Below are 72,089 nucleotides of genomic sequence, written 5' to 3'. Positions count from 1 at the left end.
CCATTCACATAGCGGACGTCAAGCAGGCGATTTTTGACATTGCTGAGGATAAAGCACCGGCGCCAGACGGGTATTCATCGGGCTTTGTCAAAGCTGCTTGGCATAGTACACGAGCATTGTATAGATTATGGCGTATCCCTTGGGTTGAGGGATAAACCATTTGATGACCACATGTTGTACTGTACCATTACTCTTTATTAATGAAATTTACATTTACCAAAAAAAAAAAAGCTGCTTGGCATATAGTGGGGCAGGAGGTGTCTTCAACAGTGCTGGAATTCTTTAATACGGGCCGACTTCTGAAGCAGATTAATACTACACTTTTGGTACTCATACCAAAGGTACAATCCCCTATGACTGTTGGTGATTTTCGTCCTATATCTTGCTGTAATTTATTGTATAAGAGTATTGCCAAACTCATTGTTCAACGGTTGAGTGTGGTACTGGACAAACTTATTAGTCCGTGCCAAGCGGCGTTTGTGCCCGGAAGAAGCATTGGAGACAATATTATGTTGACGCAGGAACTATTTATGGGATATAACCAGGCCCGTCTTCCACCTAGGTGTGCTTTAAAAGTTGACATTCGGAAGGCATATGACACGGTGGAGTGGGACTTCCTGATTATTGTTATGGAGTTATTTGGGTTCCCTGCTACATTCGTGAGTTGGATTGAGACGTGTATCACAACACCCTCATTTTCTGTTAGACAGGGTGACCCTCTATCGCCGTACCTGTTTGTGCTAGTGATGGAAGTCCTACATTTGGGTTTCCTACATTTGGAAGTGTGATGCAGACAGGGTTTTCCAGTTAGGCTTTGCAGATGATTTATTGCTATTTTGTCGACCAAATATGGACTCTATTGGTGGACTCAAAACTGGATTGGATCGGTTTGCTGAATGGTCAGGGCTCATACTGAATGTGCAGAAAAACCATCTCATTATTTCACGGTCAGCACAAGTGTTACGCGATGACATGCTGGCAGCACTCGGATTTCAAGAAGGGATCCTTCCGATGAGGAACTTGGGATTACCGCTTTTATCTTCTCGATTAACAATTGCTGATTGTCGCCCATTATTGTTGAAAATTAATAAACGTATTGCTGGTTGAGAGGGAATGAATATCTCATATGCCGGTAGGGTGCAAATTATAAAATCTGTACTAATATCACTGAGTCTATATTGGGCATCGGCTTTCATATTGCCAAAGAAAGTTACTAATGAAATTGAAAAGAGGCTACGAAATTTCTTGTGGAAGGGGACAACAACTAGCGGATACGCTAAGGTAGCATGGAAGGATCTATGTCGGCCGAAAGATGAGGGAGGATTAGGATTCAAGGATATTTCAATCTTGAATCATGCATTAATGACAAAGAAACTATGTGATATCATCAGATGCGATAGAACCTCAATATGGGCTGAATGGTTTTACCATGGTCGGTTACGAGACACCTCCATTTGCTCAATTCGGGAGCATGGAGGCTCATGGAGTTGGAGGAAATTTCTACATCTACGAGTTTTCCTCCGCTCTATGGTCGACTATCAGATCGGAGACGGGAGGAGATTCTACCTTTGGCAGGACCCATGGCATTACCTTGGACCTCTTAGTGACACATTTTCACAGGGGCCGAGGCTACTCGGAATAGAAGAATCAGCAAGACTCAGTACGGTGATTAGTGGAGGAGAGTGGCAATGGCCTCTTATCACAGATTTCGAGTGTTTGGAGATTTTGGGTTTCCTACAATTGATTGATCAAGATAACTTATTGATATGGTATTGACCATGGGTGGCCCGATCTTTACGGCGTAGGCTAGAATTGGATAAAGTGGTTCGTGACCTGAGGAATGTAAATAGTCAACCACGTTATATGAACGTGACCTACTACTTAGAACATTCAACCAACCACGAGCACAAGTAAACCAATCCACACAACGACACACTTGGGTCGAGCACGAATTGGAGGCTATGTGAATTTGAATCACCAATCTAATAAACTAGATTGACAAAGCAAAGGTTTCACAAAAGCTAAAACAAGTGTATAACTCTCCAAAGTAAGAGAACACTCAATATTTTATAAACTAGATCAATTCTTGAATATTTCGATTGTATCCCGCATGCATGGCTGGTATGTGCCTTTTATAGGCCTAAAACACTTCCAAATTAACCTTTCATATCCCCAAGTGACTCCTTGGTGGACGTACATTCAATACTTGGTCAAAAATAACTAAAAACTATGCATTCTTGGTCATAACCGAGTAAAACCCATGCATGACCATGTGAATCCGTGAATTGGTGTATAAATGCACTTTGAATGTAGTTGAAAGGTCTCTTTTGACCACATGGCTGCACTTGGACGAATTGGGCTCCTATTGTGGGCTTCCTTGGGCTTGAATTAATGAAATTAAGCTCACATGTTGGGCCTCCGATTGTGACTTGATCCCATTAGCAAGGACTAAGTTGGATTGGGCTTGAATTACTTCTTGCATTCTCTTCAACCTTTCTCTTGTCATTGGCCCACTTCCAATGGTTAAATCTTGGTCCATTGGATCTTGAATTTCTTTTGCTTGTTGGACGCCCTCGATATTCCTATCATCCTCCCCTTCTTGAAAAGGAGTCGTCCTCGACTCTTCATTATTGCATCATAAAAAGGAGAAAGATCAGAAACATTAAAAGTAGCACTTACTCCATACTGACCAGGTAAATCAACTTTGTAAGAATTGTCATTAATTCTTTCAAGGACTCGGAATGGTCCATCCCCTCTTGGCATGAGCTTGGACTTCCTTTTGTCCGGAAACCTCTCTTTTCTAAGATGCAACCATACTAAGTCTCCCGGTTCAAAGATAACTCGTTTCCTTCCCTTGTTCGCTCGGTTCATGTACTGTTGAGTCATTCTCTCAATATTACTTTTGACCTTTTCATGGATTTGCTTGACAAATTCAGCACGTTTCTTTCCATCCATATTTACTCTCTCCTGCAAAGGCAAGGGAATTAAATCAATAGGTGCAAGAGGATTAAAACCATAAACAATCTGAAAGGGTGAAAACTTAGTAGCGGAGTGGATAGCCCTATTGTACGCAAACTCGACATGCGGTAGACACTCTTCCCAACTCCTTAAGTTCTTTTTCACAATTGTTCTCAACAATGTCGAAAGTGTCCTATTGACCACCTCAGTTTGCCCATCGGTTTGTGGATGGCAAGCAGTAGAGAAAAGCAACTTAGTTCCAAGCTTGCCCCACAAAGTTTTTCAAAAGTAGCTAAGGAACTTGGCATCTCGATCGGACACTATAGTCCTTAGCATACCATGAAGCCTCACAATTTCCTGAAAGAAAAGATTAGCAATATTAGAGGCATCATCAACTTTATGGCATGCTATAAAGTATGCCATTTTGGAAAACCTGTCTACAACAACAAAAATAGAATCTCTCCCCCTCTTAGACCTAGGTAATCCCAAAACAAAGTCCATTGAAATATCTTCCCAAGGTACACTAGGAATAGGGAGGGGCATGTACAATCCATGGGGATTAAGCTTTGACTTTGCCTTATGACAAACTATGCATTTTCCCACAAACTTTTCAACATCTCTACGCATCTTTGGCTAATAAAAGTGTTCGCTCAAGACTCCCAAAGTTTTAGAAATACCAAAGTGACCCATCAAACCCCCAGAATGTGCTTCCTTTAACAATAATGAACGAATAGAACAATTAGGAACACAAAGCTGGTTGGCTCGAAATAAAAATCCATCATGCAAATAGAATTTATCCCATCCAATGCTTGGGCTGCAATTTCCAAACACTTTACCAAAATCAACATCATTAGCATACAAATCTTTGATGAGCTCAAAACCAAGAATTTTAGCATCCATTATTGAAAGTAAAAAATACCTTCTTGAAAGTGCATCAGCAACAATGTTCTCCTTACCTTTCTTGTGCTTGATCACATATGGAAATGACTCAATAAACTCTACCCACTTTGCATGTCGACGGCTAAGCTTGCTTTGACTTTTAATATACTTGAGTGCTTCATGATCAGAATGTATTACAAACTCTTTTGGCCACAAATAATGTTGCCAAGTTTCCAATACTCTAACCAATGCATAAAGCTCCTTGTCATATGTAGGGTAGTTAAGTGTTGGCCCACTTAATTTCTCACTGAAATATGCAACCGGCCTACCTCCTTGCATAAGAACTCCTCCTATGCCAATCCCACTTGCATCACATTCAATTTCAAAAGTCTTACCAAAGTCGGGAAGGGCTAGCAAAGGTGCATGGGTAAGCTTCTCTTTTATAGCTTGAAAGGCTTTCTCTTGTGCGTTTCCCCACTTGAATGGAACATTTTTCTTGGTTAACTCGTTCAATGGGGCTGCCATGGTGCTAAAGTCCTTCACAAATCGCCTATAAAAGCTTGCAAGGCCGTGAAAGCTCCTCACTTCTCCAATAGTGGTGGGGGTTGGCCAATCTTGAATAGCTTTGACCTTTTCTTCGTCAACTGTGATTCCTTCACTACTTACAACAAAACCAAGGAAAATAACTTTGTTAGTGCAAAAGTCACACTTTTTCAAGTTTCCAAACAACCTTTCCTTTCTTAGAACCTCTAGGACTTGTTTTAAATGGGTTACATGCTCTTCCAAAGTCCTACTATAAACAAGGATGTCATCAAAGTACACAACCACAAATTTGCCTATAAATGCACGCAAAACATGATTCATCAATCTCATAAATGTACTAGGTGCATTACTAAGTCCAAATGGCATAACTAACCACTCATAAAGCCCATGCTTTGTTTTGAAAGCGGTTTTCCACTCATCTCCTTCTTTTATTCTAATTTGATGATAACCACTTTTTAAATCAATTTTAGAAAAGATAGTTGAACCATTTAACTCATCAAGCATATCGTCTATCCTAGGAATAGGGTGGCGATATCTTATCGTTATGTTGTTAATGGCTCGACAATCGACACACATCCGCCATGTGCCATCCTTCTTAGGTACGAGCAACACCGGAACTGCACAAGGACTAAGGCTCTCCTTCACATAACCTTTGGCCATCCATTCTTGGATTTGCCTTTGAATCTCTTTGGTTTCTTCGGGATTGGTACGGTATGCTGGGCGGTTTGGCAAGGATGCTCCCGGAATGAAGTCAATTTGATGTTCTATCCCTCGAATGGGTGGCAAACCTGGTGGCATCTCATCCGGAAAGACATCTTCATAATCCTGCAAAAGAGATGTAACAACACTAGGCAAAGAAGAGGTTAGGTCGTTAGAATTCAACATAGCCTCTTTGTACACAAGTACTATGAGGTTTTGTCGAGAAAACAAAGCTTCCTTGATTTCACTCTTCCTAGCAACTAGTAAACTCTCTTTTTTTGGGTAAGTGTAAGTTTCATTAAAAAAATAGGTAAAGAGTACAGAGTACAAGTACAGAGTACAGAGTACAACAATCAAACGGTTACATGGTGGTACCCCCAACAGACCAAGGGATACGCCAAAGTCTATAGAGTGCACATGTACTAATAGAACTGGAAAGATTAATACTAATTATCCTCTGTCTGACGTCTTCAATGATGCAGGTAGCTAATATAGCTTCCGGCCGATGAGTGTGCTCAAAACGTCTCAGATTCCTCTCTCGCCAAATATGGTAAATGCATGCACTAAGTAATGCTCGATAAGCGACATTAACAATATGCTTCCCCCTCCACTTCTTCGATGCCCATTCCACGTCTCTTGTCCATTCACGATTGGGCCAAGCAAATCGAATATGGTGTCGTATAGCTGCAAGGCATCCTCTGCTATAACGACATCTGAAGAACATGTGATTGTGTGTCTCCGCTGCACCCTCGTCACAGAGTATACATCCCCCTAGATGTGTCATCCAAGGTTTATCAGTTGTCGGTAGCTTCTCCTGAATTGCTAACCAAAGAATGAAGTTATGGCGGGGAATCTTCAAAGAACCCGAAAGTAGTGAAGACCAGCCTACTTTCGGTCCAGGTGGGCAAAAAAATCTATAAAGGGATTGTGTGGTGGGTCGTCCCTCTGAGAACCGCCAGTTTATCCTGTCATCTCCTCCATGAATCTGGGGTAATATGTAAGTAATCTCCATACATTCCAAATCGGTAATGAAGGGCCACTGCCATTGTCCCTCATTAATGACCACTTGTAGTTTGGTGGATTCATCAAGTCCTAAGAGGCTCGGTCCCCTAGGGAATCTAGTAATAAGTGGGCCCAAGTGGTGCCACGGGTCCTTCCACAAGTAGAATGACCTCCCCTCTCCAATAAGAAACTCTGTTATAGGTCGTATAGAGCTGCGAAGTCGGAGTAGTTTTCGCCATCCCCATGATCCTCCCTTCTCATTAATTGTCCAAATTGAGGTGTTGTGCAATCGAGTCTGCATCAAACTAGTAAACTCTCTTTCTCTTCTTTTTCCCTCTCCTTTTTCTTTCTTCTCGCAACTTTGCTTTCTTTTTCTCCCTCTTTTGAATCTTTCATTCTTTTTTCACTCTCATTTTCACTTTCTTCTTTTCCTTTCTCTTTCCTTTTCTCACACTCTCTTTTCTTTTCTCTCAAGATTTGATCTTGCAAAATTTGTTTTGGTGTCATCGGATTGAGAGTTATTGATTCTTCTCGAAGCACAAAAGAGTAACGATTTTGGAATCCATCATGTGTTACATGCCTATCAAACTGCCATGGTCTTCCCAACAGTATGTGGCATGCTTTCATTGGTACAACATCACATAAAACCTCATCTTTATATCTTCCAATTGAAAAAAATACCTTTACTTGCTTGGTCACCTTCAGCTCTCCACACTCATTCAACCATTGAAGCTTGTACGGGCGGTGGTGCTTGAAAGTAGGTAGACTTAATTTTTGAACCAATTCAGTACTTGCCACATTGCAACAACTTCCACCATCAATAATCATACTACATACCTTTCCATGAACTTGACAGCGTGTATGGAACAGGTTTTCTCTTTGGCAATTATCTTCCTCCAACATCTGGGCACTAAGGGTTCTTCTAGTAACAAGCAATTCTCCTTCTTCAGCATACTCTCCATCACCATCTTCTTTTGATGATTACTCTTTGTCGGTGATTTCTTCCTCGGTTTCCAACTCTCCATGATTGTTGAAGATCATTGTACGTCGGTTAGGACACTCACTTGCTATGTGTCCTTTTCCTTGGCACTTGAAACACTTTATATCACGATTTCTTGAAGAATTGGGTTCAGGCTGTACCTTTTTGGTAGCAACTTTGTCATCATGTTTAGGATCTGCCTGCTTGAATCTTGATGTAGTAGGGGTGTCTTTCTTAGGGTTGTTCTTCCATGGACCGAATGCCGACGAGTTAGAAGTCTTCCTCAAATGTCCTCTTCGCTTGAGTTGTTGTTCCACCTTGATGGCTTGGTGTACCATCTCTTCAAGTTCTACATAGTGGTGCATCTCCACAACATCGGCGATTTCCCGATTGAGCCCATGCAAGAAACGAGCCATAGTTGCTTCATTGTCCTCTATAATGTTAGTTCGAATCATGGCAATCTCCATCTCCTTGTAGTACTCATCAACACTTTTAGAACCTTGAGTAAGACGTTGGAGATGGTTGTGAAGCTCACGACGATAATAGGATGGAACGAACCTTCTCCTCATGGTTGCTCTCATCTCTTCCCATGTTGTGATGGGACGTTCACCATTCCTAACCCGTTCCTTTTGCATCTGATCCCACCAAACAAGAGCATAATCAGTAAACTCAAGGGCTGCGAGTTTTACCTTTTTACTCTCCGAGTAGTTGTGGCATGAAAAGATTTGCTCGACACGCATCTCCCACTCTAAATACACTTCGGGATCACTCTTTCCTTTAAATGAAGGAATGGTGACCTTAACTCCTCCTAGGCCACCGTCTTCTTCTCTAGGTCGTCTCGGTCTATCTCTTGGCCGATTCAATCTTCTTGGCCGAATGTCCTCATATTCTTCTCCATCGCTTGGATCCTCCAAATACTCATTACAAATAGGGGGTTGAGGACGTGGATTTACAGCATGTCTTTGATTTGTAGCTCTTGGACCGGCTACTTGATTCTCTACTTGATCAAATCTTTCATGAAGTCCTTCTAGTTTACGGTCAAGCAACTTCTCAAAGTGGCTTACTAAGGCTTGCATATGGAATGCATCGACCCCACCTTGCATCGTTTGTCCCGAGTTGTTGTCATCACTTGCTTGAGCAATTCCTTTATCTCGATTTTCTGCCATTTAGTAAAATGTTTTTTTTTTTTTTTGTGTATTTATAGGAACCTCACCAAATTCTTGCCACTCTTTTTTTCTCTCTTTATTTTTCCCCTCGTGTTTCACTCCTCACTTAATAGGCTCACACTTTTGGCCCTCAATAATAGTCTCACTTCACTCAACACTCTCTAATCTAAGCTCTTGTGAAACTCAATGCTTTATCTAGTGACTCAAAGACAAATGCCAATTCTTTTCTCAACCAAGTATGCGTATGTGATCGCTTCACACTCACCCGTAGCTAGAGAAAGGTCTAAAGAAGTTCGGTATAACTGGGGAAATGAAGACCAATTGGCTTACAAAGATAATAGCAAAGTAAAGTAATGAACGATTTCTTTTTTGTTTCTATTTTTTTTTTTTTTTGCTGCTCTCCTTTTTTTTTGGAGCTTTTCTTTTTGCTGTTTTTCTTTTGTTTTTTTTTAAATATAACAACAGGGGGAAGGTACGGAAGATTGTGGTGGTAGATAAAAGATTCAAGGTAAATCAAATGAAATAAAGAAAGCCTACCGTATCAACTTAGGCTCTGATACCACACGATATGGTATTGACCATGGGTGGCCTGATCTTTACGGCGTAGGCTAGAATTGGATAAAGTGGTTTGTGACCTGAGGAATTTAAATAGTCAACCACGTTATATGAACGTGACCTACTACTTAGAACATTCAACCAACCACGAGCACGAGTAAACCAATCCACACAACGACACACTTGGGTCGAGCACGAATTGGAGGCTATGTGAATTTGAATCACCAATCTAATAAACTAGATTGACAAAGCAAAGGTTTCACAAAAGCTAAAACAAGTGCATAACTCTCCAAAGTAAGAGAACACTCAATATTTTATAAACTAGATCAATTCTTGAATATTTCGATTGTATCCCGCATGCATGGCTGGTATGTGCCTTTTATAGGCCTAAAACACTTCCAAATTAACCTTTCATATCCCCAAGTGACTCCTTGGTGGACGTACATTCAATACTTGGTCAAAAATAACTAAAAACTATGCATTCTTGGTCATAACCGAGTAAAACCCATGCATGACCATGTGAATCCGTGAATTGGTGTATAAATGCACTTTGAATGTAGTTGAAAGGTCTCTTTTGACCACATGGCTGCACTTGGACGAATTGGGCTCCTATTGTGGGCTTCCTTGGGCTTGAATTAATGAAATTAAGCTCACATGTTGGGCCTCCGATTGTGACTTGATCCCATTAGCAAGGACTAAGTTGGATTGGGCTTGAATTACTTCTTGCATTCTCTTCAACCTTTCTCTTGTCATTGGCCCACTTCCAATGGTTAAATCTTGGTCCATTGGATCGTGAATTTCTTTTGCTTGTTGGACGCCCTCGATATTCCTATCACTTATTCTCCTTCCACTGGAAGTGTGATGCAGATAGGGTTTTCCAGTTAGGCTTTGCAAATGATTTATTGCTATTTTGTCGAGCTGATATGGACTCTATTGGTGGACTCAAAACTGGATTGGATCGGTTTGCTGAATGGTCAGGGCTCATACTGAATGTGCAGAAAAGCCATCTCATTATTTCACGGTCAGCACAAGTGTTACGCGATGACATGCTGGCAGCACTCGGATTTCAAGAAGGGATCCTTCCAATGAGGTACTTGGGATTACCGCTTTTATCTTCTCGATTAATAATTGTTGATTGTCGCCCATTATTGTTGAAAATTGATAAACGTATTGCTGGTTGAGAGGGACTGAATATCTCATATGCCGATAGGGTGCAAATTATAAAATCTGTACTAGTATCACTGAGTCTATATTGGGCATCGGCTTTCATATTGCCAAAGAAAGTTACTAATGAAATTGAAAAGAGGCTGCAAAATTTCTTGTGGAAGGGGACAACAACTAGCGGATACGCTAAGTTAGCATGGAAGGATCTATGTCGGCCGAAAGATGAGGGAGGATTCGGATTCAAGGATATTTCAATCTTGAATCATGCATTAATGACAAAGAAACTATGTGATATCATCAGATGCGATAGAACCTCAATATGGGCTGAATAGCTTTATCATGGTTAGTTACGAGACACCTCCATTTGCTCAATTCGGGAGCATGGAGGCTCATGGGGTTGGAGGAAAATTCTACATCTCCGAGTTTTCCTCCGCTCTATGGTCGATTATCAGATCGGAGACGGGAGGAGATTCTACCTTTGGCAGGACCCATGGCATTACCTTGGACCTCTTTGTGACACATTTTCACGGGGACCGAGGCTACTCGAAATAGAAGAATCAGCAAGACTCAGTACGGTGATTAGTGGAGGAGAGTGGCAGTGGCCTCTTATCACAGATTTCGAGTGTTTGGAGATTTTGGGTTTCCTACAATTGATTGATCAGGATAACTTATTCTCCTTCCACTGGAAGTGTGATGCAGATAGGGTTTTCCAGTTAGGCTTTGCAGATGATTTATTGCTATTTTGTCGAGCTGATATGGACTCTATTGGTGGACTCAAAACTGGATTGGATCGGTTTGCTGAATGGTCAGGGCTCATACTGAATGTGCAGAAAAGCCATCTCATTATTTCACGGTCAGCACAAGTGTTACGCGATGACATGCTGGCAGCACTTGGATTTCAAGAAGGGATCCTTCCGATGAGGTACTTGGGATTACCGCTTTTATCTTCTCGATTAACAATTGCTGATTGTCGCCCATTATTGTTGAAAATTGATAAACGTATTGCTGGTTAAGAGGGAATGAATATCTCATATACCGGTAGGGTGCAAATTATAAAATCTGTACTAATGTCACTGAGTCTATATTGGGCATCGGCTTTCATATTGCCAAAGAAAGTTACTAATGAAATTGAAAAGAGGCTGCGGAATTTCTTGTGGAAGGGGACAACAACTAGCGGATACGCTAAGGTAGCATGGAAGGATCTATGTCGGCCGAAAGATGAGGGAGGATTAGGATTCAAGGATATTTCAATCTTGAATCATGCATTACTGACAAAGAAACTATGTGATATCATCAGATGCGATAGAACCTCAATATGGGCTGAATGGCTTTACCATGGTCGGTTACGAGACACCTCCATTTGCTCAATTCGGGAGCATGGAGGCTCATGGGGTTGGAGGAAAATTCTACATCTACGAGTTTTCCTCCGCTCTATGGTCGACTATCAAACACACACTAATGCTCTATCCATGCACATGGCTGCCGGCGACGAGGAGGACGACGGCGACGCTCCGGCCAGTGACGGGGATGTCGGAAAAGTGGGAGGCCGACGATTGGTGACCGGCGATGGCGAGAAACACGAAAATCCGCAACAGATATTCGAGGAATCGTCGGAGAAATTCGAAGAAACGCGTGAGGAAGAAGACCGCACCAAAAAGCCGACGATTTACGCCGGATCTTCGTCGGTAGATGGCCGTATTCGACCTTTTGAAGATGGGGATAATATTTCAGTGATGGAGGATGGAAGGATGCGGTCTGTACAACTTGCATCAATGGAATCGTCGGATCTAAGGTTTTTGGGAGCCGAAAAGACGCACGGTGAAAAGTCGATGGAAACTGCCGATTTTTCGATCACTGGTGAGTATTCCAACGTCGTTGGTGATGGAGGAGACGTGCCAATGAGGAAAGATCCAATCTTGCAGTCGTTTCAAGGGTGCTCGGAGGTAGGGTTAGGAATTGGCGCACTGAAACGCGCTGTCAATGGAGGTGGTGACTCTTTGTCTCCGCCGGTTTATTTCAACATCGAGGAGTTTCTCTTGCTGGCCAACAGAATATTGGATGGAGATGACAAATCCAAGGCTGCGCTCAATGATCTCAAAGCTCGATGGGAGAAGAAATTCGGACGATTTGCTGCAAATAAATTGGTTACGGCGCCGGTACCTAGTTGCAAACCCATGAGATGCGTCTGGCCGGCGAAAAAGAACTGTTTGGTCGGAAAAATAACAGGTGAGAGGGTGACGGTTCATTTTCCGCCGGAAAGTGCTGAAGATAACGCGAAGATACCTGCTGCTATGTCTTCGTCGGATTCTTCCTCCGTTTCTGGTGACCGGACGGCGACGGAAGTGATGGGCAAACGGTCGGAAAATCTTGATGACGGTTCTCCAACCATCTCACCGGCGAACGGACGTGGAGCAAGCGGCGGAAGTGGCAGCAAGTTTGGATGATGTGGCGCCATGTGTGGATGATGTGGCGCTATGGGTGGATGAGGTAGAGGCTGACGTGGTGTATGATGTCAATGCTGATATCACTAATGATGTAACTGCTTGGACTTATGTCACTGATGATGTCACTGATGATGCTAGGGGTGATGTCACTGATGATGTAACTGCTAGGGCTTATGTCACTGCTGATGTAACTGCTAGGGCTGATGTCACTGATGATGTAACTGCTAGGGCTGATGTCACTAATGATGTAACTGCTAGGGCTGATATCACTGATGATGCAACTACTAGGGCTGATGTCACTGCTGATGTGTTGCAAAAAAACCATAAATTCCAAAATTTGAATACTAATCATACGGGATTGTTCGTGGGGAATATTCCTTTGCAAACTTGTCCGGATGCGACAGTTGACGATAAAATTGCCCAAGCGTTCAACAACTCCACCCGCAAGACCCTCACATTTATTGCGCCTCCCTTGCAAAATGGGGAAGTTATTGTGCGACCGACACTGGATATATGCAATGGTTCTAAACGATGGTGGACTACTGCAGTGGGATACTTTCTTGGAAAAAGACCGTATTTCCATCATGTGAAAGAGTTTGCGATGTCGGTCTGGTCGGATTTAGTTGAGGTTATAGCTACCAATAATGGGTTCTTCTTTTTTCAGTTCAAAATAATTATTGCGATAGAAGATATCATTGAAGGAGGACCGTGGCTTTTTCAGGGTCAGCCAATAGTATTACAAAAATGGGAGCCGGGAATGGTTTTGAGGAAACTAAAGCATACACAGGTACTTGTTTGGATTAAATTACGACACCTTCCAGTGAAGTTATGGACAGAAGAGGGCCTTAGTACGGTGGCCAGTGGAGTGGGAAAACCTCTATACAGGGATGCCATAACGAGAGCATGCACGAGGCTGGATTTTGCTCGTGTATGCGTCATGCTTGATATCACCTCAACACTACCGAAACACATCATCATCATGACCCCGGACGAGGAAGGAGGGGAATCGCCTTGCAAGGTCGATGTCGAATATGAATGGGTTCCCTCGAAGTGCACGGGATGCATGAGCTTACGCCACTCTATAAAAGATTGTTCGTTGAATAAAATAGCCAAACCCATTAAACCACCAGTGTCCGTTTATGTACCCAAGTCAAGAGGATCACGGGTACCTCGAATGCAGAACAAACGCGATGAAACGTCGGGGGATGCACTTGCAGTTCCTTCTCGGAGTTCTTCTTTACCGCCGTTGGAAGGTACTCCACCACGGTCAGACATACATGCGTCTCCCACTCATCGTAAAAAGAGACGTGAGGATAAGGGTAAGGCGCTAGTCATTTATAATACTTTTGACGCCTTACAGATACTTGAAGATGCAAATGACGCTAATAGGGGTCCTAAGACAAGCAGCCCCAAGTATGGTGATCTATGTTGAATATGGCAATTTGGAATGTGCGTGGCCTGAAAAAGAGGGACCATCAGCTTGCAGTAAAGGATCTTGTGGCTGAGTTCAGGTTAAATTTCATTGGTCTCCTTGAAACTTGAGTACGAGTTAATAATGCTTCTCATATTCAGTCTTTTTTATTACCTCATTGGAAATGGTTTATGAATTATGCGTTGACGGGTAATCGTATTTGGATTGGCTGGGATGACAATTTTCTTGATGTTACTGTGGTTGAGTTGAGTACACAATTTTTACACTGTCATGTCACTATCCGAGCTCTTCAGGAATCAGTTGATATTACTGTCATTTATGGGGCTACAGAGCTAGCTGACAGACGCTCACTTTGGGATTCACTTAGTACAATTGCCATCCAGTGCCTGGATACTCCGTGGCTAGTTGGAGGTGATTTTAATGCAGTACGTGATCTCAGTGAAGCCTGTGGAGCTTCTGGTGACATACGGCCTGCAATGGAGGAATTCAATTATTGTATCCAGAATGCCGGATTGTTACCTCTACCCATGCAAGGAGAATGGTACACGTGGCACAATTGTAGTGCAAGTCCACGTAATCTATGGAAGCGACTTGATAGGATGCTCATTAATGATACATGGATTGCCTGATTCCCCACATCCGCATATTTCAGCCTCACCCCACATACCTCGGATCATTCACCACTAGTGTTATGTGAGGATAGACAGCAGCAGTTGGGAGGTATGTTCTGTTTTGACAATTATCTTACCCTCTCACCAAAATTTATTCCCAGTGTGCAAAATGTTTGGAAACATGATGTAGTTGGTGTACCGATGTATGCGGTAACTCAGAAACTTAAAGCACTGAAACCAATCTTCCGGGAACAAAGGAGAAATAAGGGAGATTTATCGCACAATGTACAGCTGGCAAAGGGATTTCTTGATGCGGCACAAAACCTGGTTAGTGCAAACAGGCAGGAGGAAGTATTCTTATTCTTGGAGCACTGTTGTTGGATGGTTTTGGCCAAAGCAGCGAAGCTCGAACAAACCATGTTACATCAGAGAGCAAAAATGGAGTGGATGAAAGATGGTGATCAATGCTCTAGGGTGTTTTTTCGCTAGATTGCACAGAGACGGGCAACAAGGAGAATTTTGCAAATTAATGATGAGCATGGGATCACTCACATGGAGCAGGAGGCTGTTATCAATGAATTTGTATCTTATTATCGTATCCTTTTGGGAGGACAAAGACGACGGGAGATGATTGATATTCAGTTCCTCAGACCGTGGGCTAGACATCTGGTGACTGAGGATGAAACCAATTCTCTTTTATCACCATTCACCCCCTCGGATGTCAAAGAGGCAGTGTTCGATATTCCAGAGGATAAGGCACCGGGACCTGATGGGTACTCGTCAGGCTTCTTCAAAGCTGCCTGGCCGATTGTGGGAGGCGAGGTTACGAGGGCAGTGTTAGATTTCTTCACTACCGGGAGGCTCTTGAAACAAATCAATACCACATTGTTGGCGCTTATCCCGAAGGTACATTCCCCTATGTCCGTTGGTGATTTTCGACCTATTTCTTGTTGCAATGTCCTCTACAAGATTATTGCCAAACTTATTGTCAAAAGACTGAGTGTGGTATTGGACAAAGTCATTAGCCCATGCCAAGTAGCATTCGTTCCTAGCAGAAGTATCGGAGACAATATCATGCTAGCTCAGGAACTTTTCTCGGGATACAATCAGTCACGCCTACCTCCCAGATGCGCGTTAAAAGTTGACATTAGAAAGGCGTATGACTCAGTTGAATGGGACTTCCTAGTTGCGGTATTGGAACTTTTTGGGTTTCCACCCACTTTTATCAGGTGGATTGAGGAATGTGTCACTACACCATCCTTCTCAGTAGGATTGAATGGAAAGCCACATGGATTCTTTTCGGGTGCAAGAGGACTTCGTCAGGGGGATCCTCTATCGCCGTACCTTTTTGTCCTCGTCATGGAGGTATTACACTTGGGATACCTACAAATGATTGACCAGGATGGGCTCTTTTCTTTTCATTGGAAGTGTGATTCAGCTCGGATTTTTCAGCTGGGATTTGCTGATGACTTGTTGTTATTCTGCCGTGCGGATATGGACTCTATTGAGATCCTTAAGAGAGGGCTGGATCGATTTGCCGTTTGGTCGGGCCTCCGACTAAACGTACAGAAAAGTCATCTTATTATTTCGCGGTCAGCACAGGGTTTACGTGAGGAGATGCTGGAAGCACTTGGATTTCAGGAGGGACTCCTTCCACTGAGGTATTTAGGTCTACCTCTATTATCCTCCAGATTAACTATTGCTGATTGTCAACCATTATTGGTGAAAATCCATAAACGTATTGCTGGTTGGGAGGGAATGACACTTTCATATGCCGGTAGGGTACAAATTATTAAATCTGTACTCATGTCGTTGAGCTTTTATTGGGCTTCAGCGTTCATTTTACCAAAGAGAGTTACGAACGAAATTGAGAAGAGGCTGAGAAACTTCTTATGGAAGGGCCCAACAAATAGTGGCTATGCTAAGGTAGCATGGAAAGAATTGTGTAGGACGGTGGACGAGGGAGGTCTTGGGTTCAAGGACATTACTACCTTGAATCGAGCCTTAATGACTAAGAAACTCTATGATATCATTCAGTGTGATCGAACCTCTATTTGGGTTGAATGGCTATACCATGACTGGTTACGAGACACTTCCATATGGACAATCCGAGATCATAGAGGTTCATGGAGTTGGAGGAAACTCCTACGTCTACGGATTTTTCTCCGTCCTATGGTGGACTACCAAATCGGAGATGGGCAGAAGTTTCACCTTTGGCAGGACCCCTGGCATTACCTCGGACCTCTTATTGAGATATTTCCACGTGGACCGAGGCTCCTTAGACTTGAGGAGTCAGCAAAACTCAGCACGGTGATTAGTGGAGGAGAATGGCAGTGGCCGCTTATCACGGATTTCGAGTGCTTGGAGATCACACATGTATTACCCATAATCCGTGGAGGAGATGACCGGATCGTATGGAGATTTGATCAAGGTCGACCGAGAACACAGTCTCTCTACAGTTTATTTGATCCCCCAGGACCAAAAGTAGGTTGGGCTTCGCTACTTTCAGGCTCGCTTAAGATTCCACGTCACTTATTCATCCTATGGCTTGCTATTCTTGGCAAGCTACCTACGACAGACAAACCATGGTTATCTCATTTTGGTGATTGCATACTTTGTAACGAGGGGGCAACAGAGACACATTCACACCTTTTCTTCCAGTGCAGATTTAACCGACAGTGTCTCACAGCAATCCGGAGAAAGGTACAATTTCATTGGCCCAATAGAGACTGGGTGAACGACATTGAGTGGGCTTCTCATAGATGGAGGGGTAAGCACATCGTTAACATAGCTTATCGAGCACTACTGGCATCTTCTGTTTACCACATTTGGAGGGAGAGAAACATAAGACGTTTTGAGCAAAGAGAGAGGACTCCGAGCACCATGGCGTTATTGATAGTTGATGATGTCAGGCAGCAAATCATTAGTATTTCATTAGCTAGTTCTGTCAGTACACGAGCGTTGTATAGACTATGGCGTATCCCTTGGCCTGTCGAGGGAGAAACCACCAGATGATCACTTTGTTTACTGTACCATTTTTTTACTTAACGAAAATTACATTTACCAAAAAAAAAAATGACCCATGGCATTACCTTGGACCTCTTAGTGACACATTTTCACGGGGACCGAGGCTACTCGGAATAGAAGAATCAGCAAGACTCAGTACGGTGATTAGTGGAGGAGAGTGGCAGTGGCCTCTTATCACAGATTTCGAGTGTTTGGAGATTTTGGGTTTCCTACAATTGACTGATCAGGATATTCTCCTTCCACTGGAAGTGTGATGCAGACAGGGTTTTCCAGTTAGGCTTTGCAGATGATTTATTGCTATTTTGTCGAGCTGATATGGACTCTATTGGTGGACTCAAAACTGGATTAGATCGGTTTGCTGAATGGTCAGGGCTCATACTGAATGTGCAGAAAAGCCATCTCATTATTTCACGGTCAGCACAAGTGTTACGCGATGACATGCTGGCAGCACTCGGATTTCAAGAAGGGATCTTTCCAATGAGGTACTTGGGATTACCGCTTTTATCTTCTCGATCAACAATTGCTGATTGTCGCTCATTATTGTTGAAAATTGATAAACGTATTGCTGGTTGAGAGGGAATGAATATCTCATATGCCGGTAGGGTGCAAATTATAAAATCTGTACTAATGTCACTGAGTCTATATTGGGCATCGGCTTTCATATTGCCAAAGAAAGTTACTAATGAAATTGAAAAGAGGCTGCGAAATTTCTTGTGGAAGGGGACAACAACTAGCGGATACACTAAGGTAGCATGGAAGGATCTATGTCAGCCGAAAGATGAGGGAGGATTAGGATTCAAGGATATTTCTATCTTGAATCATGCATTAATGACAAAGAAACTATGTGATATCATCATATGCGATAGAACCTCAATATGGGCTGAATGGCTTTACCATGGTCGGTTACGAGACACCTCCATTTGCTCAATTCGGGAGCATGGAGGCTCATGGGGTTGGAGAAAAATTCTACATCTACGAGTTTTCCTCCGCTCTATGGTCGACTATCAGATCGGAGACGGGAGGAGATTCTACCTTCGACAGGACCCATGGCATTACCTTGGACCTCTTAGTGACACATTTTCACGGGGACCGAGGCTACTCGGAATAGAAGAATCAGCAAGTCGAGTGGCAGTGGCCTCTTATCACAGATTTCGAGTGTTTGGAGATCACACATGTATTACCCACGATCCACGGAGGGGAGGACCGGATTATTTGGAGATTTGAGCAGGGGCACCCCACAGCTCATCTATATAGATTATTTGACCCCCAGGACCGAAAGTAGGTTTGTATTCACTACTTTCGGGATCATTGAAGATTCCTCGTCATTTATTCATCCTATGGCTTGCTATCCTTGGCAGGTTGGTCACGACGGATAAACCATGGTTAGCCCACCTTGGCCCTTGTGTTCTGTGTAACGAGGGAGCAATGGAGACACATGGACACTTATTCTTTCTGTGCAGATTTAGTCGACAGTGTCTTGAAGCAATCCGGAGAGTGGTACGATTTACTTGGCCTAATAGAAACTGGCAAACAGATGTTGACTGGGCTTCCCAGAAATAGAGGGGTAACCATATTGTTAACATGTCTTATCGAGCACTACTAGCAGCATGTGTTTACCACATTTGGAGGGAGAGAAACTTGAGACGATTCGAGCACACCGAGAGGACAGCTAGCACCATGGCTTTATTGATAGTTGAGGATATTAGACAGCGGATTCTTAGCATTACTCTATCTACATCAGTCAGTGCACGAGCTTTATATAAACTATGGTGTATCCCTTGGCCTGTCGAGGGAGAGACCAACTGATGATCACATTGTTGTACTGTACTACTATTTTACTTAATGAAACTTACATTTATCCAAAAAAAAAGATAACGTTTTACGAGACAAATTATTAAACGCGTGGGCAATTTTATCTTCATCAATCGCATTAGGACAAGTATGTAGTGGTATGTTCCCAACGAATAATCTAGTCGGAATAGGGCTAGATTGCTTAGGAAAAATTCTGCAATTTTTCACACCATTGATGACATCACATCTGACAACATCAGGGCTTACATCATGGCTGACATCATCAGGGCTTACATCATGGATGACATCATTAGGGCTTACATCATGGGTGACATCATCAGGGCTTACATCATGGATGACATCATTAGGGCTTACATCATGGATGACATCATCAGGGCTGACTTCATTGATGACGTCATCTGTGTATTCAATCAAGTCAGCTGCTGTGTCACCCATCTCCATGTCCATGTCAGGTGCTGCATCATCCACCGGAAGTACAAGCATCGTTGCTGGAGAACTGCTCCCCATCGTCGAAAACTGCAATTTTTCCGTCGAAATCTGATTTTTCTCCGGCAAAAAGCGCGACCTAGCGTATTCAGTGTTCATCTCCTTCTCCTCCATCTGTTTTCCGGCCATATAGTGACGATGTCCAGATAGAAGACATCTTCGGTAATGGTAAATTTCATAAATGAAATATGGTACAGTACAACAGTTAATTGGGTACATCTTCTAGGTTTGGGACGGCTAACTGGCGCCGTCGTTGCGCGATTCAACTCACAGCCCCCAAATTTTTCTTCCCATCGACGTTTTAGTTCATTGAGTGTTGTTATGGACGAGGTATCACCATCTAAAATCCTGTAAGCAAGTCCTAAAAACTCATTAAAATTAAAACCAGAAAGCTTGGATTCCGCATCAATGGCGTCGCCCATGGTGGCGGCGTTAAACCCTAGCTTTGGATCAATAGTTTCAACGCTAACGTCTTTTCCACATAGTTGTGTTCCTCCCATCCCCCTAAAACCTTGGCTGCCATTAGAGTCGGGAAGATACCGTCTAACGCCGGCAGAGAATCGCGTGTCTCATCGTCTTCCCAGGTTGCAGCAAACCCTAAAAATTGCGGCGCTGAAGCAACCGTTTTTTTCTTGTTCAAGGTTCCTCCTTTCCCATGTGAAATTAATGCTGATGTCTCCCCCTTCGTCTGATCACATTCTTTCGCCTGAAAAACGCCGTTGGCCGGCGCAATCCGATCGTCTTCATCCTCCAAAACCAGATTTGCAGGAAACCCTAGGTTTGGGGGCGTGAGGGAAATCATCTCATCCATGGCGAGGTTCGAGTCTGTTTCAGTTTCTGTGACTTACTCAACATCTGCAGCAAAGAGCCCGTCATCTTCTTCCTCCAAACCGGCGCTATTCATCAGCAGCTTCTTGAAACCCGCCGGTGACCGTTCATACTCTAAGCAAATCTGTGCAAATTTTTCCGATCTACCTTCATGACTGCCCTTCCCATGACAGATTTCCTTAGCCCCGATGTCTTCCTCATCGGTCAGATCTCCTCCACCATCGCCGGCCCTGTGTGAAATATGTGTGTGTGTCTTTTGTGGTGTGTTAGTGTGTGTAGGAGAGAGAGAATTTTTGTGGTCCATTTTTTCTACATTTACCAAGCGTAATAATAACTACAAGTTAGTGTAAAAGGAAAACGAACTTGCTTTAATAAAACCGAGCAAAATAGCTAAATTTTGAACGTTCTCAGAATTCCACGAAACTTGACCCAAACGTAGATCTAAACCCATGCATTTGTGTGGTAAATTTGCTAAGCGTAATAATAACAACAAGTTAGTGTAAAAGGAAAAAGAACTTGCTTTAATAAAACCGTGCAAAATAGCTAAATTTTGAACGTTCTTAGAATTCGACAAAATTTACCCAAACATTGGTCTACACTCATGCATTTGTGTTGTAAATTTACAAAGCATAATAATAAATACAAGTTAGTGTATAAAAGGGAAACGAACTTGCTTTAAAAAAATCGTGTAAAACAACTTAATTTTGAACTTTCTCAGAATTTCATGAAAATTGAACCAAACGTAGATCTAGACCCATGCATTAGTGTGGTAAATTTGCTAAGCGTAATAAAAACTACAAGTTAGTGTAAAACAGAAACGAATAAAACCGTGGAAAAAAGCTAAATTTTGAACGTTCTCAGAATTCCACGCAACTTGACGCAAACGTAGGTCTAGTCCCATGCATTTGTGTGGTAAATTTGCTCATCGTAATAATAACTACAAGTTAGTGTATAAGGGAAACGAACTTGCTTTAATAAAACCATGCAAAACAGCTTAATTTTGAACTTTCTCAGAATTCCATTAAACTTGACCCAAATGTTGATCTAGTCCCATGCATTTGTGTGGTAAATTTGATAAGCGTAATAATAACTACAAGTTAGTGTAAAAAGAAAACGAAGTTCCTTTAATAAAACCGTTCAGAAAAGCTAAATTTTGAACATTCTCAGAATTCCACGAAACTTGACCCAAACGCGGGACTAGACCCATGCATTTGTGTGGTAAATTTGCTAAGCGTAATAATAACTACAAGTTAGTGTAAAAGAAAAATGAACTTGCTTTAATAAAACCGTGCAAAACAGCTTAATTTTGAACATTCTCAGAATTTTATGAAACTTGACCAAACGTAGATCTAGACCCATGCATTTGTGTGGTAAATTTGCTAAGCGTAATAATAACTACAAGTAAAATCTTGCCAAAATCAGAATTCAAAAAAAGAAAAAAATGGACTATCCAAATTCTCTCTCACACACTACTAAACCGCACAAAACACACACTATCCAATCCATGCACGAGGCGGTCGATGACTTGGCCGACGATGAAGATGGGCTGGCCGACGAGGAGATCATCGAGGAGGGTAGTGGCAGCCCAAAAACAGCCGGCGCCGGTGAGAAACAGGCCGTTTTCGGCGATAAAGAAGACGAACAGGTGGATCTCATTTTTCCGGCAATTGATGCCGGATTTTTGCTGGCAGTTAAGAGCTTATTTTTTTTTTTTTTGGGTAAATGTAAATTTCATTAATAAAGAGTAATGGTACAGTACAACATGGGATTATCAACTGGTTTCTCCCTCTACCCAAGGGATACGCCATAATCTATACAATGCTCGTGTACTGACTGACGATGCTAAATCAACGCTAAGAATCCTCTGTCTGACATCATTGATGATTAGGATGCTCAATGTGGCCGGTGTCCGCTCAGTATGATCAAATCTCCTCAAGTTCCTCTCCTTCCATATTTGGTAGACACACGCTGCCAGTAGTGTACGGTAAGCTCTATTAATAATGTGCTTACCTCTCCATTTCCGTGTCGCCCATTCAATATCTGTTGCCCAATCTCTATTGGGCCAGTGAAAGCGAATCCTTCTGCGAATCTCATAAAGGCACTGACGACTAAATCTGCATCGGAAGAATAAATGTGGATGAGATTCCGTAGCTCCCTCATCGCACAATATGCACGCCCCCAGGTGAGATAGCCATGATTTGTCTGTGGTAGGTAGTTTGCCAAGGATTGCTAGCCATAAAATGAACGAATGACGAGGAATCTTCAAAGAGCCCAAAAGTAGTGAAGACCATCCTACTTTCGGCTCAGGGTGTGCGAATAATCGATAGAGGGCCTGAGTAGTAGGTTGCCCTTCATCACATCTCCACACCACCCGATCCTCTCCTCCGAAAATAAGCGGTAGGTTATGTGTGATTTCCAAACATTCAAAGTCAGTGATGGTAGGCCATTGCCATTCTCCTGCTGAAATCACCAAGCTGAGTTTTGCTGATTCTTCAAGTCTAAGATGGCGAGGACCTTGAGGGAATCGCTCGATAAGTGGACCCAAGTGATGCCACGGGTCCTGCCAAACAAAGAATCTGTCTCCATTTCCAATCTGGTAATCCACGATAGCGCGAAGGAAAGGACGAAGCCTGAGTACTTTTCGCCATCCCCAAGAACCTCCATGTTCACGGATAGTCCAAATCGATCTCTCACGTAATCGGTCTTGGTAGAGCCACTGAACCCCTATGGATGTCCTGTCACACTGGATAACATCACATAATTTCTTGCTCATTAATGCGCGATTCAAGGTGGAGATGTCCTTGAACCCAAGTCCCCCCTCATCCATCGGTCGACACACATCTTTCCAGGCTACCTTAGCGTACCCACTAGACGTCGTACCCTTCCATAGGAAAGTCCTCAACCTCTTCTCAATTTCATTGATGACTTTCTTAGGTAATATGAATGCAGAAGCCCAATATAAGCTCAATGCTGAAAGCACAGATTTGATGATTTGTACCCGCCCAGCATATGATAATGAAATCCCTTCCCATCCATTAATACGTGCATCAATTTTTGAGATAAGCGGTTGGCAATCAGAGATGGTCAACCTAGACGAGATTAAGGGAAGACCCAGGTACCTCATTGGAAGGTGGCCCTCCTGAAAGCCCAAAATATCCAACATCTGGTCCTTCAAATTTTGAGCCGAACGTGAAATGATTAAGTGACTTTTTTGGACATTCAACCGAAGGCCCGAGAACTCCGCAAACCAGTCCAATCCCTCTTTGAAGACTCTGATGGAGTCTAAGTCAGCTCTGCACAGTAAGAGGAGGTCGTCTGCAAATCCCATCTGAAAAACCTTAGAGCTCTCACACTTCCAATGATAAGTGAATTGGATGTCCTGTTCAATTCGTTGCAAGAATCCCAGATGTAAAGCTTCCATAACAAGAACAAACAGATAAGGAGAAAGTGGGTCTCCTTGTCGTAGTCCTCTCGCTCCAGTAAAGAACCCATGAGGTTTTCCATTGAGCCCAATCGAGAATGATGTCGTGGAAACACACTCCTCAATCCACTTTGTAAACGTAGGTGGAAACCCGAACAACTGCAAAACTGCTAACAGGATGTCCCACTCCACCGTATCATAGGCCTTCCTGATATCCACTTTAAGTGCGCATCTCGGGGGTAGGCGCATCTGGTTATATCTCGAGAATAATTCCTGGACTAACATAATGTTGTCCCCAATGCTTCTTCCCGGAATAAAAGCTGTCTGACATGGGCTAACTATCTTGTCCAGTAGCACACTAATTTTTTGGACGAGTAGTTTCGCAATGATCTTGTATAAAACATTGCAGCATGAAATTGGTCTAAAATCATTAACCGACATAGAGTATGTACCTTTGGGATCAGGGCCAAGATCGTGGAGTTGATCTGCTTCAGAAGTTTTCCGGTAGAAAAGAAATCTAGTACCGCCCTCGTAACTTCTTCCCCAACCACAGGCCAAGCCGCCTTGAAAAACCTTGACGAGTAACCATCAGGTCCCGGTGCCTTGTCATCAGCAATATCGAACACTGCTTGCTTCACATCATCCGCCGAGAGTGGAAGGAGTAATTGATTAGCTTCCTCATCAGTGATACAGTGCCTTGCCCACGGTCTAAGATAACGAATATCCACTGACAGCCGTCTTCTGGTGCCTCCTAAGAGGTTCTGATAGTATGAGACAAACTCATGGGCGACTTCCCCTAGATCCGTGTGTGTGAAACCATTCTCATCATTGATCTGTAAGATTCTTCTCATTACTCGTCTCTGTGCAATTTTACGAAAGAAAACCCGGGAACATTGGTCTCCGTCTTTCATCCACTGCATCTTGGCTCTCTGTTGCAGCATAATTTGTTCAAGTTTTGCCGCTTTAGCATAAACGACTCGACAACAATGCTCCAGAAGTAAATATAGCTCATTTTGTCTGTCAGAGCTCACCAACTGTTGTGCCTCATCAAGAAAACCTTTGGCTAGTTGGACATTCATCGTCAAATCTCCCTTATTTCTCCTTTGTAGTCTAAAAACTGGTTTAAGTGCCTTCAGTTTACGTGTCACAGCATACATAGGAATACCAACAATCTCATGATGCCAAATATTCTGCACATTATGGATAAACTCAGGTGAATGGGCAAGATAGTTATCAAATCGAAACATGCCTCCATTATGTTGTTGTATATCCCCATGTAAAACCAGTGGAGAGTAGTCAGATGTCCGTGGAGTAAGGCTGTGATAATATGCGCTCGGGAACCTTGCCAGCCAGCGGTCATTAATAAGAATCCGATCCAGCCGCTTCCATAAACTCCTCATAGACGTACTGCAATTATGCCACGTGAACCATTCACCTTTCATAGGAAGTGGGATCAGCCCCGCCTCCAGAATACCGGCATTAAATTCTTCGGTGGCCATCCTTATATCTCCTGAGATGCCACATACTTCGTTAAGGTCACATACTGCATTAAAATCCCCTCCCACCAACCACGGGATGTCAGAGCATTGCTGAGCTAGCGTCTCCAATGCAGTCCATAAATTCCGACGATCAATCACCTCAGATGCCCCATAAACAACAGTGATAATCACAGATTCATTGTCAGCCATATTAGTAACCCGACAGTGAATAAATTGATCTGCCGAGTCTAAGATATGGACATCAACAACATTCTCATCCCAAGCTAGCCAGATGCGATTACCAACAGAAGAATAATCGACAAACCATTTCCAATGTGGAAGTAGAAACGATTGAATATGCATAACATTATTCAAACGAACATGAGTTTCAAGAATGCCTAGGAAGTGTAACCTGTATTCAGAGACCAAGTCCTTCAATGCGAGCTGATGGTCTCGTTTGTTCAGCCCACGGACATTCCACACAGCGATGTTCAACATGGATCATTGTCCATGGGGCTGCTTGTGTTAGGACCCCCTGAATGCTCACCTGCATCATCAATTAAGTGCAAAGCGTCAAAAGCATTATAAATAACAATTGCCTTACCTCTCTCGTCTTGCTTGGAGTGGTTCTGGTCCACATGTCTATCTCCCGCATCTGCTTTGGCTATATCTTCAACCACTGGTTTCATCGTCTTACGTCCCTTAGTCGGAAGTTGTGGCTGTGATACATTGACTTTCGGCACATACACATTTACTGTTGGCTTCGTCGGTTTGCGGGTTTTGTTTAGTGCACAATCCTTATCCGAATGTCCCAATGACATGCACGCTGTGCACTTTGGCGGGAGCCATTCGTACTCAACGTCAACTTTGCAAGGTGTCTCCCCTCCTTCTTCATCAAGTGCCATGACAATAATATGTTTATGCAACTTTTGTGTGGCATCAATCATCACACATACACGAGCAAAGTCCAGTCTCGTGCATGCTCTTGTAATCGCATCGGGGTAAAGGGGCTTCCCCACACCACTCGCTACAGTGCTCAATCCTTCTGTCGTCCAAAATTCCATCGGAAGGTGTCGTAATTTAATCCAGACGGGCACTTGTGTATGCTTCAACTTTCTCATGGCCATCCCCGGTTCCCACTTTTGAAGTACTATCGGCTGCCCTTGGAACAACCACTGGCCTCCCTCAATTATCTCCTCCATATCAAAAACTGTTTTAAACTGAAAAAAGAAGAATCCGTTTGTGGTCGCTGTCACCTCCCTTAGTTGGGGAAGAGAACAGCATTGATTCAGTGGCAAACAAGGGAAGTTTGAAGGAGAAGTCAATGGCAATTTCGCAGATTTAAAACCTAGGGTTTTTGGAAACCGAAGAGGCGCGCTGCAATTCTCCGACAAATCTGACTGGTTTTCCATTCGGCGAGGGCAGGTTTGGAATCGTCAGGGTTGATTCATCAATGCCCAAGGAGAAAGGTTGCATCTTGACGTCGGAGAATGAGGTTACAAGTGCGCCGCCATACCTAGGGTTTTCTGCAACAAATCTGGACGAAGAAGATGAAGCGTCTAACGGCGCTTCTAGGCGTAACCATGGCAGTAATACTTCACAGAGGGTAGATCGAAACAATCCGATGGCAATAGGAGGAAATCTGAGGTCTGAGGATGATAATATTAAGCGTCGGCCAAACCTAGGGTTTCAAGGCGCTCCTCCCACCGGTAACAATGGCGGACGGGCTTCAAGCCCTTTCAATTTTTATGAGTTTTTATGCCTTGCCCACTCTGTTTTAGACGCTGGAGATGAAAAATCCATGAAGGCCTTGGAGGAACTGAAAACCAAATGGAATGAGCGATTTGGACGAGCAGCTACAAACCGCTGCTTTTCGCCGCCGGTGGCTCAACCTAAAGAACCCGAACTAGTGCGTGGATTGAGAAAGGCCATTAGATGTCTTATGCCGCCGTCTAAAACGGAAAAGATGACCGGACTTCTTTTTTTTTTGGGTAAATGTAAGTTTCATTAACAAAAAGGAGGTAAAGTACAACAATCATGTGGTGGCTCCCCCGACAGACCAAGGGATACGCCAAAGTCTATAGAGTGCACATGTACTAATAGAACTGGAAAGATTAATACTAATTATCCTCTGTTTAACGTCTTCTATGATGCAAGTAGCTAATACACTTTCCGACCGATGGGTTTGCTCAAATCATCTCAAGTTCCTCTCTCGCCATAAATGGTATATGCATGCACCAAGTAATGCTCGATAAGCAACATTGACAATATGCTTCCCCCTCCACTTCCTCGATGCCCATTCCACGTCTCTTGTCCACTCACGATTTGGCCAAGCAAATCGAATATGTTGTCCTATAGCTGCAAGGCATCCTCTGCTAAATCGACATCGGAAGAACATGTGAGTGTGTGTCTCCGCTGTACCCTCGTCACAGAGAATACATCCCCCTAGATGGGTCATCCATGGTTTATCAGTTGTCGGTAGTTTCTCCTGAATTGCTAACCAAAGAATGAAGTTATGTCGGGGAATCTTTAAAGAACCCGAAAGTAGTGAAGACCATCTTACTTTCGGTCCAGGTGGACAGAAAAGTCTGTATAGGGATTGTGTAGTGGGTCGTCCCCCTGAAAACCGCCAGTTGATCCTGTCATCCCCTCCATGAATCTGGGGTAAAGTGTAAATGATTTCCATACATTCCAAATCAGTAATGAAAGGCCACTGCCATTGTCCCTCATCAATGACTACTTGTAGTTTGGCGGATTCTTCAAGTCCTAAGAGGCTCGGTCCTCGTGGGAATCTAGCAATAAGTGGGCCCAAGTGGTGCCACGGGTCCTTCCACAAGTAGAATGACCTCCCCTCTCCAATAAGGAATTCCGTGATCCTCCCTTTTCATTAATTGTCCAAATTGAAGTGTTGTGCAATCGTCCCTGCTTCAACCACTCAACCCATATAGATGTTCGGTCACATCTAATAACGTCACATAACTTCTTTGCTATTAAGGAACGGTTAAGGATACCGATATCCTTAATTCCTTGGCCTCCTTCTTTAATTGGTTTACACACATCCTTCCACGCTAACTTTTTTTTTTTTGGTAAATGTAAATTTCATTAATAAAGAGTAATGGTACAGTACAACATGGGATTATCAACTGGTTTCTCCCTCTACCCAAGGGATACGCCATAATCTATACAATGCTCGTGTACTGACTGACGATGCTAAATCAACGCTAAGAATCCTCTGTCTGACGTCATTGATGATTAGGATGCTCAATGTGGCCGGTGTCCGCTCAGTATGATCAAATCTCCTCAAGTTCCTCTCCTTCCATATGTGGTAGACACACGCTGCCAGTAGTGTACGGTAAGCTCTATTAATAATGTGCTTACCTCTCCATTTCCGTGTCGCCCATTCAATATCTGTTGCCCAATCTCTATTGGGCCAGTGAAAGCGAATCCTTCTGCGAATCTCATAAAGGCACTGACGTCTAAATCTGCATCGGAAAAATAAATGTGGATGAGATTCCGTAGCTCCCTCATCGCACAATATGCACACCCCCAGGTGAGATAGCCATGATTTGTCTGTGGTAGGTAGTTTGCCAAGGATTGCTAGCCATAAGATGAACGAATCACGAGGAATCTTCAAGGAGCCCAAAAGTAGTGAAGACCATCCTACTTTCGGCTCAGGGTGAGCGAATAATCGGTAGAGGGCCTGAGTAGTAGGTTGCCCTTCGTCACATCTCCACACCACCCGATCCTCTCCTCCAAAAATAAGCGGTAGGTTATGTGTGATTTCCAAACATTCAAAGTCAGTGATGGTAGGCCATTGCCATTCTCCTGCTGAAATCACCAAGCTGAGTTTTGTTGATTCTTCAAGTCTAAGATGGCGGGGACCTTGAGGGAATCGCTCGATAAGTGAACCCAAGTGATGCCACGGGTCCTGCCAAACAAAGAATCTGTCTCCATTTCCAATCTGGTAATCCACGATAGCGCGAAGGAAAGGACGAAGCCTGAGTATTTTTCGCCATCCCCAACTTAGCGTATCCCGACGTAGAAGTGTCTTTCCATAGAAAAGTTCTGAAGCGTTTCTCAATTTGTTTAATAATAGCCTTCGGTAGGATGAATGCAGACGCCCAATAGATGCTCATTGCTGATAGTATGGATTTAATGATTTGTATACGTCCAGCATAAGATAATGAAATTCCTTCCCAACCATTAATGCGAGCATCAATATTCAATAAAAGTGGTTGACAATCGGATATAGATAATCTAGAAGACAGTAGAGGGAGGCCCAAGTACCTCATTGGTAGTTGGCCCTCCTAGAAGCCCATAATTGCTAAGATCTTATCCTTCCAGCCTTGTGCTGATCGAGAGATAATGACATGACTATTATGTACATTCAGCCGAAGTCCCGACCATTCTGCAAATCGGTCCAACCCCCTCTTGAGGATCTTGAGAGAATCCAAGTCAGCTCTACAAAAAAGTAGGAGATCGTCTGCGAATCCCAACTGGAAGACTTTGGCCGGCTCACATTTCCAGTGATAAGAGATTTTCAAATCCTGTTCAATAAGTTGTAATAATCCTAAATGCAAGACTTCCATAACGAGAACAAAAAGATAGCGAGATAGAGGGTCTCCCTGTCTTAATCCACGTGCTTTTTCGGTAAATGTAAGTTTCATTAATTAAAATAATAGTACAGTACAACAATGTGGTTATCAGTTGGTTTCTCCCTCGACAGGCCAAGGGATACGCCACAATCTATATAAAGCTAGTGTACTGACTGATCTAGGTAGAGTGATACTAAGGATCCGTTGCCTGATATCCTCAACAATCAATAAAGCGATGGTGCTTGGTGTCCTCTCGGTGTGCTCGAATCGTCTCAAGTTTTTCTCCCTCCAAATGTGGTAAACACATGATGCTAATAGTGCTCGATAAGATATGTTAACAATGTGCTTACCTCTCCATCTCTGGGAAGCCCATTCAATATCCGTTATCCAGTCTCTATTGGGCCAAGAATATCGTACCATTCTCCGGATCGCTGTAAGACACTGTCGACTAAATCTGCACTGAAAGAATAAGTGGCCATGTGTCTCTGTCGCTCCCTCGTTACATAGAATACATGGGCCAAGGTATGCTAACCATGGTTTGTCCGTTGTAGCCAACTTGCCTAGAATAGCAAGCCAAAGGATGAACAAGTGACGTGGAATCTTCAGTGATCCCGAAAGTAGTGAAGACCAGCCTACTTTCATTCCTGGGGGATCAAAAAGCCTGTATAGAGCCTGAACTGTGGGTTGTCCCTGATCAAATCTCCAAATAATGCGGTCCTCTCCTCCATGGATGGTGGGTAAATTGTGTGTGATCTCCAGACACTCAAAATCTGTGATAGGAGGCCACTGCCACTCTCCTCCATTAATCACCGTGCTCAGTCTGGTTGATAACTCCATTCCGAGTAGCCTCGGTCCCCGTGGAAATGTGACACTAGGAGGGCCGAGATAATGCCACGGGTCCTGCCAAAGGTAGAATTTCCTCCCGTCTCCAATCTGATAGTCCACCATAGGGCGGAGGAAAACGCGTAGACGTAGAATTTTCCGCCAATCCCATGAGCCTCCATGTTCCCTAATCGTCCAAATGGAGGTGTCTCGTAACTGACCCGGGTAAAGCCATTCAACCCAAACTGAGGTCCTATCGCATCTGATGATATCACAGAGTTTCTTCGTCATTAATGCACGATTCAAGATAGAAATATCCTTGAATCCTAGTCCTCCCTCATCCTTCGGCCGACATAGATCTTTCCATGCTACCTTCGCATAACCACTGTTTGTTGTCCCCTTCCACAAGAAAGTTCGCAGTCTCTTCTCAATTTCGTTTGTACCTTTCTTTGGCAGGATGAACGCTGATGCCCAATATAAACTCAGTGACAAGAGTATAGATTTAATAATCTGCACCCTACCAGCATAAGAAAGAGCCATACCCTCCCAACCCGCAATGCGTTTATCAATCTTCAACAATAATGGACTACAATCGGCAACTGTTAATCGAGAAGATAAAAGAGGTAGCCCCAAATACCTTATCGGTAAGACTCCCTCTTGAAACCCGAGTGCTCCCAGCATCTCCTCTCGTAATCCTTGTGCTGAACGTGAGATAATAAGATGGCTTTTCTGCACATTCAGCCTGAGCCCCGACCATTCAGCAAAGCGATCCAATCCTGTCTTAAAGACTCCAATAGAGTCCATATCAGCACGACAGAATAGCAACAAATCATCAGCAAATCCCAATTGAGAAATCCTGGCTTCATCACACTTCCAATGAAAGGAAAATAATTCATCCTGGTTAATCAACTGTAGGAAATCCAAGTGTAGGACTTCCATCACAAGCACGAACAGGTACGGTGAAAGAGGATCACCCTGCCGAAGCCCCCTAGCCCCCCTAAAGAAGCCGTGAGGTTTTCCATTCAGCCCTACAGAAAACGAGGGTGTTGTGATACACGCCTCAATCCAGTTCACGAATGTATAAGGGAACCCAAATAACTCCATCACAGCAATCAGGAAGTCCCACTCCACCGTGTCATATGCCTTCCGAATGTCTACTTTTAAAGCACACCGGGGTGGTAGACGGGCTTGGTTATATCCCGTAAAATGTTCCTGCGCCAACATAATATTGTCTCCTATACTCCGTCCGGGCACAAATGCCGCTTGGCACGGACTAATAAGTTTGTCCAGTATCACACTCAACCGTTAGACAAGGAGCTTTGCAATAATTTTGTACAATACATTGCAGCAAGATATAGGACGAAAATCACCAACAGTCATAGGGGAATGTACCTTTGGTATGAGCGCCAAGAGTGTAGTATTTATTTGCTTCAGCAATCGGCCCGTATTAAAGAAATCCAATATTGCTGAAGACACACCTCCTGCCCCACTATGGGCCATGCAGCTTTGAAGAAGCCCGATGAATACCCGTCTGGCCCAGGTGCCTTATCTTCAGCAATGTCAAAAACCGCCAGCTTGACATCCGTAGATGTGAATGGCAAGACTAAGGATCTGACATCATCTTCACTCAATATATGTCTAGCCCATGGTCGCAGGAACCGAAGATCTATCATGTTTCGTCTTCGCTCCCCACCAAGTAAATTTTGGTAGTACATGACAAACTCATTAATTACTGCTTCGGGATCTGTGTGAGTGGCTCCATGATCATCATTGATTTGTAAGATTCTCCTCGCCGATCTCCTTTGAGCAATCTTACGAAAGAACACCCGGGAGCACTGGTCACCCCCCTTCATCCACTGCATTTTTTATCTCTGTTGAAGCATAACCTGTTCAAGTTTAGCTGCTTTGGCTAGTACTAACCGGCAGCAGTGTTCTAACTGTAAGAATAGTTCATCCCGCCTGTTTGAACTAACAAGCAATTGCGCCATCTCAAGGAACCCTTTAGCCAACTGGACATTGTGTGATAAGTCTCCCTTGTTCCTCCTCTGCTCTCTAAACACCGGTTTTAGTGCTTTTAGTTTCCTTGTAACCGCATACATAGGTACTCCTATGATGTGATGCTGCCAGACCTGCTGCACACTGGGCATAAACTCTGGTGAGAAGGTGAGGTAATTATCAAATCGAAACATACCTCCTAGTTGTTTTTGTCTATTCCCGCATAACACCATTGGCGAGTGGTCTGAAGTGCGTGGTGTGAGACAAGAATAATATGATGTCGGGAACCCGATCCATCCATCTATCATTGATCAGCATGCGATCCAGTCTTTTCCAAAGGTTTCGTGGCCCAGCACTGCAATTGTGCCATGTGTACCATTCGCCCTGCATGAGTAATGGTAATAATCCTGTATTCTGGATGCAAGTATTAAAATCTTCCATGGCCATTTGAATATCTCCTGATACACCACAGATTTCACTAAGGTCGCGCACTGCATTGAAATCCCCTCCAACAAGCCACGGGATATTAGTACACTGCATAGCAATAGTCTCCATGGAACCCCATAAGGCCCCTCTCTACCAACTCATTTGCCCCATAAATAACAGTTATAGCAATGGATTCATGAATTGCACGGATATTAACATGACAGTGAATAAACTGTGTGCCACATTCAACCACATCAACATGAATAAAATTTTCATCCCATGCTATCCAAATTCGATTACCGGACAATCCATAATCCACAAACCAATGCCATTGAGGTAGTAAGAAAGCCTGAATATGAGATACATTATTGATACGAACACGAGTTTCAAGGAGACCGAAGAATTGTAACCTGAACTCAGCAACGATGTCTTTTATTGCTACCTGATGATCTCTTTTGTTCAGGCCACGTACATTCCATATTGCTGCATTCAACATGGATCACTAAGCATGGGGCTGCTATGCTTAGGACCCCGAGACGACTCATCTGTATCATCTAATAGGTGAAGTGCATCAAAAGTATTATATATAACAAGCGCCTTACCCCTTTCCTCACGACTTGGGCCGGCTGCATCTCTAGGGGACTCACGTCCCTCTCTCTGCTTTTCTACCACTGGAGCTGATGGTGGTCTGTTCATGTTTCGATCAGGCATATGTGTTGGTCGGGATGGTACATAAGTAGTATCACCATCCTTCCTAGGCTGGTTCCTACTCCGTTCAGGCATTGTTGGTTTTTGCAGCGTCCCCACTTTGGGTACATATACAGCGATCGGTGGATTAGCTGGTTTTGGTTTGTTGAGAACACACTCTTTGGCCGAGTGTCCCAATGTCGTACAACTTTTGCACTTCGGGGGTATCCATTCGTACTCAACATCTACTTTACAAGGTGATTCTCCTCCGTCCTCATCCGGTATCATAATGATAATATGCTTTGGTCAGTTTGAGGTCACATCCAACATTACGCATACACGAGCGAAGTCCAGTCTCGTGCATGCTCTCGTAATTGCATCCGAGTAAAGTGGTTTACCCACTCCACTGGCTACCGTACTAAGGCCTTCCTCTGTCCATAACTCGACTGGAAGGTGGCGTAGTTTGATCCACACAGGAACCTGTGTATGCTGTAGTTTCCTTAGTACCATCCCTGGTTTCCATTTTTGAAGAATTATAGGCTGCCCCTGGAATAGTCACGGTCCTCCTTCGATAACCTCTTTCATGGCAGCGATTGACTTGAATTGTAAGAAAAAGAAACCATTATTTGTACCAGTGACCTCCTTTAAGTCCAGCCATATCGACAGTGCAAATTCCTTCAGATGGTAAAAGTACGGTCTTTTTCCAAGGAAATATCCCACCGCGGTAACCCTCCATCTTTTAGACCCATTGCGTATAATATCCAATGTTGGTCTCACAATTATCTCTCCTTTTTGCACCGTTGGAGCCACATAGGATAGGGTCTTGCGAGTTGAGTTGTGGAATGCATGAGCTATTTTGTCATTGATTATCGTGTCCGAACATGCATTTAACGGAATATTTCCAACAAACAATCCCGTTGGAACGCGAGGAAAATTAGAAATCTGATTTTTGTCTTCTTGTGCAGGATGACATCATCCATGACAGGTGATGCTGTCATGCCTGCATCAACAGTGATGTCATCTGCAGTGAAGTCACCAGTGATGTCATCTGTAATGATGTCAGCAATGATGTCATCAGGGTTTATGCCAACATCACCAGTGACATCACCATCCTTTTCAATTGCCATTGTATCCGCCAACTCACATTCCACGTCACTCAAAATCGCCACATCAGCCGTCTATTGAATACCAACTATCGCCGGAACGGTTAATCGCCGGTCACCCGTCGTCACCGCCATATCAGTCGCCGGTGTAAGCACAACAGGCGCGTTTTCGTCGGATCTAAACGTCTGTAGATCTACTCCCGTCGTTTTCAGCCATTTTCGACGCCCCATTGCTCTTTTCCGACGGCAAAAGGCATCTCAAAGCCGGACGCAAACCCCCCACGCGTGGCGGCGGGCCTCTCTTCTCAACCAGCGAACGCAGCGACAGCATGGTTTGAAATCTCTCCGTCCATCTACGTTTCAAATCCTTAAGCGCTAAACAGTTTGCTCGTCGCTTTTGTCAATAACAGCGTTAGCCAATCTTAAGAACTCGTCAAGATTGAAGGGTTCAAACTGTCGTCCGCCATTGATGGAGGATGAAGCTCCTTCAAACCCTAATTTTGGCGGCAGTTGTAAAGAAGACGATTTAGGGCCTAAGCTCTCGCCTTTCTCATTCATTGATATAGCCTCTTCCTCCACGGATACTAGTGTACCGTCTTCAGCCGGAATAGTGCTCGTTCTCGTTGCTTTTTTGCTGCGCGACCTTTCGTCTCCCAAAAGTCCTAAGTATGGCGTCTGCAAATTTTTTTGTCGTTTCAGCCCTCAAAACACGTTCACTTTCCGGCAGACTTCCATTCCCGACCTCTGAAATCCATAGGTCATCGTCCCCATTCGTCTGATCCTCCATTGTCGCCGGAAATCTGACCAAAAATGGCGATTCACCTACCAATCGCGATTTTTCAGATTCTGCGTTAAGAACTCGCGGATCACCGGAATCTTGACCTAAACAGTCTTTCTGTCGTCGTCCTCCATCGCCGTCGACCTCTCCTTCACCGGCCGGAGCCTCCTCATCATCGCCGGCGGCGGTGAATATTGAGAGTCCATTTTTTAGAGAGAGAATTTTTTCAATTTTTTAAGTGCCTCTTTTCAATTAAGACCAATCTTAATAGTCCATTTTTTAGTAGTGTGTGTTATCTTAATCCACGTGCTCCTGTAAAGAAACCGTGAGGGTTTCCATTAAGACCAATCGAGAATGCCGTCGTTGTTACACAGTCCTCAATCCACCTAGTGAACGTTTGGGGGAAACCAAATAATTGCAAGACCGCAAGTAGGAAACCCACTCCACAGTATCATATGGCTTCCTTATATCGACTTTCAGGGTACAACGAGGTGGGAGCCTCACTTGGTTATATCCCGTGAGCAGTTCCTGTGCCAACAAAATATTGTCCCCAATGCAATGCCCTGGAATAAACGCTCCCTGACAGGGACTAATTATCTTGTCCAGAACGACACTCAATCGTTGGACAAGTAATTTCACAATAATTTTGTATAACACATTACAGCACGAAACTGGCCTAAAATCACCAACAGTCATAGGAGTGTGTACCTTTGGTATTAGTGCCAAAAGTGTGGAGTTGACTTGTTTGAGTAGTTTTTTTTTTTTTTTTTGTCGGTAAAAGTAAGTTTCATTAAGTAAAATTGGTACAGTACAACAATATGGTCCCAAAATGGTTTATCCCTCGACAGGCCAAGGGATTCGCCATAATCGAAATAATGCACGTGTACTGACTGATCTAGATAGTGTGATCCTATGGATTTGCTGTCTTATGTCTTCAATGATCAGTAATGCAATGGTGGTAGGCGTCCTCTCGGTGTGATCGAATCGTCTCAGATTTCTTTCCTTCCAAATGTGGTACACACATGATGCAAGTAGTGCTCTATAAGACATGTTGATGATGTGTTTACCCCTCCATCTCCGTGAAGCCCATGTAATGTCATCTTTCCACTCTCTATTGGGCCACATGAACCGTATCGTTCTTCGAATTTCCATGAGGCATCTTCGGCTAAATCTGCACTGGAAGAATAAATGTGCATGTGTCTCTGTTAAATCTTCATTGCATAGGATACATGGGCCAAGGTGAGCAAGCCATGGTTTATCAGTCGTAGCCAACTTGCCTTGGATGGCAAGCCATAGAATAAAGTTGTGACGTGGAATTTTAAGTGATCCCGAAAGTAGTGAAGACCAGTCTACTTTCGATCCTAGTGGGTCAAATAACTCATAAATAGCTTGTGCTGTTGGTCGATCATTCTCAAATCTCCAAATTATACGGTCTTCCCCTCCAAGAATAGAGGGGAGTGCATGTGTGATCTCCAAACACTCAAGATCCGTGATAAGGGGCCATTGCCAAACTCCTTCATGAATCACCGTGTTGAGTCTGGATGACTCATCTATTCCAAGTAGCCTCGGTCCTCGTGGGAAAGATTCACAAAGAGGGCCAAGGTGGTGCCATGGATCCTGCCACAAGAGGAAACTCCTCCCATCTCCAATCCGGTAGTCCACCATATTTCGGAGAAAAATCCTTAAACGGAGGATTTTCCTCCATCCCCATGAGCCTCTTTGGTCCGTAATCGTCTATATGGAGGTATGTTGTAGGCGTCCCTGGTGCAGCCAATCAACCCAGATCGATGTCCTGTCGCATCTAATGACGTCAAATAGTTTTTTTGTCATCAATGCACGGTTCAAGGTACTGATGTCCTTGAACCCAAGTCCTCCCTCCTCCTTTGGTCGGCATATATCTTTCCACGCAACCTTGGCATAACCACTATTCATCATTCCCTTCTACAAGAAAGCTCGCAACCATTTCTCAATTTCATTAATAACTTTCTTGGGTAATATAAATGCCGATGCCCAATAAATACTCATTGCTGTAAGTACAGATTTAATAATTTGTACTCTACCAGCATAAGATAAAGTGGTACCTTCCCAACCAGCAATCCGTTTGTCAATCTTCAGTAATAGTGGCCGGCAATCTGCAATAGTTAGTCGAGACGATATAAGTGGTAACCCCAGATACCTCATTGGAAGAATCCCTTCCTGAAATCCAAGTAGCGCCAACATCTCCTCACGCAGTGCTTGTGCTGAACGTGAGATAATCAGGTGGCTTTTCTGCACGTTCAGTCTGAGACCCGACCATTCGGCAAAACGATCCAGACCTGCTTTAAAGATTCTTAGAGAGTCCATATCAGCACGGCAAAATAATATCACATCATCAGTAAATTCCAACTGAAAGACCCTGGCTGCCTCGCATTTCCAATGATAGGAAAATCTCTCTTCCTGATCAATCAACTGCAGGAAGCCCAAATGGAGGACTTCCATCACAAGTACAAAAAGGTAGGGTGATAGAGGGTCACCCTGCCGAAGTCCTCTTGCTCCTCGAAAGAATCCATGGGGCTTCCCATTTAGCCCAATAGAGAATGAAGGTGTTGTCACACATTCCTCAATCCACTTCACGAAAGTACTAGGGAACCCAGACATCTCCATAACTACTATCAGGAAGTCCCAATCCACTGTGTCATATGCCTTCCGGATGTCAACTTTCAGAGCACATCTAGGAGGTAGACGAGTCTGGTTATAACCCGTAAAGAGTTCTTGTGCTAGCATGATGTTATCTCCAATGCTGCGTCCCGGCACAAATGCCGCTTGGCATGGATTGATCAGTTTGTCCATTATCACACTCAGCCTTTGGACAATGAGTTTTGCAATGATCTTATAAAGCACATTACAGCATGCTATGGGCCGAAAATCACTAACCGTCATAGGGGAATGTACTTTTGGAAGGAGCGCCAACAGTGTAGTATTTATCTGCTTCAGAAGTCGGCCTGTACGAAAGAAGTCCAGTACTGCCGAAGTCACTTCCTGTCCAACAATAGGCCATGCTTCTTTGAAAAAGCCCGATGAGTATCCGTCCGGGCCTAGGGCTTTGTCCTCAGCAATGTCAAAAACCGCCTGTTTGACATCTGCTGGTGTGAACGGTAACAGTAAAGCGGTAGATTCCTCATTACTCAGAATGTGCCTAGCCCACGGTCTGAGAAATCGAATGTGAATAACTGATCGTCGTCTATCTCTCCCTAACAGGTTTTGGTAATATGTGACAAACTGATTAATAACTTCTTCTGGACCTGTGTGAGTGGATCCCTGGTCATCGTTGATCTGGAAGATCCTCCTTGATGATCTTCGTTGGGTAATCTTCCGAAAGAACACTCGGGAGCACTGATCACCTCCCTTCATCCACTGCATCTTCGCTCGTTGTTGTAGCATAATTTGTTCCAGTTTTGTTGCTTTGGCCAGTACGAGTCGACAACAGTGTTCTAGTTGTATGAATAGCTCATCTCGTCTTCTTGAGCTAACAAGAACTTGTGCTGCTTCAAGAAACCCTTTCGCCATTTGAACATTGTGCGATAGATCCCCTTTATTTCTCCTTTGCTCTCGGAATATTGGTTTCAGTGCTTTGAGTTTGCGTGCCACAGCATACATAGGCGTACCAACAATGTTATGTTGCCATATATTCCGCACTAGGAATAAACTCAGGTGAACGTGCGAGGTAGTTATCGAATCGGAACATACCTCCATACTGCTGTTGTCGGTCCCCATATATTACCATCGGTGAGTGGTCAGAAGTGCGTGGTGTAAGGACCAAGTAGAATGTGTTAGGGAATCGTGCCATCCATCTATCATTTATCAACATGCGGTCCAATCTTTTCCAGAGGTTCCCTGGTGTCGCACTATGGTTTGTGCCATGTGTACCACTCTCCCTGCATGGGTACTGGTAGTAATCCTGTATTCTGAATGGTTGCATTAAAGTCTTCCATAGCTATTCGGATATCCCCTAATGTGCCACAAACTTCGCTGAGGTCGCGAACTGAATTAAAGTCCACTCCAATCAACCATAGGATATCAGCACACTGAATAGCTATATTTTCCAAGGCACTCCATAACTCTCTCCTATCAACCACCTCAGTAGCTCCATAAGCGACAGTAACAGCAACTAACTCATGGATTGCACGAATATTAATAAGACAATGAATAAATTGCATTCCACAGTCAACCACTTCAACATCAATAAAATTATCATCCATGCAATCCACACCCGATTACCAGAAGATCCGTAATCCACATACCATTTCCAATTGGGTAATAGAAAAGATTGAATTTGAGCTGCATTATTAATACTAACCCGAGTTTCAAGAAGACCGAGAAATTGTAACCTAAATTCAGCAACGATGTCCTTCACTGCTTGCTGATGATCTCTTTTATTCAGGCCACGAACATTCCATATTGCTGTGTTCAACATGGATCATGAAGTATGGGGCTGCGTTGATTAGGACCCCAGGCTATATCATCTGCATCGTCAATTAAGTGTATAGCATCGAATGTATTATATACTACAATCTCCTTACCCTTCTCCTCACGAATTGCCTTCAATCCACCTCCACGAGAAGGCACTGTCGTACCCCTATCGTTTTGTTTCTCCTCGTTTATTGAAGTACCAGCTCTCATTTTATCATTATTCGAAGCTTTCGTTTCATTGGCCAATTGCGTTTGGGGAATGATAGCTTTCGGCACATACACAGCTACCGGTGGTTTAGTGGATTTAAGGGGTTTATTCATTGCACAATCTTTCGTCATATGTCCGATCATCATACAACTCATACATTTCGAAGGTAGCCATTCGTATTCGACATCTATCTTACACGATGTTTTCCCTCCATCCTCATTCGGTGTCATGATTATGACATGGTTTATCAACTTCTGTGTAACATCTAGTATCACGCATACACGAGCGAAATCCAGTTTCGTGCATGCCCTTGTTATCGCATCTGGATATAGGGGCTTGCCCACTCCACTTGCAACTGTACTCAATCCTTCCGTTGTCCAGTATTCCATAGGCAAGTGTCGAAGTTTAATCCATATAGGTATTTGTGTATGCTTCTGTTTCCTCATAGCCATACCCGGTTCCCACTTCTGGAGTACTATTGGCTGCCCTTGGAACAGCCATGGTCCGCCTTCTATCACCTCTTCCATGGCAATGACATTTTTAAATTGAAAGAAGAAAAAACCATTAGCTGTCGCGGTTACCTCTCGTAAATCGGGCCAGACCGAATGCGCATATTCCTTCAGATGATGGTAATACAGCCGCTTTCCCAAAAAGTATCCAACTGCAGTAGTTTTCCAACCCTTAGCTCCATCACGCACAGTATGTAAGGATGGACGAACCACAACCTCACCATTTTGCGTCAATGGGGCTATATATGAGAGCGTTTTTCGAGATGAATTATTGAAGTCTTGGGTTATTTTGTTATCAATTACTGAGTTCCCATGTTCATGTAATGGAATGTTGCCAATAAATAACCCCGTCGAAGCATGATTCGCAAGAGAAGGAAGCATTTTTTTCAAGCTATTTCGGAAGCTGACATCACTGCTGACATCAGCAGAGTCAGCAGTGACATCATCAATCAACAGGTCAACTGTAGCTGTAGATGTGACATCAGCGATGATGTCATTCCCTTCCACATCCTTTGCCACACGGTTTTCCAACTCAGCGCCAGCCTGGCTCGGGTTGGACACATCAGCATCCCGTGGTAGCTCAACAGTCGCCAGAGCATTCCTACCAGTAGCACCAGACGCCGGCGGGAGCAAAGGAACGTCTTTTCCGGCGAAAAAACCCGTATCCGGCGCATCAGATACTTGCTGTCGCGACGCTTTGTTCCCCAGGTTTTCCGATGAAACTGAGGTGGTTCTCGACGGCAAAAGGCACCTCCTAGGCTGGTGAACAGCCGTTGCTCGTGGCGGCGCACCACCCACCTTGGAACTAATCCATGACTGCGTCGGCTTCACTTGAAATCGCCTCATCCACTTGGTTTTCAGATCTAATAGATCCTTAACAGCCTTCTCTTTTTTTTGGTAAATGTAAGTATCATTAAGTAAAATGAAATAGTAGTACAGTACAACAGTGTGGTTATCAGTTGGTTTCTCCCTCGACAGGCCAAGGGATACGCCACAGTCTATATAAAGCTCTTGTACTGACTGATCTAGGTAGAGAGATACTAAGGATCCGCTGCTTGATATCCTCAACTATCAATAAAGCCATGGTGCTAGGTGTCCTCTCGGTGTGCTCGAATCTTCTCAAGTTTCTCTCCCTCCAAATGTGGTAAACACATGATGCTAATAGTGCTCGATAAGATATGTTAACAATGTGTTTACCTCTCCATTTTTGTGAAGCCCATTCAATATCCGTTTTCCAGTCTCTATTGGGCCAAGAATATCGTACCATTCTCCGGATAGCTGTGAGACACTGTCGACTAAATCTGCACTGAAAGAATAAGTGGCCATGTGTCTCTGTCGCTCCCTCATTACATAGAATACATGGGCCAAGGTGCGCTAACCATGATTTGTCCGTTGTAGCCAATTTGCCTAGAATAGCAAGCCACAGGATGAACAAATGACGTGGAATCTTCAGTGATCCCGAAAGTAGTGAAGCCCAGCCTACTTTCAGTCCTGGGGGATCAAAAAGCCTATATAGAGCCTGGGTTGTAGGTTTACCCTGATCAAATCTCCAAATAATTCGGTCCTCCCCTCCATGAATTGTGGGTAAACCATGTGTGATCTCCAGGCACTCAAAATCTATGATAGGAGGCCACTGCCACTCTCCTTCACTAATAACCGTGCTCAATCTGGCTGATTCCTCTATTCTGAGTAGTCTCGGTCCCCGTGGGAATGTGACACTGAGTGGTCCGAGATAATGCCACGGGTCCTGCCAAAGGTAAAAAGTTCGCCCATCGCCAATCTGATAGTCCACCATAGGGCGGAGGAAAGCCCGTAGACGTAGAATTTTCCGCCAACCCCATGAGCCTCCATTCTCCCTAATCGTCCAAATGGAGGTGTCGCGTAATCGACCCTGGTAAAGCCATTCAACCCAAATTGAGGTCCTATCGCACCTGATGATATCACAGAGTTTCTTGGTCATTAATGTGCGATTCAAAATAGCAATATCTTTGAATCCTATTCCTCCCTCATCTTTCGGTCGGCAGAGATGTTTCCATGCTACCTTCGCATAACCACTGTTTGTTGTCCCCTTCCACAAGAAAGTTCGTAGTCTCTTCTCAATTTCGTTAGTAACTTTCTTTGGAAGGATGAACGCCGATGACCAATATAAACTCAGCGACAAGAGTACAGATTTAATAATCTGCATCCTACCAGCATAAGAAAGAGCCATACCCTCCCAACCCGGAATGCGTTTATCAATTTTCAACAATAGTGGGTTACAATCAGCAACTGTTAAACGAGAAGATAAAAGAGGTAGCCCTAAATACCTCATCGGTAAGACTCCCTCTTCAAATCCGAGTGCTTCCAACATCTCCTCTCGTAGTCCTTGTGCTGAACGTGAGATAATGAGGTGGCTTTTCTGCACATTTAGCCTGAGCCTCGACCATTCAGCAAAGTAATCCAATCCTGTCTTAAATAGTCCGATAGAGTTCATATCGGCATGGCACAATAGTAACAAATCATCAGCAAAACCCAGCTGAAAAATCCTGGCTGCATCACACTTCCAATGAAAGGAAAATAATTCATCCTGGTCAATCAGCTGTAGGAAACCCAATTGTAGGACTTCCATCACAAGCACGAATAAGTATGGTGATAGAGGATCTCCCTGTCGAAGCCCTCTGGCCCCCGTAAAGAAGCCGTGAGGTTTCCCGTTAAGCCCAACAGAAAATGAGGGTGTTGTGACACACTCCTCAATCCATTTCACGAATGTATGAGGGAACCCAAATAACTCCATCACAGCAATTAGGAAATCCCACTCCACCGTATCATATGCCTTTCGAATGTCCACTTTTAAAGCGCACCGGGGTGGTAGATGGGTCTGGTTATATCCCGTAAACAGTTCCTGTGCCAACATGATATTGTCTCCTATGCTTCGTCCGGGCACGAACGCCGCTTGGCACGGACTAATAAGTTTGTCCAGTATCACACTCAACCGTTGGACAAGGAGCTTGGCAATAATCTTGTACAGTACATTGCAGCAAGATATAGGACGGAAATCACCAACATTCATAGGAGAATGTACCTTTGGTATGAGCGCCATAAGTGTAGTATTTATCTGCTTCAGAATTCGGCCTGTATGAAAGAAATCCAATACTGCCGAAGACACCTCCTGCCCTATTATAGGCCATGCAGCTTTGAAGAAGCCCGATGAATACCCGTCCGGTCCAGGTGCCTTATCTTCAGCAATGTCAAAAATCGCTTGCTTGACATCCGTATGAGTAAATGGCAAGACTAAGGAGTTGACATCATCTTCACTCAATATATGTCTAGCCCATGGTCGCAGGAATCGAAGATCTATCATGTCTCTTCGTCGTTCCCCACCAAGTAAATTTTGATAGTACATGACAAACTCATTAATTACTGCTCCTGGATCTGTGTGAGTGGCTCCATGATCATCATTGATTTGTAAGATTCTTCTCGCCGATCTCCTTTGAGCAATCTTACGAAAGAATACCCGGGAGCACTGGTCACCCCCCTTCATCCACTGCATTTTTGATCTCTGTTGTAGCATAATCTGTTCAAGTTTAGCTGCTTTAGCTAGTACTACCCGGCAGCAGTGTTCCAACTGTAGGAATAGTTCATCCTGCCTGTTTGAAGTAACAAGTACTTGCGCCATCTCAAGAAACCCTTTTGCCAGTTGGACATTGTGTGATAAGTCCCCCTTTTTCCTCCTCTGCTCTCTAAATATCGGTTTAAGTGCTTTGAGTTTCCTTGTTACGGCATACATGGGTGTCCTTAACAGCCTTCTCATCGCCTTTATCAATTACAGTGTGAGCCAATCGCAGAAATTCCTCAAGGTTGAGTGGTTCATCATCGCATCCGCCATTGTTAGGAGGTGAAGGTCCCCGAAACCCTAGTTTTTGCGGCGCTTCGACTGACAGCGATTCTAAGGTCAAGATCCCATCTTTCAAGTTTGTGGACGTACCTGTCATCTTCACAGACCCTCCGTTTTCGATTGTTGGCCGGAATAACGCAAGTTTCCATCGAATTTTCTCTGCGCAGCCCTTCGTCTTCCCGACATGGTTTTCGCCCCCAAATCATAACTAATCATCAGTGAATCTTCATTGTTTATCCCCGCAATACTTGCTTGTGCACCCATCGTCGGATAATCGATTTTTCCGATCTGAAAATTCAGATCCGACGCTGTAACTTCTTCGTCGGAAAATCGCTTTCTCCCATCACCGTCCTGCTCGACACAATCAGCCAAATCACCTTCGTTATCCTCTGCGATCGCCTCACCTTCTTCCTCCATCATGCCATCGATTTGCATGAGAGATAGTAACTTTTCATTTTGTGTTCGGAAATCTGGTTTTTCTCCCGAAAAACCGCCGCCGCCGGTCACCAGCCGGCGTCCACTTTCATCCTCGTCAGCCCAGTCATCGGCCAGTACTAAAGAATTCCAATACCGCCTTTGTAACTTCCTGTCCCACCACTGGCCAGGCTGCTTTAAAGAATCCTGATGAATATCCATCAGGTCCCGGGGCCTTGTCCTCTGCAATGTCAAATACTGCTTGCTTCACATCATCCAGTGTAAACGCCGATGTAAGATGGCCAGCCTCCTCATTAGAGAGAACATGTCTTGCCCACGGTCTGAGAAAGCCAATATCTAATGTTATCTGTCATCTGTTACCGCCCAAGAGGTTTTGATAGTAACGAACAACTTCATTGATAATCTCTTCTGGTTCAGTGTGGATGGTCCCATTATCATCATTTATCTGCAGTATCCTCCTTGCCACCCTTCTCTGGGCAATTTTACGAAAGAAAATCCGAGAGCATTGGTAACCCCCCTTCATCCACTGCATTTTGGCTCGCTGTTGCAGCATGATTTGTTCCAGTTTTGCCGCTTTTGCATATACCAGGCGGCAACAGTGTTCTAATTGTATAAAGGCCTCATTCTGTCTATCTGAGCTCACCAGCTGTTGTGCCTCATCTAGAAAGCCTTTAGCTAATTGAACGTTTAGAGTCAAATCCCCCTTCGTCCTCCTTTGTTCCCTGAAGACCGGCTTCAATGCTTTAAGTTTACGTGTTACCGCAAACATAGGAACCCCAACGATTGTATTCTGCCAGATATTCTGCACACTGGGGATAAATTCAGGTGAGTGTGTCAGGTAGTTGTCAAATCAAAACATACCTCCAGTTTGACTTAGCCTGTCCCCATGCAGTACAAGCGGCGAGTGGTCTGAAGTCCGCGGTAAAAGGCTATGATAACATGAGGAAGGGAATCTCGCAAGCCATCTGTCATTAATGAGAATTCGATCCAATCTCTTCCATAGACTCCGAGAGTTCGTGCTGCAGTTATGCCACGTATACCATTCCCCCTGCATAGGTAATGGTATTAACCGGCCTCCTGGATACCAGCATTGAATTCTTCCATGGCCATCCTTATATCACCAGAAGCTCCACACACCTCATTCATTTCTCGGACCGCATTGAAGTCCCCCCCCACCAGCCAGGGCTCATCCGAGTGCTCTCGAGCTAATGTTTCAAGGTATTCCATAGACTTCTAGGATCAATCATCTCAGAGGCACCATAAACAAAAGTGATTAAGAGGGATTCAGTATTTGCCCTATGAGTGACACGACAGTGTATAAATTGATTCCCCAAATCAAGAATATGAACATCCACAACATTCTCATCCCACGCTACCCAAATATGGTTACCCACAGCTGCATAATCAACAAACCATTTCCAATGAGGAAGCAAAAACGACTGAATATGCATGACATTCTTAATGCGAACACGAGTTTCTAAGATGCCCATAAAATCTAACCTGTATTCCGAGATAAGGTCCTTTACTGCGGGCTGATTTGTCTCTCTTATTCAGCCCCCGGACATTCCACACTGCGAGATTCAACATGGATCACTACTAGAGGGGCTGCATGTGTTAGGACCACTAGTGTTCTCTTTTACGTCATCCAGTGAATTCAAAGCATCAAAAGGATTATAAATATCCACTTCGTTACCCTTCTCCTTCTGCGATGAGGTGTAACGTTTATTCTGTTTTGTACCTTCATCTCCTCTCGCTTTATCATCCACCTCAACCACGGTCTTATGTTTCTTTTCTCTCTCCCCGGGGGCTGGTGGAGGGGGGACATTGGCTTTTGGTACATACACTTTCACCGGGGGCTTTGTCTATTTCTGAGGTTTAGTCAACGAACACTCCTTCTCTGAATGCCCCAATGTCATGCATCCTGTGAATTTAGGGGGAAGCCATTCTCATACTCGATATCAACCTTGCATGGGGTTTCCCCGCCATCTTCATCTGGCGTCACTATGGTAATATGTTTTTCCAATTTCTGCGTAATGTCAATCATCACGCATACATGAGCGAAGTCCAGTCTCGTGCATGCCCTTGTTATCGCATCAGGGTTTAAAGGCTTACCCACACCGCTAGCCACAGTACTCAATCCTTCCGTCGTCCAGAATTCCAATGGAAGGTGTCGCAGTTTTATCAAGACAGGCACTTGTGTATGCTTTAACTTTCTCATAGCCATACCCGGTTCCCACTTTTGCAATACAACTAATTGTCCCTGAAACAACCATGGCCCCCCTTCTATGACCTCCTCAATATCAATTTCCGTTTTAAATTGGAAGAAAAAGAAGCCATTAGCAGTTGCTATGACCTCTCGTAGCGCTGGCCAAACCGAATGGGCAAACTCCTTCAAGTGGTGATAGTACGGCCGTTTTCCCATAAGGTATCCCACTGCCGTAGATTTCCATCGTTTGGATCCGTCACGCACAGTATCAAGTGAAGGACGAGCTACAACCTCCCCATTTTGCTTCGTTGGAGCAATGAAAGATAGCGTTTGCTGGGACGAATTGTTGAATGCATCAACAATTTTATCATTAACAATCCCATTAGAACCAGTGTGAAGCGGAATGTTCCCAATAAACAAAGGAACGGGTGCCAATTTGTTACCCAAGTTGCTATTTTTTTCCTCCATAAAACTGCTGATGTCAGCCCTAGGATTGATGACATCAGCAGCTGTGTATGTAGTGACATCAACAGATGTGTAAGAAGTGACATCAGCCCTAGCATCATGGATGACATCAGCCCTAGCACAATGGATGACATCAGCAGAAGAGTAAGCGCTGACATCAGCCCTTGCAGCACTGATGACGTCAGCGCTAGTAGGGCTGATGTCAGCCGACCTCTCAATTGCCACTTCAGCGTCCAAGTCACTCACAACCGGCGCCACCTCAACATTCACGTCAGGAAGTCGGCGCACATCACTGGTCATCGGAAAAATTGCCGGCTGTTCACCCGTTCGCCGGAAAATCACGCCTGCGTGTTTCTCTCTCGTTTGACTGCTGTTTCATTGCCTTGTTCGCCAGAAAGGGCCTCGCATAGTCGCGCCAGAATCTGGGTAGTTTCTTCAAGCGCCGGCAGACCACAATCGTCTTCGTCCAAGCGTGGTGTCCCCCCATCAAAAGGCGTTGATCCACCAGCGCCTTTAGCCTTCCCAGTCGCCGTCGATGGAGGCCCAAAAATAAAATCCTCCCGTCGCATTTCATTCGCCGGCCCAAGACGGCAACGACGGGCTTGAATAGGTCGACGGCCGTAAGGTAGCGAGGCCACAGCCATCGTCGCCGTCTGCTTAGTCGTTGCGCCATTGCCAAACCTTCTCTCCTATCGCGATTTTAATGCCACCAAAGCCTCCATTGCATCAGCGTCGCCTTCGTCCATGACTCTGCTCGCAAGGTTGAGAAATTCAGCCATATTAAACTCACGCGGTGAGATTCCAGTCCTTCGTCCGCTATTGAAGGAGCTTGAAAAAGCTTCAAATCCCAACAATGGCAGTGCTCTCAAAACAACCCTATCCGTGGCCAAATCGCCTGCCTTTTCGCTCGGAATCGTTCCTACAGTCTCCCCAAAGCGAGGGCAACCCTCAGTACTGTCCCAAAACCAAAACCAAAACCAAACTGCTGCGATTCTGAATGAAACTCGCCTCCACCATCCCCCTCACTACTGTCCCAACGCTCCATGTTGTCCCCGTCACCGGCCGGAGTATCTCCTGCGTCCCCCTCCTCGCCGGCGGCCGTGTCCTTGCCTCCACCATTAGTGTGTGTTTGTTGTGGTGCAGCAGTGTGTGTGAGAGAAGACAGCGGATTTTTAGAGAGAGAATTTTTTGGGTCCATTTTTTTGCCCGGCTTTATTAAACCAAATTCGTTTCCCGTATACACTAACTTGTAGTTATTACTACGCTTTGCAAATTTTTTTTTTTTTTTGGGTAAGTGTAATTTTCATTAAAGAAAAGAAAGTATAGTACAACAGAGTCCCTCTTTAGGCGCTTCCCTCGACAGGCCAAAAGGGACACGCCACAGTCTATACAAGGCACATGTGCTAATAGATCTAGGAAGCTTAATACTGAGTATACGTTGTCGAACATCTTCTACTATTAAGTTGGCCACTACGCTCGGGGGTCTCTCCTCGTGCTCAAAACGTCTCAGGTTTCTCTCCCTCCAAATATGGTATACACACGATCCAAGCAGGCATCGGTAGGATATATTGATGATGTGCTTCCCACGCCATTTTCTTGCTCCCCATTCAACATCACTGACCCAATCCCTATTAGGCCACTGGAATCGTACAATGCTCCGAATACTACTGAGGCATCTCCTACTAAATCTGCAGTGGAAAAACAGGTGGTTATGTGACTCCACCATGTCTTCATTGCACAGCACGCAGCACCCAAGATGGGAGAGCCATGGTTTATCCGTCGTTGCGAGCTTCTCCAGGATAGCTAGCCAAAGGATAAACAAATGTCGCGGGATCTTTAAAGAACCCGAAAGTAGTGAAATCCAACCTACTTTCGGTCCTGCTGGTATCATAGCCCGATAGAACTCCTGGGTAGTGGGTTTCCCACTCGAACCTTTCCATATAATACGATCTGTACCCCCATAGATCCGAGGCAGCACGTGTGTAATCTCCACGCATTCCATGTCTGTGATCAATGGCCAGTGCCAATGGCCCTCACAGATAACCGAGCTTAACATGGTAGACTCATGCAATCCCAGACTGTTTGGTCCCCGCGGAAATCTGTGAAGGAGGGGCCCAACGCTTTGCAAATTTACAACACGAACGCATGGGTGTAGACCAACGTTTGGGTCATGTTTCGTCGAATTCTAAGAACGTTCAAAATTTAGCTGTTTTGCACGGTTTTATTAAAGCAAGTTTTTTTTTTCCTTTTACACTAACTTGTTGTTATTTTTTTTGGGTAAATGTAAGTTTCATTAAGTAAAAATAGTAGTACAGTATAACAATGTGATCATCAGTTGGTTTCTCCCTCGTTAGGCCAAGGGATACGCCATAGTCTATATAAAGCTCGTGTACCGACTGATGTAGGTAAGCTAATGCTAAGGATTCGCTGTCTAATATCCTCAACTATCAATAATGCCATGGTGCTTGTTGTGCTCTCGGTGTGCTCAAATCATCTCAAGTTTCTCTCCCTCCAAATGTGAAGAACACATGCTGCTAATAGTGCCCGATAAGACATGTTAACAATGTGTTTACCTCTCCATTTCTGGGAAGCCCAGTCAACATCCGTTTGCCAGTCTCTATTGGGCCAGGAAAATCGTACCATTCCATCGCTCCCTCGGTACATAGAATACAAGGGCCAAGGTGGGCTAACCACGGTTTGTCTGTCGTGGCCAACTTGCCAAGAATAGCAAGCCATAGGATGAATAAGTGACGTTGTATCTTCAGTGATCCCGAAAGTAGTGAAGACCAGCCTACATTCGGTCCTGGGGGATCAATTAACCTATACAGAGCCTGAGATGTGGGATACCCCTGCTCAAATCTCCAGATGATACGGTCTTCCCCTCCATGGATCGTGGGCAAGGCATGTGTGATTTCCAAACACTCAAAATCTGTGATAAGAAGCCACTGCCATTCTCCTCCACTAATCACTGTACTGAGTCTGGCTGATTCCTCTATTCTGAGTAGCCTCGGTCCCCGTGGGAATGTGTCACTAAGAGGGCCAAGATAATGCCACGGGTCCTGCCAAAGGTAGAATCTCCTCCCGTCTCCGATCTGATAGTCGACCATTGGCCGGAGGAAAACCCGTAGATGTAGAATTTTCTGCCAACTCCATGAACCTCCTTGCTCCCGAATCGTCCAAATAGAGGTGTCTCGTAACCGTCCCTCGTATAGCCATTCCACCCATATTGAGGTCCTATCGCACATAATGATATCACATAGTTTCTTCATCATTATTGCACGGTTCAAGATAGGAATATTCTTGAATCCTAATCCTCCCTCATCCTTCGGTCGACATAGATCCTTCCATGCTACCTTGGCATAACCGATAGTTGTTGTCCCCTTCCACAAGAATGTTCGCAGCCTCTTTTCAATTTCATTTTTAACTTTCTTTGGCAAGATGAATGCCGATGCCCAATATAAACTCAGTGACATGTGTACAGCTTTTATAATTTGCACCCTACCGGCATATGAAATAGCCATTCGCTCCCAACCAGCAATACGTTTATCAATTTTCAACAATAATGGATGACAATCAGCGATCGTTAATCGAGAAGATAAAAGAGGCAATCCCAAGTACCTCATCGGTAAGACTCCCTCTTGAAACCCGATGGAGTACAGATTAGCACTGCAATTATGCCACGTATACCATTCTCCCTGCATGGGTAATGGTAGTAATCCTGCGTTCTGGATACAAATATTAAACTCTTCCATAGCCATACGAATATCTCCTGATGCCCCAGAAATTTCACTAAGATCACGCACTGCATTGAAATCCCCACCAACAAGCCACGGGATATCAATACATTGCATGGCGATAATCTCCAAGGAACCCCATAACTCCCGCCTCTCGACCACCTCATTAGCCCCATAAATAACAGTAATCGCAATAGACTCCTGAAGAGCCCGGATATTAACATGACAGTGGATAAATTGTGTGCCACACTCAATAACATCGACATCAATAAAATTATCATCCCAAGCAATCCAAACACGATTACTAGTCAGTCCGTAATACACAAACCATTTCAATTGAGGTAATAAAAAGGCTTGAATATGCGAAACGTTATTAATACGAACGCGAGTTTCAAGGAGACCAAGGAATTGTAACCTGAACTCAGCAACGATGTCTTTAACTGCCAGCTGATGGTCTCGTTTGTTCAGGCCACGTACATTCCATATTGCTGCATTCAACATGGATCACCGGGTATGGGGCTGCTTTGCTTAGGACCCCGAATCAATTCTTCTGTATCTTCAAGTTGATGTAATGCATCAAAAGCATTATAGATGATAATTGCCTTTCCCCTTTCCTCACGACTTTTTTTTTTTTTTTTTTTTTGGGTAAAGGTAAATTTCATTAATAAAGTAATGGTATAGTACAACATGTGTTCATCAATTGGTTTCTCCCTCAATCCAAGGGATTCGCCATAATCTATACAATGCTCGTGTGCTGACTGATGAAGTTAAATTGACACTAAGAATCCTTTCTTTGACATCATCAGTGATCAGGATACTCAAAGTGGCTGGTGTCCTCTCGGAGTGTTCAAATCTCCTCAAGTTCCTTTCCCTCCATATGTGGTAGATACATGCTGCAAGTAGTGTGCGGTCAGCGATATTAACAATGTGCTTACCCTTTCCTCACGACTTGGGCCAGCAGTAACTTCACGACCCTCTCTTTGTGTTTCTACCTCTCGAGCTGGTGGAGGTCGAGGCATATCCCGGTCAGGCACAGGAAGTGGTTGGGAAGGTCCCTTTATAGGAACGTATATGGAGACCGAAGGCTTAACATGTTTGGATGCCTTGTTGATAGCATAGTCTTTTGCTGCGTGTCCTAGCGTCATACAACATGTGCATTTTTTATTTGGGTAAGTGTAAGTTTCATTAAAAAATAGGTAAAGAGTACAGAGTACAACTACAGAGTACAACAATCAAATGGTGGTACTCCCAACAGACCAAGGGATACGCCAAAGTCTATAGAGTGCACATGTACTAATAGAACTGGAAAGATTAATACTAATTATCCCCTGTCTAACGTCTTCAATGATGCAAGTAGCTAATACAGCTTCCGGCCGATGAGTGTGCTCAAATCGTCTCAAATTCCTCTCTCGCCATATATGGTAAATGCATGCACCAAGTAATGCTCGATAAGCAATATTAACAATATGCTTCCCCCTCCACTTCCTCGATGCCCATTCCACGTCTCTTGTCCACTCACGATTGGGCCAAGCAAATCGGATATGATGTCGTATAGCTGCAAGGCATCCTCTGCTATATCGACATCTGAAGAACATGTGATTGTGTGTCTCTGCTGCACCCTCGTCACAGAGAATACATCCCCCTAGATGTGTCATCCATGGTTTATCAGTTGTCGGTAGCTTCTCCTGAATTGCTAACCAAAGAATGAAGTTATGGCGGGAAATCTTCAAAGAACCTGAAAGTAGTGAAGAGCAACCTACTTTCGGTCCAGGTGGACAAAAAAGTCTATATAGGGATTGTGTGGTGGATGGTCCCTCTGAGAACCGCCAGTTAATCCTGTCATCCCCTCCATGAATCTGGGGTAAAATGTAAATAATCTCCATACATTCCAAATCGGTAATGAAGGGCCACTGCCATTGCCCCTCATTAATGACTACTTGTAGTTTGGTGGATTCATCAAGTCCTAAGAGGCTCGGTCCCCTTGGGAATCTAGTAATAAGTGGGCCCAAGTGGTGCCACGGGTCCTTCCACAAGTAGAATGACCTCCCTCTCCAATAAGAAACTCTGTCATAGGTAGTATAGAGCTGCGAAGTCGGAGTAGTTTTCGCCATCCCCATGATCCTCCCTTCTCATTAATTGTCCAAATTGAAGTGTTGTGCAATCGTGTCTGCTTCAACCATTCAACCCATATAGATGTTCGGTCACATCTAATAACATCACATAAATTCTTTGCATTAATGAGCGGTTAAGGATTCCAATATCCTTAATTCCTTGGCCTCCTTCATCAATTGGTTTACACACATCCTTCCACGCTACCTTGGCGTATCCCGATGTAGAAGTGCTTTTCCTAAGAAAAGTTTTGAGCCGTTTCTCAATTTGTTTAATAATAGCCTTTGGTAAGATGAATGCAGACGCCCAATAGATGCTCATTGCTGAAAGTACAGATCTAATGATTTGTATACGTCCAGCATATGATAATGAAATTCCTTCCCAGCCATTAATGCGAGCATCAATTTTCAATAGAAGTGGTTGACAATCGGATATAGACAATCTAGAAGACAGTAGAGGGAGACCCAAGTACCTCATTGGTAGTTGGCCCTCTTGGAACCCCATAATTGTTAAAATCTGATCCTTCCAAGCTTGTGCCGATCGAGAGATAATGACATGACTTTTTTGTACATTCAGCCGAAGTCCCGACCATTCTGCAAATCGGTCCAACCCCCTCTTGAGGGTCCCGAGTGAATTCAAGTCAGCTCTACAAAAGAGCAGGAGATCGTCTGCGAATCCCATCTAGAAAACTTTGGCCGGCTCACATTTCCAGTGATAAGAGAATTGCAAATCCTGCTCAATAAGTTGCAATAATCCCAAATGCAAGACTTCCATAACGAGAACAAAGAGATAGGGCGATAGAGGGTCTCCCTGTCTTAATCCACGTGCTCCTACAAAGAAACCGTGAGGGTTTCCATAAGACCAATCGAAAATGCCGCCGTCGTTACACACTCCTCAATCCACCTGGTGAACGTTTGGGGGAATCCAAATAGTTGCAAGACCGCAAGTAGGAAATCCCACTCTACAGTATCATATGCCTTCCTGATATCAACTTTTAGGGTACAACGAGGTGGAAGCCTCACCTGGTTGTATCCCGTGAGCAGTTCCTGTGCCAACAAAATGTTGTCCCCAATGCTACGCCCTGGGATAAATGCTCCCTGACAGGGACTAATAATCTTGTCCAAAACCACACTCAACTGCTGGACAAGTAGTTTCGCAATAATTTTGTATAACACATTACAGCATGAAATTGGTCTAAAATCACCAACAATCATAGGAGTGTGTACCTTTGGGATTAGTGCCAAAAGTGTGGAGTTGACTTGTTTGAGTAGTTTATCGGTACTAAAGAATTCCATTACCGCCTTTGTAACTTCCTGTCCCACCACTGGCCAGGCTGCTTTAAAGAATCCTGATGAGTATCCATCAGGTCCCGGGGCCTTGTCATCTGCTTTGCACGTCTACTTTGCACGGTGTCTCGCCTCCTTCCTCATCCGGTGCCATGATAATAATATGTTTATGTATTTTTGAGTGCACATCTAGCATCACGCATACACGAGCGAAGTGCAGTCTCGTGCATGCTCTCGTAATCGCGTCCGGGTATAGTGGTTTGCTGATCCCACTGGCTACTATACTGAGTCCCTCCTCCGTCCATAGCTCAACTGGCAAGTGTCTCAACTTGATCCATACGGGAACCTGTGTATGTTTCAGTTTCCTCATCACCATCCCCGGTACCCATTTTTGTAGTACAATCGGTTGTCCTTGAAACAACCATGGTCCACCTTCTATGATTTCTTCCATATGTGCCACTGTCTTGAATTCGAAGAAGAAAAATCCGTGTATTGTGGCTGATAAGGCAAATTCTTTCACATGATGATAGTATGGTCTTTTTCCGAGAAAATAACCAACTGCTGTGGTTCTCCAACGAGTAGTTCCGTTGCGAATAGTATCAAGTGTGGGTCTCACAACCACTTCACCATTTTGTATTGTAGGAGCAACATATGAGAGTGTTTTCCGAGTAGAGTTATTGAAAGCATGCGTTATTTTGTCCTCAGCTGTCAAATTCGGACAGGTATGTAGTGGTATATTTCCAACAAACAACCCGGTAGGAGTACTCGATGGAGGAGGAGAAATCAAACGGATATGTGCCACGTCATCAGAAATCCCACGTGACACCTCAGTAGAAGATGCTGGCATGATGTCATGTGCTGACTTAGGGCTGACATCAGCACATCCAGGGCTGACATCAGCAGATGACATAGGACTGACATCAGCAGAAGACCTAGGGTTGGCGTCATCAGTTGACAAAGACCGCGCCACCTCACCTGCCACGTGAGAATCCATGTCAGCGCCAGCCTTCCCCTCTAGTCATCCGGTCGCCTTCTCAATTTCCGGCAGCCCATCAGAATCTCGAGTTCTCATTTTTCCGGCAGCATATCTGCTGTTTTCTGCAAGAATTCCGGTCGTCTTTTCCATTTTGGACGGCGGCACAAGACATCTAATGGCCTTTCTCAGTCCACGCACCAGTTCAGGTTCTTTTGGTTGCGCCATCGGCGGCGGAAAGCAGTGGTTTGTAGCTGCTCATCCGAATCGCTCGTTCCATTTGGATTTCAGTTCCTCCAAGGCTTTCATGGATTTTTCATCTCCAGCGTCCAAAACAGAGTGGGCAAGGCGTAAAAACTCATAAAAATTGAAAGGGCTTGTGGAATATCAGGTGATATAAGAATAGCAACGGAAGAATTTAATGCTGGGATCCAGGAGGCCGGGTTGTTACCATTGCCCATGCAAGGAGAATGGTACACATGGCACAACTGCAGTACGACAACACGGAGTTTATGGAAGAGACTGGATCGAATTCTCATCAATGACCGATGGCTTGCGAGGTTTCCTACCTTATCATATCATAGTCTTTTACCACGGACATCTGACCACTCGCCGCTTGTCCTTCATGGGAATTCACCGCAACATAATGGAGGTATGTTTCGGTTCGATAATTACCTTGCCAACTCGCCGGATTTTATCCCTAGTGTTCAGAATATTTGGCATCATGAGGTGATTGGTGTGCCTATGTATGCGGTGACACGTAAACTCAAAGCCCTTAAACAGGTCTTCAGACAGCAAAGGAGAAACAAGGGGGACTTGACTCGTAATGTTCAATTGGCAAAGGGTTTTCTCGATGAGGCGCAAACATTGGTGAGCTCGGACAGACAGAATGAGCTCTTCCTTTACTTGGAGCACTGTTGCCGGATGGTGTATGCAAAAGCGGCCAAGACTGAGCAAATTATGCTACAGCAGAGAGCCAAGATGCAGTGGATGAAGGATGGTGATCAATGCTCTAGAGTTTTCTTTCGCAAGATTGCTCAGAGGAGGGCGACGAGGAGAATCTTGCAGATTAATGATGAGCATGGTACCACTCACACGGATCCAGGGGAAGTTGTGCATGAGTTTGTAACTTATTATCAGAACCTCCTTGGAGGTAACAGACGTCGAACATTAGTGGACATTAACTACCTCAGACCATGGGCGAGGCATATACTTTCCGATGAGGAGGCTAAACACCTACTGTCACCATTTTCACCGGAGGAAGTGAAGTTAGCCGTGTTCGACATTGCAGAGGATAAGGCCCCGGGCCTTGATGGCTACTCGTCAGGATTCTTTAAGGCTGCTTGGCCAGTAGTGGGACCAGAGGTGACAAGGGCGGTACTGGATTTCTTCTCTACAGGGAGATTACTTAAGCAAGTCAACTCTACACTTTTGGCTCTGATTCCAAAGGTTCATACTCCTATGTCTGTAAGTGATTTTAGACCCATCTCTTGCTGTAATGTTTTATATAAAATCATAGCTAAATTACTTGTCCAACGGTTGAGCATAATTTTGGACAAGTTAATTAGCCCTTGTCAGGCAGCATTCATCCCGGGACGAAGCATTGGTGACAACATTATGCTAGCCCAAGAACTGTTTATGGGATATAATCAGGCACGACTCCCCCCAAGATGTGCATTGAAGGTGGATATCAGGAAGGCCTATGACACGGTTGAGTGGGACTTCCTGGTGGCAACTTTACAGCTATTTGGGTTTCCACCAACCTTCAAGATGGATTGAGGAGTGTATCTCGACGACCTCTTTTTCAGTTAGTCTTAATGGAACTCCACATGGGTTTTTTTGCTGGAGCTAGAGGTCTACGTCAAGGAGATCCTTTGTCCCCCTTTCTGTTTGTGCTTGTTATGGAAGTTCTGCATATTGGTTATATGCAATTAATTGAGCAGGATATGCAATTCAAATATCACTGGAAGTGTGAGCCAGCAAGGGTATTCCAACTGGGATTCGCGGATGATCTCCTGCTATTTTGTAGAGCTGATTTGGACTCTGTTAGAGTCCTTAAGGTGGGACTAGACCGATTTGCTGAATGTTCGGGCCTCCGGTTGAATATTCAAAAGAGTCACATTATTATATCCCGGTCTGCACAAGAAAGGAAAGATCAGTTGCTTTCAATCTTGGGATTTCAGGAGGGACATCTCCCGATGAGGTACTTGGGGCTTCCTTTAATCTCATCTAGATTGACTATATCTGACTGTCAGCCACTTCTGTCCAAAATTGGTGCACGTATTGCGGGATGGGAGGGTATGTCGTTATCATATGCTGGGCGGATACAAATCATTAAATCTGTACTTTCAGCATTGAGCATTTATTGGGCTTCTACATTCATATTACCGAAGGCGATCATTAAGGAAGTAGAGAAATGCCTTAGAAGGTTCCTATGGAAAGACACCACAATGACGGGTTAAGCCAAAGTTGCGTGGAAGGATGTACGCAAACCAGTTGGGGAAGGAGGCCAAGGAATAAAAGATATTGATGCACTCAACCGAGAACTAATGACTAAGAAGTTGTGATATCATTAGATGTGACCGAACGTCTATCTGGGTTGAGTGGCTACAGCGCGGACGATTACAAAATAATTCCATTTGGACTGTTGACGAGAAGGGTGGATCGTGGGGTTGGAGAAAGCTGCTCCGTCTATGCAGCCTTATCCAGCCAATGGTGGAGTGTCGTATTGGAGATGGGAGGACCTTCTATCTTTGGAAGGATCCATGGCATCACCTTGGCCCCCTGATTTATCGATTTCCACGAGGACCGAGTTTACTTGGGCTTGATGAATTTACCAAACTCAATATGGTTATTGATGAGGGCCAATGGCACTGGCCCCTCATCACGGATTTGGAATGCCGTCAAATTATTTATACATTACCCCAGATTCATGATGGAGATGATAGAATCATTTGGCGTTTCCCAGATGGCCGACCCACAGCCGAAGCCCTGTACAGACTTATCTGCCCGCCTAGACCGAAAGTAGGTTGGACTTCACTACTTTCGGGTTGGCTAAAGATCCCACGATATTGTTTTATCCTATGGATGGCTATTCAGGAAAAACTACCAACAACAGACCAACCTTGGCTCACACACATTGGAGGGTGTATTCTATGTGATGAAGAAGTAACCGAGACGCATAATCACTTATTCTTACGATGCCGATTCAGCAGAAGATGCCTTATAGCCATACGGGAAATCATTCGATTCGCTTGGCCCAATCGCACATGGGCAATGGATGTGCAATGGGCAGTGAGGAAATGGAGAGGGAAGCATATCATTAATGCAGCATAGCGAGCATTACTTGGGTCATTCGTTTACCATTTGTGGCGAGAAAGAAATTCCAGACGGTTCCAGCAGATTGAACACCCGCCTAATGTATTGGCTTCTCTTATTATTAACGATGTTAGGCAGAGGATATTGAGTCTAAATCTTTCTAGTTCGATCAGTACATGTGCTCTATATAGACTATGGCGTATCCCTTGGCCTGTTGAGCGAATACCCAATTAATTGTTGTACTGTACCATATTTTCATTTATGAAATTTACCATTACCGAAAAAAAAAATTGAAAGGGCTTAAATCTAAATGTAAATGTAATGGAGGCAAAAAATTCTCTCTCTAATTTTTCACTTTCAAATGCTTCATCTTCCTCACTTCCGGCCGGCAACGGGGAGACCGTCAACGAAGCTCCGGTGGATAGTGAGGTGACGGAACAGTGGCCGACTGTCGGAAGAAGAACAACCATGGACGAAGGTTTGGAAACCAAGCCGTGCGTGTAGAAGACGATTGGTCGGGTCATCCACCGCCGGCTGAAACGGCCGTTTTTCCGCCGGCTGAGGGTAGCCCAAAGGTTCCTTTGGGCGTAGATGGATAGACAACGGAGAAAGGTGGGAGTTTGGGAGCCGAAACCGCGATTTCAGATCCGACCGTTGGAGGCAACGCGAGCTTGAAAAACGTCAATGGCGGACCGTCTTCTTCTTTCAATCTGGACGAGTTTTTGAATCTTGCCTTCCGCGTCATTGACCACGGAGATGAGGCATCCATGGATGCACTGAACGAGCTCAAAATCCGATGGCAAAAGCGATTTGGAGACAACACCAAGCCGCGGCAAATGACGACGATGGAGCGCGGCCGTGAACGACCTGTCACCGGTGGTCTGCGCAAGGCATTGCGATGCCTTATCCCACCAGATCCAGTGCAAACAACGGGCAGAAATACTGGTAAGGCACCAGCGACACTTCAGCTCCCCGCGACCGTGACTGTGCGAGCTCCAACGACGGCGACTGGCGAAAATAGAGATCTTTCTTGTCGTCCGGCCAACCTTGGTGGTCGGAAAGTTGCAGGGAATGAGTCCGCAGCTGCGAGACCCCCAGGCGCGTTTTTTCGGCGATTTGGTGAGTGGACGAAATCTTCTCCAGCGAGCGGTGACGTGTGCCGGAAATCTGACGTGGACGCCGAGGTGGATACGCCTGGAGCTGATGTGGCGGCGGAAGTGGGTGACAAGGATGGTGAGGTGAAAAATGAGAGGGCGGCTGACATCAGCCCTACTAGGGCTGATGTCATCCATGATGCATCAAGGGCTTATGTCATCCCTGACGCTAGGGTTGATGTCATCCACGATGCTAGGGCTGATGTCATCCATCCTAGGGCTGACATCACCACTTTTACGGGAGAAAAAAACAGCAACCTGGGGAAAAAATTGACACTAGTTCCCTTGTTTATTGGGAACATTCCGCTTCACACTGGTTCTAATGGGATTGTCAATGCCAAAATTGCTGACGCCTTTCAACAATTCGTCCCGGAAAACGCTATCTTTCATTGCCCCAACGAACAAAATGGGGAGGTTGTAGTTTGTCCGTCACTTGATACTATGCTTGACGGAGCCAAACGATGGAAATCTACGGCAGTGGGATACTTTATGGGTAAGCAGCCTTACTATCACCACTTAAAGGAGTTTGCCCATTCGATTTGGCCGGCGCTACGAGAGGTCACAACTACTGCTAATGGCTTCTTTTTCTTCCGATTTAAAACGGAAATCGATATGGAGGAGGTCATAGAAGGGGGGCCATGGTTGTTTCAGGGACAACCAATTGTGTTGCAAAAGTGGGAACCGGGTATGGCTATGAGAAAGTTGAAGCATACACAAGTGCCTGTCTGGATAAAACTGCGACACCTTCCATTGGAATTCTGGACGACGGAAGGATTGAGTACTGTGGCTAGCGGTGTGGGTAAGCCACTATACCCTGATGCGATAACTAGGGCATGCACGAGACTGGACTTCGCTCGTGTATGCGTGATGATTGATGTTACTCAGAAATTAGAAAAACATATTATCATAATGACGCCAGATGAAGATGGTGGGGAAATAACTTATTGTCAAAAGACTGAGTGTGGTATTGGACAAAGTCATTAGCCCATGCCAAGCAGCATTCGTTCCTGGCAGAAGTATCGGAGACAATATCATGCTAGCTCAGGAACTTTTCTCTGGATACAATCAGTCACGCCTACCTCCCAAATGCGCGTTAAAAGTTGACATTAGAAAGGCGTATGACTCAGTCGAATGGGACTTCCTAGTTGCGGTTTTGGAACTTTTTGGGTTTCCACCTACAGTTATCAGGTGGATTGAGGAATGTGTCACTACACCATCCTTCTCAGTAGGATTGAATGGAAAGCCACATGGATTCTTTTCGGGTGCAAGAGGACTTCGATAGGGGGATCCTCTATCGCCGTACCTTTTTGTCCTCGTCATGGAGGTATTACACTTGGGATACCTACAGATGATTGACCAGGATGGGCTCTTTTCTTTTCATTGGAAGTGTGATTCAGCTCGGATTTTTCAGCTGGGATTTGCTGATGACTTGTTGCTATTCTGCCGTGCGGATATGGACTCTATTGAGGTCCTTAAGAGAGGGCTGGATCGATTTGCCGTTTGGTCGGGCCTCCGACTGAACGTACAGAAAAGTCATCTTATTATTTCGCGGTCAGCACAGGGTTTACGTGAGGAGATGCTGGAAGCACTTGGATTTCAGGAGGAACTCCTTCCACTGAGGTATTTAGGTCTACCTCTATTATCCTCCAGATTAACTATTGCTGATTGTCAACCATTATTGGTGAAAATCGATAAACGTATTGCTGGTTGGGAGGGAATGACACTTTCATATGCCGGTAGGGTACAAATTATTAAATCTGTACTCATGTCGTTGAGCTTTTATTGGGCTTCAGCGTTCATTTTACCAAAGAGAGTTACGAACGAAATTGAGAAGAGGCTGAGAAACTTCTTATGGAAGGGCCCAACAAATAGTGGCTATGCTAAGGTAGCATGGAAATAATTGTGTAGGCCGGTGGACGAGGGAGGTCTTGGGTTCAAGGACATTACTACCTTGAATCGAGCCTTAATGACTAAGAAACTCTGTGATCAGTGTGATCGAACCTCTATTTGGGTTGAATAGCTATACCATGACCGGTTACGAGACACTTCCATATGGACAATCCGAGATCATGGAGGTTCATGGAGTTGGAGGAAACACCTGCGTCTATGGATTTTTCTCCGTCCTATGGTGGACTACCAAATCGGAGATGGGCGGAAGTTTCACCTTTGGCAGGACCTGTGGCATTACCTCGGACCTCTTATTGAGATATTTCCACGTGGATCGAGGCTCCTTAGACTTGAGGAGTCAGCAAAACTCAGCACGGTGATTAGTGGAGGAGAATGGCAGTGGCCGCTTATCACGAATTTCGAGTGCTTGGAGATCACACATGTATTACCCACAATCCGTGGAGGAGACGACCGGATCGTATGGAAATTTGATCAGGGTCGACCCACAACACAGTCTCTCTACAGTTTATTTGATCCCCCAGGACCGAAAGTAGGTTGGGCTTCTACTTTCAGGCTCGCTAAAGATTCCACGTCACTTATTCATCCTATGGCTTGCTATTCTTGGCAAGCTACCTACGACAGACAAACCATGGTTATCTCACTTTGGTGATTGCATACTTTGTAACGAGGGGGCAACAGAGACACATTCACACCTTTTCTTCCAGTGCAGATTTAACCGACAGTGTCTCACAGCAATCCGGAGAAAGGTACAATTTCATTGGCCCAATAGAGACTGGGTGAACGACATTGAGTGGGGAGGGGTAAGCACATCGTTAACATAGCTTATCGAGCACTACTAGCATCTTCTGTTTACCACATTTGGAAGGAGAGAAACATAAGACGTTTTGAGCAAAGAGAGAGGACTCCGAGCACCATGGCGTTATTGATAGTTGATGATGTCAGGCAGCGAATCATTAGTATTTCATTAGCTAGTTCTGTCAGTACACGAGCTTTGTATAGACTATGGCGTATCCCTTGGCCTGCCGAGGGAGAAACCACCAGATGATCACTTTGTTGTACTGTACCATTTTTTACTCAATGAAAATTACATTTACCAAAAAAAAAGAAGATGGTGGGGAAACCCCATGCAAGGTTGATATTGAATATGAATGGCTTCCCCCTAAATGCACAGGATGCATGACGTTGGGTCACTCGGTGAAGGAGTTTTCGTTGATCAACCCTCAGAAACAGACAAAGCCTCCGGTGAAAGTGTATGTACCAAAAGCAAATGTCCCCCCCCCCCTCCACCAGTCGCCGAGGAGAGAGAAAAGAAACACAAGACCGTGGTTGTGGTGGAGCATAAAGTGAGAGGAGATGAAGGTACAAAACAGAATAAACGCTACACCTCATCGTAGAAAGAGGACGAAACAGAGAAAAGAATACCAGGGGTCCTAACACATGCAGCCCCTCTAGTAGTGATCTATGTTGAATCTCGCGGTGTGGAATGTCCGGGGGCTGAATAAGAGAGACCATCAGCTCGAATTAATGGACCTTATCTCGGAATACAGGTTGGATTTTAGGCATCTTAGAAACTCGTGTTCGTATTAACAACGTCATGCATATTCAGTCTTTTTTGCTTCCTCGTTGGAAATGGTTTGTTGATTATGCAACTGTGGGTAACCGTATTTGGGTAGCGTGGGATGATAATGTTGTGGACGTTCATATTCTTGATTTGGGGAATCAATTTATGCACTGTTGTGTCACTCATAGGGCAGATAGTGAAACCCTCATAATCACTATTGTTTATGGTGCCTCTGAGATGATTGATCGCAGAAGTATTAGCTCGAGAGCACTCAGATGAGCCCTGGCTGGTAGGGGGGACTTCAACGCGGTCCGAGAAATGAATGAGGTGTGTGGAGCTTCTGGGGATATAAGGATGGCCATGGAAGAATTCAACATTGGTATTCAGGAGGCCGAGTTAATACCTTTGCCTATGCAGGGGGAATCGTATACTTGGCACAACTGTAGCACGAACTCGCGGAGTCTATGGAAGAGATTGGATCGAATTCTTATTAATGATAGATGGCTTGCGAGGTTCCCTTCCTCATGTTATCATTGCCTTATACCGCGGACTTCTAACCACTCGCCCCTTGTACTGCATGGGGATAGGCAAGGTCAAATAGGAGGTATGTTTCGGTTTGACAACTACCTAACACACTCACCTGAATTTATCCCCAGTGTGCAGAATATCTGGCAGAATACAATAGTTGGGGTGCCTATGTTTGCGGTAACACGTAAACTTAAAGCATTAAAACCGGTCTTCAGAGAGCAAAGGAGGAAGAAGGGGGATTTGACCCTAAACGTTCAATTAGCTAAAGGCTTTCTAGATGAGGCACAACAGCTGGTGAGCTCAGATAGATAGAATGAGGCCTTTCTAGAATTAGAACACTGTTGGTGCCTGGTTTATGCAAAAGCGGCAAAACTGGAACAAATCATGCTACAACAGCGAGCTAAGATGCAGTGGATGAAGGGGGGTGACCAATGCTCTCGAATTTTCTTTCGTAAAATTGCCCAGAGAAGGGTGGCAAGGAGGATACTGCAGATAAATGATGACACCGGGACCATCCACACTGAACCAGAAGAGATTATCAATGAATTTGTCTGTTACTATCAAAATCTCTTGGGTGGTAACAGACGTCAGATAACGTTAGATATTGGTTTTCTCAGACCGTGGGCAAGACATATTCTTTCTAATGAGGAGGCTGGCCATCTTATATTGGCATTTACACCGGACGATGTGAAGCAAGCAGTATTTGACATTGCAGAGGACAAGGCCCCGGGACCCGATGGATATTCATCAGGATTCTTTAAAGCAGCCTGGCCAGTGGTGGGACAGGACGTTACAAACGCGGTACTGGAATTCTTTAGTACCGGTAAACTACTCAAACAAGTCAACTCCACACTTTTGGCACTAATCCCAAAGGTACACACTCCTATGACTGTTGGTGATTTTAGGCCAATTTCATGCTGTAGTGTGTTATACAAAATTATTGCGAAATTACTTGTCCAACGGTTGAGGGTGGTTCTGGACAAGATAATTAGTCCCTGTTAGGGAGCGTTTATCCCAGGGCGTAGCATTGGGGACAATATTTTGTTGGCACAGGAACTGCTCACGGGATACAACCAGGTGAGGCTCCCACCTCGTTGCACCCTGAAAGTCGATATCAGGAAGGCATATGATACTGTAGAGTGGGATTTCCTACTTGCGGTCTTGCAATTATTTGGATTCCCCCAAACGTTCACCAGGTGGATTGAGGAGTGTGTAACGACGGCGGCATTTTCGATTGGTCTTAATGGAAACTCTCACGGTTTCTTTGCAGGAGCACGTGGATTAAGACAGGGAGACCCTCTATCTCCCTATCTTTTTGTTCTCGTTATGGAAGTCTTGCATTTGGGATTATTGCAACTTATTGAGCAGGATTTGCAATTCTCTTATCACTGGAAATGTGAGCCGGCCAAAGTCTTCCAGTTGGGATTCGCAGACGATCTCCTGCTTTTCTGTAGAGCTGACTTGAATTCACTCAGGATCCTCAAGAGGGGGTTGGTACCGATTTGAAGAATGGTCGGGACTTCGGCTGAATGTACAAAAAAGTCATGTCATTATCTCTCGGTCCGCACAAGGTTGGAAGGATCAAATTTTAACAATTATGCGCTTCCAGGAGGGCCAACTACCAATGAGGTACTTGGGCCTCCCTCTACTGTCATCTAGATTGTCTATTTCCGATTGTCAGCCACTTTTATTGAAAATTGATGCTCGCATTAATGGCTGGGAAGGAATTTTATTATCGTATGCTGGACGTATACAAATCATTAATCTGTACTTTCAGCAATGAGCATTTATTGGGCGTCTGCATTCATCTTACCGAAGGCTATTATTAAGCAAATTGAGAAACGTCTCAGAGCTTTTCTTTGGAAAGGCACTTCTACGTCGGGATACGCCAAGGTAGCGTGGAAGGATGTGTGTAAACCAATTAAAGAAGGAGGCCAAGGAATTAAGGATATCAGCATCCTTAACCGTTCCTTAATAGCAAAGAAGCTATGTGATGTTATTAGATGTGACCGAACATCTATATGGGTTGAATGGTTGAAGCAGACACGATTGCACAACACTTCAATTTGGACAATTAATGAGAAGGGAGGATCATGGGGATGGCGAAAACTACTCCGACTTCGCAGCTCTATACTACCTATGACAGAGTTTCTTATTGGAGAGGGGAGGGCATTCTACTTGTGGAAGGACCCGTGGCACCACTTGGGCCCACTTATTGCTAGATTCCCATGGGGACCGAGCCTCTTAGGACTTGATGAATCCGCCAAACTACAAGTAGTCATTAATGAGGGGCAATGGCAATGGCCTTTCATTACTGATTTGGAATGTATGGAGATTATTTACATGTTACCCCAGCTTCATGGAGGGGATGACAGGATCAACTGGCGGTTTTCAGAGGGACGACCCACTACACAATCCCTATGCAGACTTTTCTGTCCACCTGGACCGAAAGTAGGATGGTCTTCACTACTTTCGGGTTCTTTGAAGGTTCCCCGTCATAACTTCTTTTTTTGGGAAATGTAAGATTCATTAAACAAAATTGGGTAAAGAGTACAAAGTACAACAATCAAATGGTGGTACCCCTAACAGACCAAGGGATACGCCACAGTCTATAGAGTGCACATGTACTAATAGAACTGGGACGATTAATACTAATTATCCTCTGTCTAACGTCTTCAATGATGCAAGTAGCTAATACAGCTTCCGGCCGATGGGTGTGCTCGAACCGTCTCAAATTCCTCTCTCGCCATATATGGAATATGCATGCACCAAGTAATGTTCGATAAGCAACATTAACAATATGCTTCCCCCTCCACTTCCTCGATGCCCATTCCACGTCTCTTGTCCACTCATTCTTTGGTTAGCAATTCAGGAGAAGCTACCGACAACTGATAAACCATGGATGACTCATCTAGGGGGATGTATTCTCTGTGACGAGGGTACAGTGGAGACAAACACTCACATGTTCTTCCGATGTCGATTTAGCAGAGGATGCCTTGCAGCTATACGACAACATATTCGATTTGCTTGGCCCAATCGTGAGTGGACAAGAGACGTGGAATGGGCATCGAAGAAGTGGAGGGGGAAGCATATTGTCAATGTTGCTTATCGAGCATTACTTGGTGCATGCATATACCATATATGACGAGAGAGGAATTTGAGACGATTTGAGCACACCCATCGGCCGGAAACTGTATTAGCTACTTGCATCATAGAAGACGTTAGACAAAGGATAATTAGTATTAATCTTTCCAGTTCTATTAGTACATGTGCACTCTATAGACTTTGGCGTATCCCTTGGTCTGTTGGGGGAGCCACCATTTGATTGTTGTACTTTATGCCTCTTTTTTTTTTTAATGAAACTTACATTTACCCAAAAAAAAATTGAAAGGGCTTGAATCCCGTCCGCCATTGTTATCGGTGGGAGTAGCGCCTCGAAACCCTAGGTTTGGCCGACGCTTAATATTATCATCCTCAGACCTCAGATTTCCTCCTGTTGCCATCGGATTGGTTCGATCTACCCTCTGTGAAGTATTGCTGCCATGGTTACGCCTAGAAGCGCCGTTAGACTCTTCGTCTTCTTCGTTCAGATTTGTTGCAGAAAACCCTAGGTATGGCGGCGCACTTGTAACCTCATTTTCCGACGTCAAGATGCAACCTTTCTCCTTGGGCATTGATGTATCAACCCTGATGACTCCAAAACTGCCCTCGCCGGACGGAAAACCAGTCAGATTTGTCGTAGAATTGCCGCGTGCCTCTTCGATTTTCGAAAACCCTAGTTTCGAAATCTGCGAGAAAGCCATTGATTTCTCCATCAAACTTCCCGCGTTTGCCACTGAATCAATGCTGTTCTCTTTCCCAACGGTTAAGCTCTTAACTGCCGGCGAAAATCCGGCGTGTAATGCCGGAAAAACGAGAACCACCTGTTCGTCTTCTTTGTTGCCGGAAATGGCCTGTTTCTCACCGGCGCCAACTGTTTTTGGGCTGCCACGACCCTCCTCGATGTTCTCCTCGTCGGCCAGCCTGTCTTCATCGTCGGCCAAGTCATCGGCCGTCTCGTGCATGGATTGGAAGGTAGTGTGTGTTTTGTGCGGTGTAGTAGTGTGTGATACAGACCTACGTTTGGGTCAAGTTTCGTGGAATCTTGAGAACGTTCAAAATTTAGCTATTTTGCTCGGTTTTATTAAAGCAAGTTCATTTTTCTTTTACACTAACTTGTAGTTATAATTACTCTTTGCAAATTTACCACACAGATGCACGAGTTTAGACCTATGTTTGGGTCAAGTTTAGTGAAATTCTGAGAACGTTCAAAATTAAGCTGTTTTGCACGGTTTTATTAAAGCAAGTTCGTTTTCCGTTTACACTAACTTGTAGTTATTGTAACGCTCAGCAAATTGACCACACAAATACATGGTCCTAGACCAACGTTTGGGTCAAGTTGTGGAATTCTATGAACGTTCAATATTTAGCTGTTTTGCACGGTTTATTAAAACAAGTTCGTTTCTATTTTTACACTAACTTGTAGTTGTTATTACGCTTAGCAAATTTACCACACAAATGCATGGGTCTAGACCTACGTTTGGGTCAAGTTTCGTGGAATTATGAGAACGTTCAAAATTTAGCTGTTTGGGTAATGTAAATTTCATTAATAAAGAGTAATGGTACAGTACAACATGTGATAATCAAATGGTTTCTCCCTCAACCCAAGGGATACGCCATAATCTATACAATGCTCGTGTACTGACTGACGAAGTTAAATCAACGCTAAGAATCCTCTGCCTGACGTCATCGACAATCAAGATACTCAAAGTGGCCGGTGTCCGCTCAGTGTGTTCAAATTTCTCTCCCTCCATATGTGGTAGACACACGATGCAAGTAGGGTTTCTATACTTCCTTCATCACACAGGATGCAGGCACCCAAATGGGATAGCCATGGTTTGTCCGTGGTGGGAAGTTTGCCAAGAATTGCGTGCCAAAGGATGAACGCGTGTCTTGGTATCTTCAAGGAGTCCGAAAGTAGTGAAGACCAGCCTACTTTCGGCCCTGGGGGGTCAAATAATTTGTAAAGGGCCTGTATTGTGGGTTATCCTTTGTCAAATCTCCAGACAATCCTGTTCGCTCCTCCACAAATCTGTGGCAAGGTGTGGTGATCTCCAAACACTCAAAATCTGTAATGGTAGGCCAATGCCACTCTCCCTCTGAAATAACATAGCTGAGCTTGATCGATTCGTTAATACCAAGTAATCTCGGACCCCGTGGAAATCGCTCAATGGGTGGTCCGAGGTGATGCCATGGGTCCTGCCAAATATAGACAGTCGCTCCGTTTCCAATCTGGTAATCCACACTAGAGCGTATAAAAGGACGGAGACATAGTAATTTCCTCCACCCCCAAGAGCCTCTGTGGTCTCGAATCGTCCAAATAGATGTGTCACGTAGCCGATCATGGTAGAGCCACTGCACCCATATTGAGGTCCGATCACATTGGATAACATCGCAAAGTTTTTTACTCATTAATACCTGGTTCAAGCTTGTAATGTTCTTGAATCCAAGTCCCCCCTCTTCCACCGATTTGCACACATCAATCCATGCTACCTTGGCGTAGCCACTAGTCGTAGTGCCTTTCCATAGGAAGTTTCTCATCCTCTTCTCAATTTCCTTGATGATTTTCTTAAGAAGTATAAAAGCAGACGCCCAATATAAACTCAAAGATGAAAGTACGGATTGGATGATATGTACACATCAATGTTTTGCACAGTTTTTTTAAAGCAAGTTCATTTCCCTTTTACACTAACTTGTAGTTATTATTATGCTTAGCGAATTTACCGTACAAATGCATGGGACTAGACCTACGTTTGGTTCAAGTTTCGTGGAATTCTTAGAACATTCAAAATTTAGCTGTTTTGCATGGTTTTATTAAAGCAAGTTCGTTTCCATTATACACTAACTTGTATTTATTATTACGCTATGCAGATTTACATGACAAATGCATTAGTGTAGACCAACGTTTGGGTAAAGTTTACTCGAATTCTAAGAACGTTCAAAATTTAGCTGTTTTGCATGGTTTTATTAAAGCAAGTTCTTTTTGCTTTTAAACTAACTTGTTGTTATTATTACGCTTAGTAAACTTACCACACAAATGCATGGGTCTAGACCTACGTTTGGGACAAGTTTCGTGGAATTCTGAGAACGTTCAAATTTTAGCTGTATTGCATAGTTTTATTAAAGCAAGTTCGTTTCCCTTTTACACTAACTTGTAGTTATTATTACGCTTAGCAAATTTACCACACAAATGCATGAGTTTAGACCTACGTTTCGGTCATGTTTCGTGGAATTCTGAGAACGTTCAAAATTAAGCTTTTTTTTTGGGTAAATGTAAGTTTCATTAATAACATTGTAGTACAGTACAACATGGAAGTCATCAGTTGGTATCTCCCTCGACAGGCCAAGGGATACGCCAAAGTCTAAATAAAGATCGTGTACTGACTGAACTAGGTAATGTAATGCTATGTATTCGCTGCTTGATATCCTCAATAATAACTACTGCCATGGTGCTGGGAGTCCTTTCAGTTTGCTCAAATCGTCTCAAATTTCTCTCCTTCCAAATGTGGTAAACACATGATGCTAATAGTGCTCGGTACGACATGTTAATAATGTGCTGACCTCTCCATCTCCGGGACGCCCATATAATATCCGTCATCCAGTCTCTATTGGGCCACGAGAATCGTATTATTTGCTGAATTTCTGTTATACACTGACGACTAAATCTGCATTGGAAAAATAAGTGGTCGTGTGTCTCTGTCGCTCCGTCGTTGCATAAAATGCACGGGCCGAGGTGGACTAGCCATGGTTTATCCGTCGTAGCCAACTTCCCAAGGATAGCAAGCCAGAGGATGAATAAGTGACGTGGGATCTTGAGTGATCCCGAAAGTAGCGAGTACCAGTCTACTTTCGGTCCAGGTGGATCAAAAAGCCTATAAAGAGTCTGAGTAGTAGGAATCCCATGGTCGAACCTCCAAATAATGTGGTCTTCTCCTCCATAGATTGTGGGTAGTGTATGTGTGATTTCCAAACACTCAAAATCTGTGATAGGGGGCCACTGCCACTCTCCTCCACTAATCACCGTACAGAGTTTTGTTGACTCCTCCAATCTAAGTAACCTCGGTCCACGTGGGAATGTATCACGCAGAGGTCCTAGATGATGCCATGGGTCCTGCCAAAGGTAGAATCTTCTCCCATCTCCTATTTTATAATCCACCATAGATCGGAGGAAGATCCGTAAACGGAGGAGTTTCCGCCATCCCCATGATCCTCCATGCTCGCTAATCGTCCAGATGGAAGTATCTCGTAATCGACCCTGGTAGAGCCATGTAACCCATATCGAGGTTCTATTGCACCTGATGATATCACATAGTTTCTTAGCCATTAATGCACGATTCAAGAGAGTGATGTCCTTGAATCCTAGGCCTCCTTCCTCCTTCGGCC

This window comes from Sesamum indicum, linkage group LG1, assembly GCF_026168435.1.
Source record: "Sesamum indicum cultivar Baizhima isolate 11 linkage group LG1, ASM2616843v1, whole genome shotgun sequence".
Classification (NCBI taxonomy): Eukaryota; Viridiplantae; Streptophyta; class Magnoliopsida; order Lamiales; family Pedaliaceae; genus Sesamum; species Sesamum indicum.
The sequence above is the reverse complement of the archived record's forward strand: the minus strand, read 5'-3'. Positions refer to the sequence as shown.